Here is a 71,382-nt window from a genome sequence, read left to right on the forward strand (position 1 = left end):
GTATGGACCCGAATAAACAAATGCGACCTCCAATAGAAATCGTCCACAACAACCACCCACCTCCTCACATAATCAACACCAACCACCACCACCACACTTCAACACCGCCACCCACTTCACCACGCATCACCACCACAACTTAAAACCTCCACCACCACTGCATCACCACCACCACTACATTACTATGCCGCCAAACAATCTCACCAAGAAACAGACAACAACAAAAACATAAATCTAGAGGACGAAACCCAACAACAAAACACGGACAGCGACGCCGGTCTGAGGCGGATGCAACCTAGATCGAAAAAGGTTGTCGGTGACAAGGAGCAGGCGTTTGTCGCCGAAGTAAATCACAACCAAGCCAAAAGCAACATGAACAACAACACTGCCGTCGGAGATCCACCAAACAAACTTCTGACCTAGCAAACAGAACAAAACACACAAAGAGCACCGTAAAACCCACTCAAACCCAAAAAAACGGATTTGCAATATATTATAAGAAAATAAACATTGTTGACAATAAATTTCCTGACATAAAATGATATTACCTTTTTTTTCTTTCTAAATTGAGCTATCTACAATATATACAAATAAAATGTTAATTTTCTTGTGTTTAGTTTATGTTTTTAATATTTCAAATATTTTTGTTTTTTCTCTCAAAAAAAAAAGTTTTAATATAGGCTACCTCTTGTCAAAAAATAATAATAATATAGGTCACCTATCAATAGAATTCAACATGTCAATACTTTGAATCTGTAAAATGTAAAATTCAATTGTCGATATTTATTCATTTTCATAAAAAAAAAAAAAAAAAATATCCATATGGAGTTAAAAAAAAGGAAGAAAAATAAAAGTTAAATCGGAAATAAATAAAATGAAAAAGAAATGGGTACACTGTTCGTGGTGTGTATCAAATGCTCATGCGGCAAGAGATGCACAATTATGACGTTGTTTCGAATGCTCCGTGGCATAAGAGTGCTCCTCTAAAAGTCTCTATTTGCGTGTGGCGTCTTCTCCGCAATAGATGGCCAACAAAGGATAACTTGGTGCGACGAGGTGTTATTTCTTATGATTCTCAATTTTGTGTTACAGGTTGTGGACAAAATGAAACAATAGACCACTTAATTATTCATTGTCCTATTTTTGGTGCTCTCTGGCAACAAATTAAAACTTGGATCGGTGTATTTTTTGTGGATCCTCATCAGGTTTTGGCCCATTATCATCAGATTGTTTATTCTTCAGGTGATTATGCTCCAAGAAGGTCTTTTCTTCATTTGATTTGGCTTTGTGGTATTTGGGTTCTTTGGAATGAAAGAAATAATAGATTGTTTGTCAACACAGCTAAAACAACATAGCAACTTCTTGAGAAGGTTAAGATTACATCTCTCAAATGGTTGAAAGCAAAAAATGTGTGATTTTCTTTTGGTTATCATTTGTGGTGGCAGCGTCCCCTTGCTTGTTTAGGGATTGAGTGATGTATGATGTATTTTTCGTTCATGTCTTTTATGGTTTGATTGGAACTATTTGTAACCTTGTTTTGTCTCATTTGGCACTCCTTATGCTAGGGAACAAAACTCTTGTTAATATATCTCATTTTGGCTTGTTAAAAAAAAATATATATATATATTTTACTGTGTGAGACAAAAAATCCTTCCACTTGTTTCCCTCGTTTTCAGCTTGTCAGATTAAAAGTAACATGAAAATTATTTTTGGTGCAAAACTTGAAAAGTAAAATGAAAATGATCATGGAGAATCACGAATTATGTTATGTGATATTCAAGTCTTCATAAACTTTTCTGGAGTCCAACTGTCATATAGGCCACTATGTATAAAATAGATTCTAGGTTATACTATGGGTGTAATATCTTATCAACTCTCCACCTAAAATTAATTAAAAATAAATCTGAAGTTTTGACTTTCGAAACTCAACATGTTCATGTCCTCTGTTATATTCCTGTCTCACAGATTTAATAAGAAAAAATATAATAGCTAAGTTGATAATGCATAATATGTGCAAGGTCAGTTTCGAATTTCGGATAAAAAATATATATTCAAATTGACCGGAACACATCACACATGCATATTTGTGCTATTCATCCAAGGAAAAAAGAAAAAAAAAAACACACTGGTTGTAATTTGTTTTAGGATTTCTTCATTGAAATTTCTTTTACGTCCTAGCCAATAGTTTAAGGTTTTTTCTTTTTTATTACATGAATCATAGTTCAGTCGAACAATAGTTTAACCGATAAATACATTTGCTTATATACTTTATCATATTATTAAATCATAACGAAATAATTTAGTTCTGTTAAATTAATTTTTTTGAAGGATGTTCTGTTAACTTAATATTTTATATGATTTTTTTTAATAGATTTTTTATTAATAGAAAAATGACTTTATACAAATATTTTATCAGATGTTTTTTCTTAAATATTTTAAGCTGATTACAAAATAATAATAGTTGCCAAACAACTTTATCCTTATTTATAAAGCACTTTTTTTGTTTTGTTTTAAGCTTAAAGTTAGCTTTTAAAGTTGAAAAAAGTTAGGCCAAACCGTACCTAAGTATTATATCCTTCACCTCTTCTTCCACTTCCACCTCTTTGCATTATTTGAGCCTTTAAACTTTCCAAGCCTGAGAGAAAAATCCATAGAAGGATCCTGTCTTGTTCTGTGAATTGAGAAAGATAAACAGCACAATCGATTATTTTGTCTCATCACTTCACTGTTGTAACTGCATTTTAAAATGATCCATTTAGAATAAAAAAATCTTCGAAATGAATATTACAATTCTTTCAGACAATGCAACTTGCATTTTCATTCCTCAACCACAAGTAAAACAAACACAATCCATAGAAAAGTAACCTACCTCTAAAAGTCAATTCCAAACCAAAAACCAAATGACTTCTGATTACTAAGTAGCAGACTAAACTAAAAGTAGTATGATCAACAAGATTTACACCAAGTACCAGTAACCAAAAGTAGCATGATCAATGAAATTTCTTCTAGGTGGCAACAGCCAAAGCTCAATCTCTTCATTCAAATATATTATTGACTAAAATTATCCTGGTCTCAAGACAAAGAAGCCAAGAAAAACTTCTCACTCAACGAAAGAGCTTTGAGAATCGTTATTTTGTTCAAATTTTCAATCCTTAGTGCATATGTCTACAATGTCATCCCAATTTAGGATGACCTTAAATCGGAATCACATGGTTTCTTCATGAAGCTTCAAAACAAAAGAAAACAGCAATACTGAGCTGGTGTATAACACAATAGTCATTTACTGATAAAGCTAAACAAAGCACAAGTGATGCTAATGTTACCCACAAATACGTATACAAAGTCTGCGCTTACTCTATCTCCATTTACATAACTAGTCAAGTGCATTTCATAAACAAGTTAGCAGAAGACAGAACAAAGCATGAGTTTTACTTTGGCTGTACTTAGCAGTGGGATTAACAAATGAAAGTAGTTTAGGAAGCTGGTTGTTGAAGGCATTATAAATTTATAACAGGGGTAAAGTACAGTTCATCAAATTAATAGTAAAAATGGACAGAGATTTTCAAACTCTCTTCTGCATAGTACTCTTTCTATCCTCATATTTCTTTCTTATAACAGAGCAATAATGTATATTGTACCAAAAACAAAACCTAGTCCCTACCATATCAAAGTCAAGAGCTCTAATGTTCATCTAGTTCACATTACTTGACATACATGTACAGTAAAATCATGCATAGACAGAGTTTGATAGGAAAAATTTAAATATAGTACAAGCTTCTATAAAGAAAAGCCAAAGTTACTCATAAATATATGCACAATTAAAGAAAGTAACACCTTGGAGCTAACCCTTTAAGGGAGAGCCTGTGTGTAACAGTAATAATTGCTATCAGATCATCTTTTAAAAAACCTTTCTTTACAACTCATTTGCTATCACGTGTTCAAATGAGCTAACGGTGAATGAGTGAAGGATCATCTATTAGCTTGTTAACGGCTTTTTAAAATCCAGATTGACTACAAAATTCATTATACAAATCAAAACTATTTTGCCATTTAGACATCTTCAATTTCAATAATGTGAACGCCTCTAAACTCTGCTGTTCAAACTTGGTCACAGGAGCATCAAACCGCAACGTAATTGGGCAAAGATCATCAAACATCTCTTCTCCGACAGATTCAGTCTTCTCACCGGGCTCCTCACAGGACTTCTCCGAAACCTTAAAAATAAATGTATCATAAATGGTATCAGTATGAACAGAGTTTCCCTGTACATTGTCTATTTGACGATATGTCGAAAAAGATTTTGGTTTCAAAGAACCATCCCAATGTTCCGTTTTGTCATCACCAAGGGAGATTTCATGATCATCAGGGTGACACGAACCAGCAATCTCACAAGCGACCTGCATAACTTCTTTGTATTTGAGGTCAAGCTCTGCTTCTACTGAAAATTCATCACTTTCCGAACTTGAGTACCCATAGCGAACTTCATTAATCACAAGTAAAACAGGGAAAGGAATAACTGGACCCACAATGTCATTGTCGCTATGGGGTGATGGTTTCCTTAGAAAGAACGGAGGCAGCTGAGGAAGGTCTGGAACAGCTGAAAATTCTAAAGGTACCATATTTTGGTTGTGTGCAATGACTTCACGACATTCAGAATAACTCAAAAATGCTAACTGTAATAACTCTAAAGGCAAGTCAGTCCACAATTTTCTCAAGGCAACCTCGTGGAAGCTTGCTGGTAGCGTGACATCTTTAAAAATAGAAGAAATTGCAGGAGATGATCTTGAATGGCCCAACCCACAAGCATTTAATTTTTTACACAATAATTCATGAACTTCTGAACAAAAAGGTGCCTCCTCTTGATCATCAGAATAGGTCTTTTCTAGTTTTGTAGTTAGGATTTGACCAAGATTACCATTTGCATAGGCATAAAGGTAATTCAATTTTAAGTAACGAAATTCTGAAGATTTGTATTTGTATTCCTTAACACTCAAGGGACACAACAAGTGTGACTCCAAACATAAATCTGCTTCGTGGCAATCTTCCAAGCTTCTAGCCATAGCCTGGGAGGCGTGATACCTCTGCAATTCAAACTTTCCTGACGACATTACCCTTACTAGAGTAAAACCACCATGCTCATCTGGTTCGCAGAGTAAGGAAGCAAGGTCATTGCTTAAAATGCCAAATCCCAAAACCATCTCTTTCTTCAGCTGCAAATCAATCCACTCGGGAAGTGCATCCTTTGACAACTCTTCCCTGAACAAACAATTTCCACAATGACACCCACGACTTGATAAATTGATCTCAGATGGAAGCTCCCAAGCACAGAATGTTGTGTTAATCTTTGAAAGCGTTGAAGTAATAGAACCTTTTCGAAATGATGCAGGTCCATAGCAGAAGATATTGAACTCAGAATTCCAAAATGATCCCAAGATAATGCAAAATCCCATTTCAGAAGCCAACTGAAAAGTATCTTCTTTTGAGTGGGATCTCAACGTAGACAAACTTAATACAGTCATGTAGCACGGTTCATCAATGCCGTGCCTCCATTGCAATACTGGCTTCAAAGGGTTCCTTATATCGCATAGAACTAAAAGACTTCTAGAAGTCACAGTGAAGTAAAAGTTATCAGGAGATTCAGTACCAACCCTTGACAAGGCAAGAAACCGCTCGTTTTCATCAGGAGCATACATCCGCAATGTCTCAATCTTCAAAAGGCAAGTCACATTGCATTCATTTGATCTAAAATCAACTAAAAATACAGCATCGTAACGGGCAACAATCAAAATCCTTGGATGCCAACTAAATTCACAACTAAGCCAAGCCTTGTTTTCAGAACAAGCTGAATCATTCCATGGTACTCTCAACCTAGTCCCTTTGAAAGTCTTCATTGAACCTTGAGCATCCACATCAAACAAAAACAATTGACCACTTTCTAACAAAACCATACTCTCTTCCAATATATGAGGACTCCAACAAGCACGCACAACAGCTTCCTTAAACACTTTACTTCTTCCCAAATAAGACATACTAGGACTATCCGAACTCAAATTATGTTTGACATCAAACCAACAAACAGAATAACGTGAAGAAGCCAACACATATCCAATAACAGGAGAAGAATCGGGTTCACTGTCATCCTCAGTAACTGGATTCACTGACATCCTCAAGATACGGCTAGAAGAACCAGTAGAAGCTCGAAAGACATCGCCTTTGACATCAAGCCGAGTCTCCAACAGCGAGTCCTTAACACCCAACATAAAAAAGCCAATAGTTTCGTCATTGGCACCGGTTGGGAAGATAACAACAGCTTTTGGGGTATTCGGGCATTTAAGAAGTTGAATGCGGTTGTGAAGGAAATGAGAAACATTGTCATCATCGAGTTCAGGAGTAGAATCAAATAGATGGGCAATAGTGGAAGCAGTGGAGGGGAGAATGGAAGGGTCGGAGGTTAAAAGGTAGCGTTCGGTTAAGAGGTTGTGTGGAAGGTGAAGAGAGGGAATTGTGGAAGAGAAAATAGGGGTTGGTGAGTTAGAATTAGGGTTAAAGAAGAGTGGACCAAGGGAATCAGGATCAGAGTGAAGAAGAAGATTTGATACAGTGGATGCACCTATTGGGAATAGTGATTTCCATTCTTCTGAAAATTCCATTGCAAGTAATAATAATGATAGTTGAAAACAACACTGATTCAAATAAATCTGCACAAAACAAAATCAATAGGAAAAACTAGTTATTAGAAAACAACAACATTTTGATAATTAAAATAGCAGTAACGTTCTTATCAGAAGAAAAATTAGGAAAATGTAATGAATCACAAGAACAACAATAACAACAGGTACAGGGAAAGAAGAAAAAACAAGTAAGAAATGGAATTAAGTACAGGTATTATTGAATGGTTATGAAGTAGAAAACGAAAAAACCATCCATGAATGAATGAATCTATATGAGCAAGCACAATGTTATCAGAATTTATTGAATGTGATAAGAAAGGAAAAAGGAATGAAGGAAGGGGTTGAAAAACTTACAGTTGATTTTCAAAAATCTGATACTGTTGGAAGAAGGTGATGGTGAGAGGGAGACAGTGGCGTAGATGAATTGTCAGTTTGCCGGCGCGGTGGCGAGATGGGGCGGGACTGGTTCGATGGTGACGAGACGGCGGGAAGAGGGTTTAGTTTAGTTTAGGGCTTTGGGAAAGAAACTGAGAATAAGAAAGAAGTGAGAGGAAAACAAAAGTAAAAATCATTTAGTCAAAATCTAATATAAATTTTAAATATTTTCTTATAAATATTTATCTCTTAAAATACTAAACGCCATTTTAGTAAAAAAATAATAATAATGTAATTTTCACCTTTTAACTCTTCTGCATTGCTATTAACGGGAGGAGTATTGCTGTTCCCACATGTTGTTTGGCTGTGCCACACGAGTAAAATACCAAAATATCCTTCGACAGTTTGCTATTGAGGTTTTTAGGAAACTGGCGGCAGTTAACTGCCGAGGAAAACCTCGGTAGTTAACTGCCGAGGAAATTTGATTATGCAGACAGCAGGTTCTGCATAATTCTAAGTATTTCCAAGCCATTTTTTCGGCCAGTTTTTACCTGTAATTAAACCAGAGCATTTCCAAAAGTAATATAATTCATATGTATGATTGAAACTCGGACATAATGAAGATAAATACAATATCTTTTACAATTGTTCATAATTAAATTAAACCGACATTTGGTTAAAATTAAACAGACGTTTGAAATTCATCAAAACATTACAAAGTGTCCATAATTAAACTACTCATTACACATCATTAAATTAAATCCCTACTTACATTCAATGCAATTACATATGGAACGAACATACATATATAATATATTGTCTTCCACCATATTCCGAAACATAAATCCGACGTCGCCGTCGTCGCGAATAAGCAAAGGCATATAGCTTGCCGTTTTCCATGCGTATTCATCTCTATCTTCTCCTAGGTCTATGCATGGCATTTGACCAAACAAGTGACGTGTATATTGATTTTCACCAAGATGCTCAAAATAAGTGTTAAGTTGTGCTTTCAAATTGTCAAGAGAGTCCGTCGGCGTTATCATAACCTTAACCATCTTTTTAAACGCGGAGTACCTAACCCGCCCTTCAATTTGTGCAACCTCAGACATGTCTCACTTGAAAAATTTTGTAACAAAAGAATCATATATTAGAACAAAATTAAATGGAATGTAATAACGAATAAATGAAATGCGGAAAACATTAAAAAGCTATAAATTAGTATTGCATTATTTTCTCCACATAAAAATCATATTATCATATAATATATATATATCAATATAAATTACATAATGTTAGTTATATATTGGCCACCAAAAAATTGGCGTTACAATTTCGACCCAAAAAAATACATCGGTGTAATTTCTACCAAAAAAAAAGAACTAACACCGACAAAAAAATCACTCATTAAAGACCAAGTGATTGGAGAAGATCAAGTGACATAGAATCTTCCTCATCTTCCGCAATAACTTCAAATTGTTGCTTTGGTTTTTCGGGAGTGTCCAACAAAATAGGCGCCGCTTTGTTTGACTCCTTTTGTGGTTTGCACGGTTTGTTTCCACTTTCAATAGCCATGAGCTTTCGGAACAAGTCATGTCGATCCAAATACTCATCTTCCCAAGTCACCGCATCTTCTTTCTTGTGATTGTGCCACTCCGTAGATGATGGAGGTAGTGGACAACCATTCTTCAAGGAAATAAGCACAAAATGATTTGGAATTGCCCCAAGGCACAAGATGGGAGTTTTTTGATTACCCGGCGGTGGTGGCCCTCTTAGTGGGAAAAACGATTCCGATTTTCCAACTTCAAGATTTGTCAACACAACCACACACATTTTGTAATAATTAGCAACAATGTGTCCCATGTCCGGAAATGTCAACCACTTATCAACAAGATGTGCACAAGTTTTTGTATTTGCGGGAGGATGTAATCCGTTTAAAATGTAGTTATAACGATCCTCACCCGCAAATACTTCAACATAATCATCTCTATGATCCATAACTCTTGGATAAGATGTGTACGGATCATGAGATGATTTTTTTCGGTCAAGCCCATGAACTCCGCTATAGCCCGGAATCCGCAATGTCCATCGCCGATAACATCCACCACTTTTTCAATAAATGGAAGCATGAAGCGTGGCATATAATCAATAGGACGCATAACCGGGATAGCTTTAGGCTTTGGATACCGAGTAGGTGGTGGAAGTGGGGAAAGTGATGTTTTATCAAGACGAGCACCTTTTTTCCTTTTATATGATGATGTAGTTGGTGATGGTGACGGTTGGTTATCCGGATTTTGGGAATCAACAACCTCCCAAGAAGAAGGGATCCGACTAGTCGATGTAATTTTTCCTTTAGACCTCGCAATGTCGACTTTTTTCTTTGCTCCCTTGGTTGGTACTTTTCGTGGTGGTGGAGACATCAAGGTGGTTTCAGGAAATGCCAATTGCCGCAAACCCTCTTTGACCTCAAGCTTCATTTGGAAAGGGAGTTTCTTTAGACGCTCTACAATAGCCTTCAACTCAACCTCGACACAAAAAGCATCTTCATTACTTTGTTCACCCATAGATAACTGAAGCCAATGGTGGTATATCTCATCCAATAAAATTGGCTTCTCTTGAAGGAGTTTTGTAGCAATTTCACATGCACATGGTAGTCCATAAGATGTCCTTTGAACACAACCACAAATGTCATTGTCCATGCACAATGTTTCCCTACAACGTTTTTCTTCCAAAGCAATGTTGTCCAAAGCATTTCTAGACACATGACCACCTAACCCCGAGTACAAAGTGACATCTTTGAATCTATGTTCCAACACGCAAACATTTTGACCAAAGGATGTTTGTATAGCGGTCAACTGGAGCAACAACATGTGATGTATTTTCTCCCAACAAGTACCCAAATCACCCACACTATTGTCAAAGTATTTCTTCAACAAAGCATGGGCCGATTCGACCCTGTTTGTGGTCCTGCAACCAAGATGCAACACATGGTCTGTCCATGCCCTCACAATTTTGTCCTTCACTTCATCCAAGGTGGTCATGGCATAATCTACAAAAATTGGGAAATCACTACATGAATCTTTGAACTCCACTAATGCATTTGCATATAATTGTTGATTGGGAGATTCAACCATAGCTTTCCATGCGTTCATTATCTTCTTCACCACATCCCGATTGCTCACCTCTTTCCCATCCTTTTTAAAGCCCAAAGGATATTTACAATTCAAGACACACCTTTGTTTAACATTAGCTTGCACATGAAAAAAACAATTCAATGCATAACTTTCCGGAAAAACATGTGCAACCACTTTCATCAAAGACATATCCCTATCGGTAATAATCACCTTAGGCATATTCATCTTTGACGAAAGAAGTTTACGCAACATTGTTAAAACCCAAACAAAGTTTTCTTCTTTCGCATGTGTCATAAATCCAAACCCAACCGAATATGTCAAATCGGTTGAAGTCACCCCAACTACCTCAAACATTGGCATCCTATACATGTTGGTCTTGTACGTGGAGTCCATAACCAAAACCGTTGGAAAATTGTTAAACAATTTAATGGATGTTGGATGAGCCCAAAAAATATCTTCAATAGTATTACTTTCAAGTTGTGTTCTTGAGTAATAAGTATAGTTGTGCTCCTCCAACTTCGAGATTAGAAATTGCAACGGCTTCTTGTCACCCCTATTTGCCTTCCATATTTGTTGACTTTCATTGTACACTTGCTTCACATTTGTCATGCAATGTGGTCTCTGGTTCTTCAAGTGTATCAAAATATTTCTTGGAAGCATCTTGCTCTTGGTCAAGTCACGTACGATCTTCTTGTCATCCTCCTTTAATCTACCGGCAAGAATGTGTCCTTCTAAAGCCGGCTCCATGGGATGGTTGTGAACTCCATTAAGAATGTTCAATCCCCATTCCTTTGTTTGCTTACTTTGATATCCACTAATCATGAATAAGCAACCGCATTTTCTTGAGCCCGTGTTCGCATGCTTCGGTTTTTTTTTCCGGAACTATGTGACTTCCACTCCTTTCACACACTAGCCGGAACATTGGATTGATCAAGCTTGATCTTTGTGTGACAATGGTAAATCCCGCCTTATTTGCTTGTCGGCGCACCCACTCAAGCAATTCATCTCTATTTTTTGACTTAACGTCGTCTGAAAAAAACTTAGCCGTGTCGACCTCGTGGGGTTGAAGTGGGAGTACATCGGAGCCGCCAACATACTTTGAAGCTTCAACATGGACGGAAGCTTCATCTATGTTTGTTTTCGCTTCAAAATTAGGCGGTTTGACATCTCCGGAATTTTCGACAAAATTTTCTTTTGTCTCTCCCGGAACATCTTTCGCATTCTTTACCATTACTATAATTAAACAACACATAAATATGAATTAACAACTAAGTAATGCATAAACATCAATGCCATAATGAATCAAAACAAAAAAACAAAAAAAAAAAAAAGAATTTTTTTTTTGAAAATTTGGCAGTGGCTGCCATTTTTTCGTGGTGAAAATTTTCACCAAGAGTTCCTCGGTACCTAGCTACCGAGGTTTTCGTCGGCACTAAACAACCGAAGTTTTCCTCGGCAGTTAACTGCCGAGGATTCCCATGACAGGGTTCTACGTAACTGACGTAGATACCCCTAAAACACCCAAAAAATGACTCAAATAAAACGCACAATACCTGTTTTTTTACGTCAATAGTGTGTTGATACCTCCTATGCTTGATGCTTGAATGATTTTGGATCAAAAATTGATTATAGAAAAAATGGATTTTGGGATTGAAATGAGGTTGGAAATGAAGGTGATGAAAAATAGTGTGTAGGGGGAGCAGGTAGCTGTTTCATCGGATGAAACATTTCCCTCGGCAGTTAACTACCGAGGAATTCCTCGGTAGTTAACTGCCGCCGGTTTCCTAAAAACCTCGGCAGTTAACTGCCGAGAGGGTATTTGCGTAAATTACTGGTGTGGCACAACCATACTATATGTGGGAACAGCAAAACTCTAACGGGAGTGGTTATGGTGCATAAGGAAATCCTTATGCACCGTGCATAAATCCCAACATAATTGCTTCCTACACCCCAAAAGTGAGCCAAAACCATTTTTGTTCAAAATGAAAGAAATTTGATGATTGTGATGTGTTTATGCACGGTGCATAAGGAAATGACTTATGCACCATAACTTTTGCCGCTATTAACAAGTTGAGGCATAAATGATACAAAGTACTATTTATACTTGAAAATTACATCCACAATAAAAATCTCTTATTAAATCACCCTAATTTTTTAAAATCAAAAGCTACAAATTCTAGCTTCAAATATAATCAATTATTATGGAGATATAATCAATTCTACTCGAAACAAATTAAACATATTAAGCTCAATTCTAGACCCCAAAATCAACTCTGACCGCTCTACAAGCGAAACATCAAAAGAGTATAGGTGTTTTGCAAAGCCACACACCCAATTCGCATATTTATCTCGAAGCATCCCCACGGCAGCTAGCTGCACCATTCTCACCATGAGCTACACTATCAGAATGAACGCACCACCATTCTCATAAAATTAGGTATGCTAATACGTTAACCAAACACTAGTAGGTCGATCAAACCTCAATCTCAAACCTAATCAACGTTACAAAAACATCTGCCAAACCTACATCCTCAATGACCGAAAGATAAATGTACGGTTAAATGTCAATAGAAAGATTTTTTTTATTTTTTTGAAAGGATCAATATCAATAGAAATATAGTTAAATAAGTATAAGTTGATAGTTGTCGTCTAACATGCATAAACACTTATTTTATAATAATAGTAATCAATCTTATAACAAGAATTCACCTCTTATTCACCCATGAGCGTTGGAGTGCCTACAAATACAATATCATCTCTGTCAAGTGTCAACCATTCTTATCATTTTTTTGCAACCATTCTTAAAGAGTTTTCATATTTCTAAAATTTTGTCTCAAACAACAGTAAACACTTCAACTTTAGTGGCATATGATTAGAGAGAAGAGGGAACCGAAAGTAGACTAACTAAGGTATAGAGATGAATATACTAAGACAAAAAAAAACACTTCAACTTTAGTAACTTAACAAGTGTATATAATATAATTTCATGCTGTTTGAATTTTAAAATTAAACCATTTCAAATTAATTAAATCTTGTTATGTAAAATTATATTTATATAATCAGAAATATAAGTTCTTTACGTTTTCCAAAACAATCGATAAAATGCTTAACGATCAATAAACAATATTTGGGAACATACATATCTCATATATAAAAATAAACAAATCATTTTGTAACTATTTTAAATAAATAAAATTCCGACTAACTACTTTACTACTAAGTAATTGTAAGAAGATACTGATACACTAAAGGAAAAATATAACTTGTAAGCAAACAGCAAGACATCTCCTCACATAAATTCTTTGCATTATATTTTCCCACTCCACTGGGAATATGTGGGGGTCTCTATCACATTTTCAGTTTCAGAAAAACAGCAAAATACAAGGTCAGTTATTTACAAAATTGTGGAGAGCTCAAACATTGCATCAATCTTTGTACTTCTTCACCTTCCCAAATATCGGTCAATCACAAGGTTTTGGCCAAAGGTGGTCACCAAGCTGATTCCGGGAGCACAATCTATCACATTACTCTGTTAACTCTTCTTGCATCTATCTAACCCAAAAAAACACAAACACCAGACAGCTAGTGAGTGGCGTGAAGTAGAGGTGATGGTGGCTCGAGCTTTATTTTTCACTACTGCAATGTTTTGAATTAATTATTCAAAGAACTGAACTTTGATGAAGACGGCCAAAGCTATTTGCAAGAAAAATGCAGCAATTATGGCCACTGAAAGATCATTTCCTATAAAAGACCTTAGGTTCAAAGAAACGAAGCTAGCTGAGGCACCACCGGTAAGGATTATTATGATCCACCGAAGAATCTCAACTGGAATAAGCAATAGAAACTGAAAAATTCACGAGAAACAATTATTAGATAAAAACATGAAAGGCAATGCATAAATAAATCAAAACTAGCAAGCCAATACATGCTTGTGCAAAAGGTAATGTAATATATAGTAATTTGCAGCATATAGCGATAAAACAACAAGCCATACACAGAAAGCGGAAACTTACAGAAGACAAGATGAAAATGGTGAGGGAATACCCCCACAAGCACCAAAACCGTACAAGGTTAGCATTTGAACCCATATACTGAAGGAAAAAGTAGTATGCCAACGGGACCACTATCACATAGCCATATATAGACCATGCCGCCGTATTCACATAGCTAACATCAAAGCTCCATGATGTTCTGTTATTTGTATGTTTTTCCATTAGGTATGTTGCAAAATTTCCAAGTAAGGCAAGTACAAAAACCAATGTTGTTGAGATCCATATAAGCCCATACCTGTAATAATGGAAAAGTATCAAGTAGAAAGTAAGGAAGTAATACTTTCATACTTTATTACTACAGTCTTGGACTTTATGTAGGAAAAAAGAATACAATAGTAGCTATCTCATTAGTTAGGACTGGTAAAGACAATATCAAACAAAATTAAGAATAAAATAAAATCATGGAGGATCAAATCAAACTTTTGCCGATTCTCTTGCATATCGCATTACCAGATATATTTATATAACAGGGACCATTATAGAGTCATAGTATATAATAATTTGACCCACAAATGGAAAAAAATTAAGAAAAAACAAATATAACCTAGCTCCTCAGTAACTCTCTTTAGCTACTGACAATTTTAAGGTATGTACATGATTAATATTTTTGAAGATTTGAAATGCCATTAATTCCTTCATTCCAATATGGCTGGATCAATATATTTATGGAATTAGTAGAAATCATCATTTCAATATATCTTCCTCCATTATATGGCAAAGAATTAAAATGTAATAAAACAAATATCAGAAATTTATACATTTTGGGCAAGGATGCTAAAAGAATTTGTTAAAAAGTACATCATGTCTCCCATTAATTGGTATATTTATAGTCCCCAGGCACCCTAAGTTTGCATAAAACAACAGCTTATATTTGCGTTATTCAGCAACCGCTGACTTTCATTTTCTCAAATTCCAATTAGGGAAGTAATAATTTTGCATGGGTCCACAATGAACAATGGACCAAACAGAAGGCAAGAAGAAAAAGGGGGTGGAAGTGGAAGAAGCAAAAGGAAAGTTTCACTTTTCCCCATAAATGTTATTGTGACAGCGCAACTGCAGATTTCCTTCAAGCACCGCATACTCTACATGAAATCAAGATCAGTTTTGCCATTTTAGTTATCAAAAATGTAGCAGCAGAAATATAAAATGCAGAACTCACAGATCAGGGTTAGCATCTATCTTGGCAAAAAAGTCATCACCGACTGGATTCAAGGAGCTTATCAATCTGTTCACGACAACGTCTGTATCCACGTTGAAATACTGTGTGTACGATGAGACACTAAAGAATCCCTGCCAGTTATTAGCTGGCTGTTGCCCAAAAGCATCTGCATGGATGAATAAGCCACGTATCCGTGATTGATCAATATAGCATAGATTGGTAATAAAAATGTAAGATTACAACTATTCTCTAATCAGTCTACATAATCAACCGTCAGTATTAATCATCTATCGGCCAAAGTATGCAACTGAAAACAAGCTCATTCAAAATCCAAAAAACAAACTGCATAAAATGCTGCAACCATATGCAACTATTAACTGAATAAAGCCATAACTAAACATATTATGTGAAACACCTTATTCAATTGGTTTAGACTTTAGATCGCTCGTTGTCTAAGATAGGTAAAAGCCTAAAATTAAACAAACAAAAAAGACTCTGCGTGCACAGTAGTGATCACTTCTTAGCTTATTAAATCAAGGCTCTGCCCAAACATCGACTACCAAAATGTTTTGTTTTTTCTCCTCGCAAGTCATAACCCACTCCCAAAAAAGGACATACTATACACCAAAGTTTCTAAAATGGTAAGCCATAAATTATATAAATGAATTTCAACTTTCATCAAGTATTATCAGCTAATTAAGTTTGATAACATTACTTACCAGTTGGAGTTCCAAGAGTTTGATATCCCTGTTGTCCACCACCGCCTCCGCCTCCACTATTGGGAGGGAATGTTTGCATATTTGCATAAGGGACTACATGTTAAGTTCATAAATATTAGATTAGGTTAATAAATATATCAATTATCAAGTGTGGCAACTTATTAATCATCTACTAAACTTTATTAACCATGAGTTAAACGCAATAAACTTTGATTTTTAAGTATTCAAATATACATGCAATTGAAACACCTGAAAAGAAAAACAATGATGTAATTTGATACCTTGATTGTTTGAAGCATTCTTTTGATCAACAATGACAGCCTAAGTACCAAAAGAGGAATAATCAGATAATTATAGATAATCAATTAATAAACTAATAGAGAATATATATATTGAAAAACCCAAAAAAAAAAAAAAAAAAGCTATAATTGCAAATTGATTGATATGAATACTCACTGGAACTGATCCGAGCAAATGGCTGGTATTGCTGCTACTGGTACGAGAATCTTCCTCCATAGAAACCAAATAATCGCTACGAGTAATCAAAAAAATTAGAAATTGAAATTCGTTAATTGGAAAACAGTAGAATCGCTATAAACCCTTGACTTTTCAGGTTAGTTCAGCAGGTGAAACTGAATAAACGATGATTTCATTCATATTGGGCCCACGGGCCTCGTGATGTCAGTTATGAAGTACAAAAAAAGAAGAAAAAAAAATGTCTGAGCCCGGGTTCGAACCGGGGACCTCTAGTGTGTGAGACTAGCGTGATAACCGACTACACCACCCAGACAAGTTGATGTCTAGTAATTCAATTAAACGAATATATATCATTACAACAACGGAACATTAATCATGTCAAAAATGAATTATTTATATCCCTCAAAAAATAAAATAATGAATTATTTATATTATAATAAGCGTTCCAACTGGTTTTTATTTTTAACATTAATAAACTGAATCATTTATTTCAAAGAATTATTATTATTTTTTTTTTTGGAGAAATCAAAATGTTATATATATAATCAACAACGGGAAGCCCCATGCAGAAGGAGTGCAAAGAACACCACCAATCAAAGTTTACAGACACTATAAGCCAATAAAAACAACAGCAAAACAGACAAAAATCAGTGGACACCCATACAAGGTAGCGGATGTCTCCACCAATCATTAAAACAATAGTAAAAGGATGTCTGTTTAGCTTTCAACCACAAAAAAGAGAGTAATTGTACTTTCTCAAAAAGGACCAAAGGAGTAGTCATCATATTTTTGAAAATACGATTATTACGTTTCTTCCAAATTACTCAGACACAAGCAAACCATATGACCTTAAAGAACACGTGAGTACCACGCGACATCCCTGCCACGAAAGAAACCTGAATGCAATGATCACGAATCTGACAAGGAGCAACCATTGTGATCCCTAACCAATTACAGACAAGAATCCACAAAGAAGATGCCAAATCGCAAACAATAAAGAGATTAGTAGCTGATTCAGCGACTCCACGCCCATTGACACAAGGCAAACCATTTACATTAATAATATTCCGTCGCAATAAATTGTCTTTAGTAGGCAACCGGTTACGCAAGAGACGTCACACGAACAGAGACACTTTCACATGAATATTCCTATGCCAGACATCATTTACAAGACTCCTATCGACCTGTTCACTTGAAGTTGTGAGAAAGCGATAGGAATCCCGCACCGAATACCCATGCACATGATCTAGAAACCATCTCCAAGAATCAGTAACATCAACCTGCAAAACAATGTTATGTAACACTTCGGAGCACTCCCTCACACTTTCCTCCTCCCAAGCTAACAAACGGTGTCTCCACTTCCACGCCCTTCCCTCCACCTCCCAACCTAAACGCTCCATCTCCTCCACTGTACAATCCTTATCAATAACTAAATCAAAGAGCCTAGAAAATTTAAAATGCAAAGACATTTCCCCAACCCAACGATCGAACCAAAATAAGGTTGCCTTGCCATTACCTACTATCCGGCGGACATTGTTGTCAAACCAACTACCCACTCCCTCACCTACCCCCCCTCTAACTCGACATAAAGATCTCTACCACATAGAATCGTGCCTTCCCCCCTCCCTCAATCGGCCCCCTACCTCTCCATAACGGGCCTTCAAAACACGGTACCACAAGCCCTTCTTAACACGCCCCCCTAAAAAATATTTAATTTGTATACAATCAAATTGTATGCTTCAAATCGCACCGCGATGTAACTTTGTTAGGTTGATTTTTAATATAGTTTTGTAAATATTTACTTGGTGTAATTTGATTGGAATATATGGTAAAAAATAATTAATTGTTAGGACGTAGAAATTAATCTTTAAAGTGAAATAGAAAAGTGTTTGATCAAATAATATGAATATAATTTACTCTAGTAAAATCAAATAAATTAAAGAAATAAGATAATAATTATTTTTTGATATATGTAAGGAAATAAAGAGCTTGTTAATCGTCTATGAGGTGATGGTTCATTGATAGGATCTTATTATTATAATTTTAAAGGATGAAGTTTAAACACATTTAGAGGATTGATGTATATTTTCTTCTTCTTCTTAGGTGTGGAACAAGGTTGAGAAGCAAACTTCCAACAAAGTGATCTCTTCAAAAATTGGCTAGAGGAATATGTAATATGATCATTAATGTTATTTTAAATTAATAAAAAAAAAAATTCTCGTTCCCTTATTTTCGAAAAAAGAAGTTCGTTTACGGTGTTGTAATAATTTAAAATAATTGAACAATATCCAAAAATATTTTTAACTTAATTCTTTATAGAATTTCCATGTGGTGGCAAGATATGATGAGGTAGAATGTTTGTGAAAGTTGCTGCTCTTTTTATGTATAAAGTGAAGTGAAGTTTAAGCATCCTCTATCAACCACTATAAAATTATAGGTAATGAAGTGCAAAATGAAGATCTCTCAACCGGTTCTCTGCATCTCATTTTCACTAATTTTGATAGAACTAATCTATAAAATTTTTAACACTTTTTTCAATGTAATACTATACTTCTAAAAATAAGGTTGAATTAAACCAGGGTCGTTTAAGTTTGTGGTTTGTAATAAATTGATCCTTTAAGTGTGACCAAAAGGACTTATGTGTGACCAAAATAACTTAAAAGGACCAATCTCTTACAAATCTCAAACATAAAGGACTTATGTGTGACCAAAATAACTTAAACACTAATCTATTACAAACCTCAAACTTAACCTCATACTTAAAGGACTCATAGTGTAATTTAACCTTAAAATAAATATGTTTGGAGTTAAAAACATTTTTAATAATCCAATGATTATGAATTAAATCCAATTGTTTTTACATTTTAGTTAACTTTATAACAGCGTATTTACTGTCTTTTTTCGTAGAGTACAACCCAAGTTTGTCTACAAAAAAATAGCAGTCCAAGAGGACCATTCAATCAATTTAGAAAGCCAGATTCGTAGTATAAGATTACATGCAAGTGCAGCAACTTAATCTCCTCCCTTACAATCCACCCTTTTCGCTTTCAACTAGAGTGAAATTAAGATCGAACCAACGACAAACCTTATCCAACTAAGATTGAAAGACCCCACAAAGAAAATTACCAAGCTGATGCTGATGTAAACCAATGAATCCATCAAATGTCCATAACCAAAAATGTTCTTGCGTTGATAACATTCTATTAGCAGTTTCCAAACCACACTCAATGAGCTGCGAACACAGATACCAGGTTTGATATCATCGAGAATAATAATAGGACTTCATTGCTTAGAAATCCGAAAATAAAAAAATCTTTCAATTTGGTCCAGAGGATCACTTTTTTACCAATTTCAACACATCACCAATAAGATGTATGGAACCAGTTACAAGGACCTGATGCATCAACAGAACAAATTTTGCAGTCAGATCATATATACATACATATGAAAGAAAGCATGGAATATAAGGCAGCTAATCTTTATCGTCCATATAAAACTTGGACGGTCAAGATTATCTTCTCTCATTCGATATGTTCCTTCTTAAAAATATATAACTCAGCCCTTCAAATATAAGGTATCAATAATTAACATAACTCTGTCTTGTCAAATATTCACAACCTTCAGTCCAAATATGTAACTACTATTTAATTTTACCTGAAAGCGAGTTGACTGGTTTTGTTGCACTCTGTCCCTAAGCCAATTGATAACCAGTGGCAATGAGGAAAACACTGCACTGTGTTCACAATTGCTGACACTCATTTCCATACCAGCTAATTCTTCAGAAGCTGCACTATTATTCTTGCCTGCTAGCCACATGATGCTAAACAGGTTAAGGTCTTGGTATTTCTCATGAACTAGAAAGTAAAAAAAAAAATGAAGAAAGACGGGAAAAACATCTCAAATAATCAAGTTTGTGGATTAGAATTCTTTATAATTTGCATGTGATCAAACAATACCTTTGTTCCCTTGCATGAGATTTTCCCATACTCTTTGTAGAGTGAACTGCCATGACAGGTCAATGTTAGAATCACTTGGTGTTAAAGCATGGGATCCAATCTTGTGGTACATTGATAAACCAGGCACAAATAGCGCCTTCTTGAAGTACACACCTGCAGTTTCAGTACTCTTAAATCAGAAAAAAAAAATCTCAAATATAAAAAGCATCCAGCATTACATTTCACCCTGATAGACCCAAACTATCACTAAATTAAGACTTGTTTGGATGGACTTATTTGAGTTTATCACTTTATCTATTAACATAAAACATACGTACATGTGTGACTGTTTGGGAGACCTTCTGGAACAACTTATAACATGTCCACAAGTATTCCCATAAGTTCTCCAAGATAGCTTTTGAAAACAACTTATAGCCTATACAAAAACAATTTAACTTTATTTTATCTTTTGCTATAGAAATAGCTTATGTAAGCTTATGCATAAATGCTTATCATGATAAGCCCTTGTGCTATAAGCTGCAAATAAGCTGTTTATCCAAACATGACCTTAATCGAGGACAAAGTCACTTATTTGACAAGTATTTATTAGTCAATGAATATTCTGAACCATTATGTAAGCCATTACAAAGTAACTACGTAGTAGGAAATTCCAGAGATTACTCGCCATGATCAGCACAAGTTTTCATCAAGTGAGGAAGAAGTAACTGAGGATCGCGTACAGACATACAATTGAACAGCAAAATCTGCAAAAAAATAAAAATAAAAGAAATCAATGACTTCAATCAAATCATTGATGAAAAAGGACCACGATTCATACATTTAGCATTTCTATCCTATCCCACCATTTTTTTTCCCATTCTGTACATGAGTCATATGAATCACTTCAAGAGCTTATAGTTATGAACTTATGATCCAATTACATTCAACAAAGCATTTTTTTTTTCCTACAACCAACACAATTTCATTATTCTTATTTTATTTACTTCACTAGTAACATTCTTTTCTGTCCATGCAATACATTCAACAGAATTTATACATCAGAGGCAACCAAAATAAACAATTTTGTGGACATTCATCATGACCACTGATTTCTCGGAAAAACATTGATAACAGCTTATTTACCTACCTGTGCAGATTTTTGTGTTTCACTTTGGTGCGTCTTCACCACTTTATTTGAGAACCTGGAATTATCAGCTATCTGATGAAACAAGGTCTGGTTCTGGTCTTTGATTGCAAGAGAAAACCACTTTGCACATGCTTCCATGCTTTCAGGACTATGAGCCCCATCTAAAAAGAAGACAAGTTCATTTGAGATTTTGTTGTTGACATGTTCGTCACGAACAATCTGAGCTCTTCCTTGCAGACTTGCAGTTGTTAAACCGTTTATGAACTGCTCTGGCAAAGTGTGTTGCTTCAAGCAGGCAAATAAATCAACTCAGCAGGCATGACAATAACAATACATAAACACAAAAGGAACGGCGGTTAAGAAACTGCTTTTAACATCTGGAACTTACAATCTGTTTCAAATGAGACTCTTCAAGATGGCCATTTATATTCATCCATGTAGAGCATAATGCAACAGCAAGACCAGCATTAACATATTGGTGCTCACCTTCAAGCCCTAATTTTAAACCATTTAGTAATTTGGCATCTAACGGGGATGTCACTTGAAGAGGTACCTACAGTTAGATAGATATGCTCAGCTGATTGAATAAGAAAACCAGAGATTAAAGTTGATTTTGCCTCAAAAACCAATTCTAACTTAAAGCTGGGATTTAGAGCTTTTGTTTCTACAAGTGACTTTTAACCTTTAAATTATTGTTCAATTCACTTTTACATGAATATATCCAAACATAAATAAACTTTACATTCAACTCACATTTAGCCAAAATCAATTTTACAAAATCAATTCATTCAAAATCAATTCATTCAACTTCAACACACACTAAACCTATTCCAACTAGGGAAGACAAGAAAGATCTGAATTTGATGTTGTGAATCTATTAACTTTCAAAGGATCCTTGGAAAATGTAAAAGTACAGAGAATGAAGCCACAACTTAATTAAATGTAGCACGAGTATGTATGGCCCAGCATGTTGAATCTAGTAGAAGGAATTATTTTCTTTCAAAGTCAACACAAATCCAACTAATGTGGTTCTCACGATATATCATCATTTTGGCAGAATAAATAGATATACAAACAGGATCATAGGACAAATCATTGGTCAAGACAATTAAATAATGTACATATCTTCAGATAGTTAATAGTTCAACAGTGAAATTTTCTTCCAAATTTTGATCTGGTGTAATATGATTACATAAATGAATCTAAACCGATGATCATACTTTTACATTTTTATCAGCACATGCACTGAATTGTACTATCTTATCTGACTTTGAAGCAGAAGTAAGCACGTGAAACAATGTACTTACGTTCAACTGAGAAGCCTTCTCTTTAAGTACATCCATTGCTTCATCAGGTTGAGTAACTGTAAATGCTGGAATTCGATGCTACATAAAGTCAAAATATATAAAATAAATATAAGGAATGAAAAGAAATTTCTAGAAAAATGATAAAGGATAAAAAAAAAAAGCACAGGGTGATACAAGGAAAGACAGGAAAGTGTAAAAGATAGATATAATCACAGCTGGGTTGCACATGAAATGGCAATTCCCAATACACACTTTGGAGCTTTTCCGGTATCTTTTTAAAAAGGGAAAACCTCTTACTCTAAAGATGCCACAGTGGTGGGTTCTAGGGAAGGGTCTGACCTATTATAGCTCCAGTGTAAGCAACATTACTATACATTTGCAGGAGATTGATATCACAACTCTAACGAACTTGGATTGCCTGCAGTCACAACACACTCTTGCAGTCAGTACATTGGTTGCTGTTGGATTGAGATTGGACAGTCCAAATTTCAAGCTCGGTATTTTAGACTTTAAAAAAATTAAAATATGTTTGCTTTCACACTGCCTGATCTCGATCCAACAACCACCGATGTGTTGACTGTGAAATTGTGACTGCAGGCAATCCAAATCCAACTCAAACTCCTGAAATCCAAATCAGCAGAAACTTCAACCAATACACCATGACTCCTCTTATTTTCTTCTACTTATAAAGTTAAATAATAAAGAAAGAAAATAACGAGTGTGACTTCTATATCGGTTGGGTGTTGGATGTGAGACACAGAACTCTGGTTCAAAGTGGAGGCCATCCCCTCTTAACAACCTAGCTTTTACCTGACAACTTGGTGCTATAATGCATTAACGCACCCTCTATGACAGGGTCCAATGAAGGGTTCAAACGATTAGGATATTATTTTACTCAAAATATTACCTTTAAGATTCCCGCCTTCTCACCAGCAATTTCTCCAAGAGTATTCCCTGTTAATAAAGTCAAACAGACAGAGGTAAGCCCAAATGGTTGAACAAATCAGAGAGTGTGCAACATGAATAATAGGACAATGAAATTTAACATAGATTGTACATTTAATCAGGTTACAAAAAAAGTTTAATCATTCACCTACGTAACTATCCAAGATTTATAAGGTACATATATCTCCATGTACTGAAAAATGAGATCACATTCACAGTTTTTTTTTTTATTAATTCTTATACTTGTTGTATTGGCAACACACGTTGTGCCAAATATGAATTCCTTTTATTTTAAATTTCAAGTTATTTCACAATTTTCACGAGCAATAGGTGTGCTGTAAATTATCAACTACCGGAATTACAAAAAGAGAGTTGGCGGGAGTGGGAGAGCACTAACCAAGAATTTCCATGTGGTCATACCCAAGAGAAGTTATACCACACACAATAGGTTTCTGCACCTGAAATATAAAACATCTGCATGAGCATGCTCTAATTTAAGTTCGTAAAAAAATATGTATTCAAGTAAAGTAATCTTATGATGGTAGTTAAAGGCCAACACATTTATGGTGAAATGGCAATTATGTATACCACATTTGTTGCATCGTATTTGCCACCTAACCCAACCTCCATTATGCAAACATCCACCTGTATAGAATTTAAAGTAAAATAAAAAGAAATATGATCAGTATGAAAACAAGTTTGCATAGGAATTTAAAGCACAGGGATCAAACCTGCTCTTCTGAAAATATCTTGAAGGCGAGTAAAGCAAGGAAGTGGAAAAAGGTAGGCATTGGAACTTTGTCATCGGTTTTTTCCTGTGCATCACCAAGCTAATATAAGATACCACTTATAGAAAAGCACATCAAACCACAAGTCCTTTTTTATAATTCTGTAACTACCACTTCAAAGAGATCGCTATGATTATGATGATTAGCCATGCATGGATTTAAGATGGTATTACTTTTTTTTTTAATGGAAAGATGGTATTACTGCTATGCAACACAGAAATTGTTACTGTTACATAAGTTCATTGTGCTAGAACAACCATGGTGAAAATTAACACCATTTTGTTTACTGTTCCAGATGACACTCAGTTTTACAAATATTAACACTAACTGCTAAACCTTAGTATTTTCTATATCAATTATCTTCTGAAATCGATTTAAGTAATAACTCAAAAAGGAAGAAAAATGAAATAGCCGCTAGTCACTCTTTAATGTTACTGCTAAACTAGTTTATGGACCTGTAAAGATTCGGTGGAAGAAAGTTACCACCAGTTCAAATAAGGAATGAAATTTGGTTCAAATTCAAATAAACAAAAAGGGGGGAAAACAATAACCAAGTTTTAAAACAAGGCAAAACTTCTGCCAGTAAAAAATTGAATGATGCATTTATTCACGAAATATACCTTTAGTCTATCATAACACCACCAGAAATATGCTAAAAATTTCTCTTCACAGATTTCCACACTGCAGAATTAACAAGAGTAGTTCTAATGAATCATAGCATAATAGCCATGCTGCAAAAGATGAACTAAAAGGCAGCATATGATGTATTTTAGTAGGTTGATGAGACTTGGTAAAACATAGAAGGACAAGAATGACGATATAAGAGTGAAAATGATTCAATGATTGAGGTTTTATTTATATGGTGAGAGAGCTTCAAAGCCTCTATTACATTCTGTTACAACAGCATAAGTGAATGTGCTTACTCAATAACTATAATATCAGTTGCCATTTTAACTGCACAGCTAAGAATACACATAACCTACTACTGCTATTGACACACTGCAAGGTATTTCTTTTTAAGTCAAAGTATCATATTGCAAGCCCACAATTGTTAATCTGTACAAATTTGGGTCTAGTGCAAAATCAGCTCCATGTTTTCTCAATTTGTAATTCCTGATAATGGGAGTGAAAAGCTCGTGGATACAGTCATGTGATCTCAATTGAGAAGGTCTTAAATATATTCAGATAAGAAGAGAAAGATAGCACCACTGGGTAGGTGTTCAAAGTCAACTGCAAGAAAATAAGCCAGAGCTCCGAACCTTTTAAGTGCAAACTTAGAATCCAGCGTACTGATGAGTGAAATAACGAGGGAAGAGGACCTCGTGATGATAATGTCATCAATGTACGTTAGATCATATATGCAGGTACTTCCCTTTGAATAAATAAAGAGAAAGGGGTCACGTCTACTCGAGGAGAGGTCAAATCAACATCGATCATGATGAAACAGAGGACTTGTGTGAAGCCTAAGAAAGTGAAGAAGAAACTTTCAAACATATACAGGACGCCTCTAAACCAGTAAATTGGCAATGCTTCCCTAACCCAGCTTCTTGAGCCAGAAGTGCTTCTATCTCAGTGACAGAATAGGATCCACTATATCATGAATCATGGTGACCAAAAGGGTGATAGTCTTCATGGAGACCTTCAAGAGTGTCATTGAGATTATGGAATCAACAATAGCTTTGATGCGAAATAAGAGTTCTGAAATTGTGCAACCTCCTTACTTCGTGCTGCACAACTCGGATGGAAGGTGTTGCTTTCAACTCAATTCTACGCTTGTTCCTTCTCCATATGAGATTACTTCAGTGGCTATATGACATTCTGTTGCAACGGCATATCTGGATGTGCAGACTCAGCAACTGTAATAACAGTTGTTATAACTACTAATTGTACAGCTATGCACACAATCAAGCTACTATACAAGTTATTGCTCTAAATAGCTGCTAATATGAAAGATTAATTTTGTTACAAACCATTATTAATGGATTAATCAGAATTCATAATCAATTATATGACCGAAAGCAAAGTAAATGACAGATGGAGATTATAAAAAAATATAATAGTGGTGCGTCAAAGAAGATGAATGAATTCAATATGCAAAATAACACAAGTTGAATACTTAATAAAGTCAATAAATACATTTGAGACACTCACCCATCTAAACGAAATCTTTCTCGTATATCAATTAGATGAGGAGAAGTGAAAAGGCCAGTGCGAAAACCACAGTTGCGTAATATAGATTCTGTGAAGGTGCATGTAGATCCCTACATAAGCAAGGTGTAAAAACAAAATATACATTATTAGTCATTACAGATGCAAGAGTAAAAATACAAACTGAAAACAAAGGCACTGTATAAGAGACCAGAAACTACCAACAAACCAACCACATCAATTATTACAAAAAGTTTGTTTTCCTCTCATTGAATAGTATGAAACACAAATTCATAAGATACATTATATTAATTTTCAAAAGTATTAATTTTAACTACTACATTCATGGACTTTCAAAATGGTTTCACTTTTTCGGAAGCAATGATCTGAAGAAGTTTAATGAAATTACATAAAGTTAACTTCAAAAGCAATAATTTTAAAGTCCTAGCAAATCAAACCACAATATTCAAACATGGTTTAACTTTCAAAGCAATCATAGGTCAAAGTTTAATTAATAAAAGTACCTTCCCTTTGGTACCAGCAACATGGATAATCTTCAAATTCGAAATCGCCTCTTCCAATTCAAGCATCTATCAAATCAACACTACAACATTGTTAACATCACCAAACAAGTAGACAATTTTCCCAACAAAGTGATCAAATAATCGAAAGCATGTTCATTTAAGTGTCCCATTTGCATTCAACAACTAATTCATTTTCATAGAAGCCAATCCACAAACACTTTACGTACCTTTAAGTACTCGAATAACACGAGGAATCGTTCCTCCATATTGACATCACCAACACGAGTGCGTTTAGTAATCAAAGATGACAAGGCTTCCAATGCTTCTTCATATGGCGATGATTTTGGAGACCCATTATCTCCTTCTGTAAATCAAAGTCAAAAAGAAAATGACCCAATAAGCCAATCAGCATAAAAATTTAAACTTGAGCTGAAGCAGAACGCATAAAGGTTAAAAGATTAGAAGAAGCGAGATTTGAAATTGAATACCTTGAGCCATGTATAATTTGGATTGAAGTGTGAAAGAGAGAGATTGGGTATTGGTAGAAAGGATAAGAGAATTGTTATAGCGAGGAAAGGGGATTGAGAATGAAGGATTGGAAGATAGAAAGAGTGGTGTTTGAGGAATGAGGGAATGGTTGCGGAGCATTACAATGACATTCTCATTTGTCTTTAAGCGCGCAGTTTCTATGAGTCACCTAACGTTTGATCTTGATCAACGGTTGTTGGATTGTCACTTCCTTGAGAAGAAATAGTTTATTTTCATTTTCAGATCAAAATCAAATTAAAACAATTAGTTTATTGGTTTGGATTCATTTACTCTTAAAAATTGAACTAAACCGATCTATTATTATACTCCTAATTTAAGAATTTAATGAAAATGCATTATCTTATATCATCCATGTAAATTAGTTTACACTTTACACTTATATTCATCATATCACCTCATAAATTCCCTTTGTTAGAGACTTTTTAAAATAACTTCCACATAATTGCACCCAAACTCTATACGTACCTGCAAAAAATACCCGCTATGGATAGAATAAAATACCACTTTCATGGATCCAGATTTGGATATGTGTAATTACCCGCAAAATTATATGGGTATGAGCGCGGGTATAAGTGCTGTACTACCCAGCACTGCAACCCGCATATATGTATTTATATAATATTATAAATAATTTATTAATTTTTTGTGTACAATTAATTAATAAATTTAACTATTTAAGCCTAACCTTAAACCTAAATCAGATTAATAAAAACTTTAGTAACAATTTATTATGATTTTAACATGCAACTACAACTTTTTAACGTATAACTGATGTAAGGTATTTATTTTTTTTCTTTTCAGGAATAATTTGGATGTTTTTTTATTTGGTTAAATATTACGATTCATATTATTTCGTAAGTTGATTTAAAAAAATTTGGATCATAGTTTTATTTCAAGTGTGGTGATTTTTATTATCTTTTCATAAATTGCGGATAATGGGTGCAGGTATGAACACTTAAGTGTCCATAGAATATGGGAAAGGACATTAAAGTTATTGTCCACGAAAATACGGATACGGGTATGAACATTTTTTACAAACGTGAGTATGGAGATGAATAACTCATTGGGTAGCCATTGCCACTGCACATACTTGATTTTCATTGGAAACCAATTAAAGCTAATTTGCATGTGCCTTTTCTCTTTCTTAAATTTGCATAGTTTGAAGTATTTAGTCCTCGTCGTCGATAATTAAAGGTGAAAGTAATAAGGAAAATATTTTTTTTTACATCTAAAACCAATTGACAAATAAAATGTGTGATGTGATAAATGTGACATGTTAGTAGTTGTGTAATTTATTTCAAATAACACAACTACTTCAAATAAATGTATTAAATTAACAACTTAAAACCTATTTAAAATTTAAAAAAATGTTAAAGAACTTATTTAAAACTTAAAATAGGACTAATCTAGTAAAAGAAAGTATTCAGCCTATATTAAATAAAGTGAGGGGGTGTTTGACCCGTTTCTTGACGCATAGGACAAAGCATTATGTTTATCATGTACTACCAAAATAATCTTAAAAAAAATAAAATAAAATCATGACCATCCATGATGCATACATGTCAAGTTCAGAGTACAAAAAAGAACACAGGTACGTATTGGCTTACGTCAAGATGACAAAGAACTAGTACTAGTCAGTTAATAGTAGCCATTGCCACTGCCAACCAAGTGCGGGTATAAAAGCCACACGCGTGTGTAAAGTACTAAAAGCACGTACAATTTTCTTCCTACATCCAATTTTCTTTAAAGAAGAAAGAGATTTTTGATTCAGCAACATGGGTTGGAGAGGATTATTGGGTTTTGAATATGGCATAATTGTTCAAAGAAACGAAGCTAGCTGAGGCACCACCGGTAAGGATTATTATGATCCACCGAAGAATCTCAACTGGAATAAGCAATAGAAACTGAAAAATTCACGAGAAACAATTATTAGATAAAAACATGAAAGGCAATGCATAAATAAATCAAAACTAGCAAGCCAATACATGCTTGTGCAAAAGGTAATGTAATATATAGTAATTTGCAGCATATAGCGATAAAACAACAAGCCATACACAGAAAGCGGAAACTTACAGAAGACAAGATGAAAATGGTGAGGGAATACCCCCACAAGCACCAAAACCGTACAAGGTTAGCATTTGAACCCATATACTGAAGGAAAAAGTAGTATGCCAACGGGACCACTATCACATAGCCATATATAGACCATGCCGCCGTATTCACATAGCTAACATCAAAGCTCCATGATGTTCTGTTATTTGTATGTTTTTCCATTAGGTATGTTGCAAAATTTCCAAGTAAGGCAAGTACAAAAACCAATGTTGTTGAGATCCATATAAGCCCATACCTGTAATAATGGAAAAGTATCAAGTAGAAAGTAAGGAAGTAATACTTTCATACTTTATTACTACAGTCTTGGACTTTATGTAGGAAAAAAGAATACAATAGTAGCTATCTCATTAGTTAGGACTGGTAAAGACAATATCAAACAAAATTAAGAATAAAATAAAATCATGGAGGATCAAATCAAACTTTTGCCGATTCTCTTGCATATCGCATTACCAGATATATTTATATAACAGGGACCATTATAGAGTCATAGTATATAATAATTTGACCCACAAATGGAAAAAAATTAAGAAAAAACAAATATAACCTAGCTCCTCAGTAACTCTCTTTAGCTACTGACAATTTTAAGGTATGTACATGATTAATATTTTTGAAGATTTGAAATGCCATTAATTCCTTCATTCCAATATGGCTGGATCAATATATTTATGGAATTAGTAGAAATCATCATTTCAATATATCTTCCTCCATTATATGGCAAAGAATTAAAATGTAATAAAACAAATATCAGAAATTTATACATTTTGGGCAAGGATGCTAAAAGAATTTGTTAAAAAGTACATCATGTCTCCCATTAATTGGTATATTTATAGTCCCCAGGCACCCTAAGTTTGCATAAAACAACAGCTTATATTTGCGTTATTCAGCAACCGCTGACTTTCATTTTCTCAAATTCCAATTAGGGAAGTAATAATTTTGCATGGGTCCACAATGAACAATGGACCAAACAGAAGGCAAGAAGAAAAAGGGGGTGGAAGTGGAAGAAGCAAAAGGAAAGTTTCACTTTTCCCCATAAATGTTATTGTGACAGCGCAACTGCAGATTTCCTTCAAGCACCGCATACTCTACATGAAATCAAGATCAGTTTTGCCATTTTAGTTATCAAAAATGTAGCAGCAGAAATATAAAATGCAGAACTCACAGATCAGGGTTAGCATCTATCTTGGCAAAAAAGTCATCACCGACTGGATTCAAGGAGCTTATCAATCTGTTCACGACAACGTCTGTATCCACGTTGAAATACTGTGTGTACGATGAGACACTAAAGAATCCCTGCCAGTTATTAGCTGGCTGTTGCCCAAAAGCATCTGCATGGATGAATAAGCCACGTATCCGTGATTGATCAATATAGCATAGATTGGTAATAAAAATGTAAGATTACAACTATTCTCTAATCAGTCTACATAATCAACCGTCAGTATTAATCATCTATCGGCCAAAGTATGCAACTGAAAACAAGCTCATTCAAAATCCAAAAAACAAACTGCATAAAATGCTGCAACCATATGCAACTATTAACTGAATAAAGCCATAACTAAACATATTATGTGAAACACCTTATTCAATTGGTTTAGACTTTAGATCGCTCGTTGTCTAAGATAGGTAAAAGCCTAAAATTAAACAAACAAAAAAGACTCTGCGTGCACAGTAGTGATCACTTCTTAGCTTATTAAATCAAGGCTCTGCCCAAACATCGACTACCAAAATGTTTTGTTTTTTCTCCTCGCAAGTCATAACCCACTCCCAAAAAAGGACATACTATACACCAAAGTTTCTAAAATGGTAAGCCATAAATTATATAAATGAATTTCAACTTTCATCAAGTATTATCAGCTAATTAAGTTTGATAACATTACTTACCAGTTGGAGTTCCAAGAGTTTGATATCCCTGTTGTCCACCACCGCCTCCGCCTCCACTATTGGGAGGGAATGTTTGCATATTTGCATAAGGGACTACATGTTAAGTTCATAAATATTAGATTAGGTTAATAAATATATCAATTATCAAGTGTGGCAACTTATTAATCATCTACTAAACTTTATTAACCATGAGTTAAACGCAATAAACTTTGATTTTTAAGTATTCAAATATACATGCAATTGAAACACCTGAAAAGAAAAACAATGATGTAATTTGATACCTTGATTGTTTGAAGCATTCTTTTGATCAACAATGACAGCCTAAGTACCAAAAGAGGAATAATCAGATAATTATAGATAATCAATTAATAAACTAATAGAGAATATATATATTGAAAAACCCAAAAAAAAAAAAAAAAAAGCTATAATTGCAAATTGATTGATATGAATACTCACTGGAACTGATCCGAGCAAATGGCTGGTATTGCTGCTACTGGTACGAGAATCTTCCTCCATAGAAACCAAATAATCGCTACGAGTAATCAAAAAAATTAGAAATTGAAATTCGTTAATTGGAAAACAGTAGAATCGCTATAAACCCTTGACTTTTCAGGTTAGTTCAGCAGGTGAAACTGAATAAACGATGATTTCATTCATATTGGGCCCACGGGCCTCGTGATGTCAGTTATGAAGTACAAAAAAGAAGAAAAAAAAATGTCTGAGCCCGGGTTCGAACCGGGGACCTCTAGTGTGTGAGACTAGCGTGATAACCGACTACACCACCCAGACAAGTTGATGTCTAGTAATTCAATTAAACGAATATATATCATTACAACAACGGAACATTAATCATGTCAAAAATGAATTATTTATATCCCTCAAAAAATAAAATAATGAATTATTTATATTATAATAAGCGTTCCAACTGGTTTTTATTTTTAACATTAATAAACTGAATCATTTATTTCAAAGAATTATTATTATTTTTTTTTTGGAGAAATCAAAATGTTATATATATAATCAACAACGGGAAGCCCCATGCAGAAGGAGTGCAAAGAACACCACCAATCAAAGTTTACAGACACTATAAGCCAATAAAAACAACAGCAAAACAGACAAAAATCAGTGGACACCCATACAAGGTAGCGGATGTCTCCACCAATCATTAAAACAATAGTAAAAGGATGTCTGTTTAGCTTTCAACCACAAAAAAGAGAGTAATTGTACTTTCTCAAAAAGGACCAAAGGAGTAGTCATCATATTTTTGAAAATACGATTATTACGTTTCTTCCAAATTACTCAGACACAAGCAAACCATATGACCTTAAAGAACACGTGAGTACCACGCGACATCCCTGCCACGAAAGAAACCTGAATGCAATGATCACGAATCTGACAAGGAGCAACCATTGTGATCCCTAACCAATTACAGACAAGAATCCACAAAGAAGATGCCAAATCGCAAACAATAAAGAGATTAGTAGCTGATTCAGCGACTCCACGCCCATTGACACAAGGCAAACCATTTACATTAATAATATTCCGTCGCAATAAATTGTCTTTAGTAGGCAACCGGTTACGCAAGAGACGTCACACGAACAGAGACACTTTCACATGAATATTCCTATGCCAGACATCATTTACAAGACTCCTATCGACCTGTTCACTTGAAGTTGTGAGAAAGCGATAGGAATCCCGCACCGAATACCCATGCACATGATCTAGAAACCATCTCCAAGAATCAGTAACATCAACCTGCAAAACAATGTTATGTAACACTTCGGAGCACTCCCTCACACTTTCCTCCTCCCAAGCTAACAAACGGTGTCTCCACTTCCACGCCCTTCCCTCCACCTCCCAACCTAAACGCTCCATCTCCTCCACTGTACAATCCTTATCAATAACTAAATCAAAGAGCCTAGAAAATTTAAAATGCAAAGACATTTCCCCAACCCAACGATCGAACCAAAATAAGGTTGCCTTGCCATTACCTACTATCCGGCGGACATTGTTGTCAAACCAACTACCCACTCCCTCACCTACCCCCCCTCTAACTCGACATAAAGATCTCTACCACATAGAATCGTGCCTTCCCCCCTCCCTCAATCGGCCCCCTACCTCTCCATAACGGGCCTTCAAAACACGGTACCACAAGCCCTTCTTAACACGCCCCCCTAAAAAATATTTAATTTGTATACAATCAAATTGTATGCTTCAAATCGCACCGCGATGTAACTTTGTTAGGTTGATTTTTAATATAGTTTTGTAAATATTTACTTGGTGTAATTTGATTGGAATATATGGTAAAAAATAATTAATTGTTAGGACGTAGAAATTAATCTTTAAAGTGAAATAGAAAAGTGTTTGATCAAATAATATGAATATAATTTACTCTAGTAAAATCAAATAAATTAAAGAAATAAGATAATAATTATTTTTTTGATATATGTAAGGAAATAAAGAGCTTGTTAATCGTCTATGAGGTGATGGTTCATTGATAGGATCTTATTATTATAATTTTAAAGGATGAAGTTTAAACACATTTAGAGGATTGATGTATATTTTCTTCTTCTTCTTAGGTGTGGAACAAGGTTGAGAAGCAAACTTCCAACAAAGTGATCTCTTCAAAAATTGGCTAGAGGAATATGTAATATGATCATTAATGTTATTTTAAATTAATAAAAAAAAAAATTCTCGTTCCCTTATTTTCGAAAAAAGAAGTTCGTTTACGGTGTTGTAATAATTTAAAATAATTGAACAATATCCAAAAATATTTTTAACTTAATTCTTTATAGAATTTCCATGTGGTGGCAAGATATGATGAGGTAGAATGTTTGTGAAAGTTGCTGCTCTTTTTATGTATAAAGTGAAGTGAAGTTTAAGCATCCTCTATCAACCACTATAAAATTATAGGTAATGAAGTGCAAAATGAAGATCTCTCAACCGGTTCTCTGCATCTCATTTTCACTAATTTTGATAGAACTAATCTATAAAATTTTTAACACTTTTTTCAATGTAATACTATACTTCTAAAAATAAGGTTGAATTAAACCAGGGTCGTTTAAGTTTGTGGTTTGTAATAAATTGATCCTTTAAGTGTGACCAAAAGGACTTATGTGTGACCAAAATAACTTAAAAGGACCAATCTCTTACAAATCTCAAACATAAAGGACTTATGTGTGACCAAAATAACTTAAACACTAATCTATTACAAACCTCAAACTTAACCTCATACTTAAAGGACTCATAGTGTAATTTAACCTTAAAATAAATATGTTTGGAGTTAAAAACATTTTTAATAATCCAATGATTATGAATTAAATCCAATTGTTTTTACATTTTAGTTAACTTTATAACAGCGTATTTACTGTCTTTTTTCGTAGAGTACAACCCAAGTTTGTCTACAAAAAAATAGCAGTCCAAGAGGACCATTCAATCAATTTAGAAAGCCAGATTCGTAGTATAAGATTACATGCAAGTGCAGCAACTTAATCTCCTCCCTTACAATCCACCCTTTTCGCTTTCAACTAGAGTGAAATTAAGATCGAACCAACGACAAACCTTATCCAACTAAGATTGAAAGACCCCACAAAGAAAATTACCAAGCTGATGCTGATGTAAACCAATGAATCCATCAAATGTCCATAACCAAAAATGTTCTTGCGTTGATAACATTCTATTAGCAGTTTCCAAACCACACTCAATGAGCTGCGAACACAGATACCAGGTTTGATATCATCGAGAATAATAATAGGACTTCATTGCTTAGAAATCCGAAAATAAAAAAATCTTTCAATTTGGTCCAGAGGATCACTTTTTTACCAATTTCAACACATCACCAATAAGATGTATGGAACCAGTTACAAGGACCTGATGCATCAACAGAACAAATTTTGCAGTCAGATCATATATACATACATATGAAAGAAAGCATGGAATATAAGGCAGCTAATCTTTATCGTCCATATAAAACTTGGACGGTCAAGATTATCTTCTCTCATTCGATATGTTCCTTCTTAAAAATATATAACTCAGCCCTTCAAATATAAGGTATCAATAATTAACATAACTCTGTCTTGTCAAATATTCACAACCTTCAGTCCAAATATGTAACTACTATTTAATTTTACCTGAAAGCGAGTTGACTGGTTTTGTTGCACTCTGTCCCTAAGCCAATTGATAACCAGTGGCAATGAGGAAAACACTGCACTGTGTTCACAATTGCTGACACTCATTTCCATACCAGCTAATTCTTCAGAAGCTGCACTATTATTCTTGCCTGCTAGCCACATGATGCTAAACAGGTTAAGGTCTTGGTATTTCTCATGAACTAGAAAGTAAAAAAAAAAATGAAGAAAGACGGGAAAAACATCTCAAATAATCAAGTTTGTGGATTAGAATTCTTTATAATTTGCATGTGATCAAACAATACCTTTGTTCCCTTGCATGAGATTTTCCCATACTCTTTGTAGAGTGAACTGCCATGACAGGTCAATGTTAGAATCACTTGGTGTTAAAGCATGGGATCCAATCTTGTGGTACATTGATAAACCAGGCACAAATAGCGCCTTCTTGAAGTACACACCTGCAGTTTCAGTACTCTTAAATCAGAAAAAAAAAATCTCAAATATAAAAAGCATCCAGCATTACATTTCACCCTGATAGACCCAAACTATCACTAAATTAAGACTTGTTTGGATGGACTTATTTGAGTTTATCACTTTATCTATTAACATAAAACATACGTACATGTGTGACTGTTTGGGAGACCTTCTGGAACAACTTATAACATGTCCACAAGTATTCCCATAAGTTCTCCAAGATAGCTTTTGAAAACAACTTATAGCCTATACAAAAACAATTTAACTTTATTTTATCTTTTGCTATAGAAATAGCTTATGTAAGCTTATGCATAAATGCTTATCATGATAAGCCCTTGTGCTATAAGCTGCAAATAAGCTGTTTATCCAAACATGACCTTAATCGAGGACAAAGTCACTTATTTGACAAGTATTTATTAGTCAATGAATATTCTGAACCATTATGTAAGCCATTACAAAGTAACTACGTAGTAGGAAATTCCAGAGATTACTCGCCATGATCAGCACAAGTTTTCATCAAGTGAGGAAGAAGTAACTGAGGATCGCGTACAGACATACAATTGAACAGCAAAATCTGCAAAAAAATAAAAATAAAAGAAATCAATGACTTCAATCAAATCATTGATGAAAAAGGACCACGATTCATACATTTAGCATTTCTATCCTATCCCACCATTTTTTTTCCCATTCTGTACATGAGTCATATGAATCACTTCAAGAGCTTATAGTTATGAACTTATGATCCAATTACATTCAACAAAGCATTTTTTTTTTCCTACAACCAACACAATTTCATTATTCTTATTTTATTTACTTCACTAGTAACATTCTTTTCTGTCCATGCAATACATTCAACAGAATTTATACATCAGAGGCAACCAAAATAAACAATTTTGTGGACATTCATCATGACCACTGATTTCTCGGAAAAACATTGATAACAGCTTATTTACCTACCTGTGCAGATTTTTGTGTTTCACTTTGGTGCGTCTTCACCACTTTATTTGAGAACCTGGAATTATCAGCTATCTGATGAAACAAGGTCTGGTTCTGGTCTTTGATTGCAAGAGAAAACCACTTTGCACATGCTTCCATGCTTTCAGGACTATGAGCCCCATCTAAAAAGAAGACAAGTTCATTTGAGATTTTGTTGTTGACATGTTCGTCACGAACAATCTGAGCTCTTCCTTGCAGACTTGCAGTTGTTAAACCGTTTATGAACTGCTCTGGCAAAGTGTGTTGCTTCAAGCAGGCAAATAAATCAACTCAGCAGGCATGACAATAACAATACATAAACACAAAAGGAACGGCGGTTAAGAAACTGCTTTTAACATCTGGAACTTACAATCTGTTTCAAATGAGACTCTTCAAGATGGCCATTTATATTCATCCATGTAGAGCATAATGCAACAGCAAGACCAGCATTAACATATTGGTGCTCACCTTCAAGCCCTAATTTTAAACCATTTAGTAATTTGGCATCTAACGGGGATGTCACTTGAAGAGGTACCTACAGTTAGATAGATATGCTCAGCTGATTGAATAAGAAAACCAGAGATTAAAGTTGATTTTGCCTCAAAAACCAATTCTAACTTAAAGCTGGGATTTAGAGCTTTTGTTTCTACAAGTGACTTTTAACCTTTAAATTATTGTTCAATTCACTTTTACATGAATATATCCAAACATAAATAAACTTTACATTCAACTCACATTTAGCCAAAATCAATTTTACAAAATCAATTCATTCAAAATCAATTCATTCAACTTCAACACACACTAAACCTATTCCAACTAGGGAAGACAAGAAAGATCTGAATTTGATGTTGTGAATCTATTAACTTTCAAAGGATCCTTGGAAAATGTAAAAGTACAGAGAATGAAGCCACAACTTAATTAAATGTAGCACGAGTATGTATGGCCCAGCATGTTGAATCTAGTAGAAGGAATTATTTTCTTTCAAAGTCAACACAAATCCAACTAATGTGGTTCTCACGATATATCATCATTTTGGCAGAATAAATAGATATACAAACAGGATCATAGGACAAATCATTGGTCAAGACAATTAAATAATGTACATATCTTCAGATAGTTAATAGTTCAACAGTGAAATTTTCTTCCAAATTTTGATCTGGTGTAATATGATTACATAAATGAATCTAAACCGATGATCATACTTTTACATTTTTATCAGCACATGCACTGAATTGTACTATCTTATCTGACTTTGAAGCAGAAGTAAGCACGTGAAACAATGTACTTACGTTCAACTGAGAAGCCTTCTCTTTAAGTACATCCATTGCTTCATCAGGTTGAGTAACTGTAAATGCTGGAATTCGATGCTACATAAAGTCAAAATATATAAAATAAATATAAGGAATGAAAAGAAATTTCTAGAAAAATGATAAAGGATAAAAAAAAAAAGCACAGGGTGATACAAGGAAAGACAGGAAAGTGTAAAAGATAGATATAATCACAGCTGGGTTGCACATGAAATGGCAATTCCCAATACACACTTTGGAGCTTTTCCGGTATCTTTTTAAAAAGGGAAAACCTCTTACTCTAAAGATGCCACAGTGGTGGGTTCTAGGGAAGGGTCTGACCTATTATAGCTCCAGTGTAAGCAACATTACTATACATTTGCAGGAGATTGATATCACAACTCTAACGAACTTGGATTGCCTGCAGTCACAACACACTCTTGCAGTCAGTACATTGGTTGCTGTTGGATTGAGATTGGACAGTCCAAATTTCAAGCTCGGTATTTTAGACTTTAAAAAAATTAAAATATGTTTGCTTTCACACTGCCTGATCTCGATCCAACAACCACCGATGTGTTGACTGTGAAATTGTGACTGCAGGCAATCCAAATCCAACTCAAACTCCTGAAATCCAAATCAGCAGAAACTTCAACCAATACACCATGACTCCTCTTATTTTCTTCTACTTATAAAGTTAAATAATAAAGAAAGAAAATAACGAGTGTGACTTCTATATCGGTTGGGTGTTGGATGTGAGACACAGAACTCTGGTTCAAAGTGGAGGCCATCCCCTCTTAACAACCTAGCTTTTACCTGACAACTTGGTGCTATAATGCATTAACGCACCCTCTATGACAGGGTCCAATGAAGGGTTCAAACGATTAGGATATTATTTTACTCAAAATATTACCTTTAAGATTCCCGCCTTCTCACCAGCAATTTCTCCAAGAGTATTCCCTGTTAATAAAGTCAAACAGACAGAGGTAAGCCCAAATGGTTGAACAAATCAGAGAGTGTGCAACATGAATAATAGGACAATGAAATTTAACATAGATTGTACATTTAATCAGGTTACAAAAAAAGTTTAATCATTCACCTACGTAACTATCCAAGATTTATAAGGTACATATATCTCCATGTACTGAAAAATGAGATCACATTCACAGTTTTTTTTTTTATTAATTCTTATACTTGTTGTATTGGCAACACACGTTGTGCCAAATATGAATTCCTTTTATTTTAAATTTCAAGTTATTTCACAATTTTCACGAGCAATAGGTGTGCTGTAAATTATCAACTACCGGAATTACAAAAAGAGAGTTGGCGGGAGTGGGAGAGCACTAACCAAGAATTTCCATGTGGTCATACCCAAGAGAAGTTATACCACACACAATAGGTTTCTGCACCTGAAATATAAAACATCTGCATGAGCATGCTCTAATTTAAGTTCGTAAAAAAATATGTATTCAAGTAAAGTAATCTTATGATGGTAGTTAAAGGCCAACACATTTATGGTGAAATGGCAATTATGTATACCACATTTGTTGCATCGTATTTGCCACCTAACCCAACCTCCATTATGCAAACATCCACCTGTATAGAATTTAAAGTAAAATAAAAAGAAATATGATCAGTATGAAAACAAGTTTGCATAGGAATTTAAAGCACAGGGATCAAACCTGCTCTTCTGAAAATATCTTGAAGGCGAGTAAAGCAAGGAAGTGGAAAAAGGTAGGCATTGGAACTTTGTCATCGGTTTTTTCCTGTGCATCACCAAGCTAATATAAGATACCACTTATAGAAAAGCACATCAAACCACAAGTCCTTTTTTATAATTCTGTAACTACCACTTCAAAGAGATCGCTATGATTATGATGATTAGCCATGCATGGATTTAAGATGGTATTACTTTTTTTTTTTAATGGAAAGATGGTATTACTGCTATGCAACACAGAAATTGTTACTGTTACATAAGTTCATTGTGCTAGAACAACCATGGTGAAAATTAACACCATTTTGTTTACTGTTCCAGATGACACTCAGTTTTACAAATATTAACACTAACTGCTAAACCTTAGTATTTTCTATATCAATTATCTTCTGAAATCGATTTAAGTAATAACTCAAAAAGGAAGAAAAATGAAATAGCCGCTAGTCACTCTTTAATGTTACTGCTAAACTAGTTTATGGACCTGTAAAGATTCGGTGGAAGAAAGTTACCACCAGTTCAAATAAGGAATGAAATTTGGTTCAAATTCAAATAAACAAAAAGGGGGGAAAACAATAACCAAGTTTTAAAACAAGGCAAAACTTCTGCCAGTAAAAAATTGAATGATGCATTTATTCACGAAATATACCTTTAGTCTATCATAACACCACCAGAAATATGCTAAAAATTTCTCTTCACAGATTTCCACACTGCAGAATTAACAAGAGTAGTTCTAATGAATCATAGCATAATAGCCATGCTGCAAAAGATGAACTAAAAGGCAGCATATGATGTATTTTAGTAGGTTGATGAGACTTGGTAAAACATAGAAGGACAAGAATGACGATATAAGAGTGAAAATGATTCAATGATTGAGGTTTTATTTATATGGTGAGAGAGCTTCAAAGCCTCTATTACATTCTGTTACAACAGCATAAGTGAATGTGCTTACTCAATAACTATAATATCAGTTGCCATTTTAACTGCACAGCTAAGAATACACATAACCTACTACTGCTATTGACACACTGCAAGGTATTTCTTTTTAAGTCAAAGTATCATATTGCAAGCCCACAATTGTTAATCTGTACAAATTTGGGTCTAGTGCAAAATCAGCTCCATGTTTTCTCAATTTGTAATTCCTGATAATGGGAGTGAAAAGCTCGTGGATACAGTCATGTGATCTCAATTGAGAAGGTCTTAAATATATTCAGATAAGAAGAGAAAGATAGCACCACTGGGTAGGTGTTCAAAGTCAACTGCAAGAAAATAAGCCAGAGCTCCGAACCTTTTAAGTGCAAACTTAGAATCCAGCGTACTGATGAGTGAAATAACGAGGGAAGAGGACCTCGTGATGATAATGTCATCAATGTACGTTAGATCATATATGCAGGTACTTCCCTTTGAATAAATAAAGAGAAAGGGGTCACGTCTACTCGAGGAGAGGTCAAATCAACATCGATCATGATGAAACAGAGGACTTGTGTGAAGCCTAAGAAAGTGAAGAAGAAACTTTCAAACATATACAGGACGCCTCTAAACCAGTAAATTGGCAATGCTTCCCTAACCCAGCTTCTTGAGCCAGAAGTGCTTCTATCTCAGTGACAGAATAGGATCCACTATATCATGAATCATGGTGACCAAAAGGGTGATAGTCTTCATGGAGACCTTCAAGAGTGTCATTGAGATTATGGAATCAACAATAGCTTTGATGCGAAATAAGAGTTCTGAAATTGTGCAACCTCCTTACTTCGTGCTGCACAACTCGGATGGAAGGTGTTGCTTTCAACTCAATTCTACGCTTGTTCCTTCTCCATATGAGATTACTTCAGTGGCTATATGACATTCTGTTGCAACGGCATATCTGGATGTGCAGACTCAGCAACTGTAATAACAGTTGTTATAACTACTAATTGTACAGCTATGCACACAATCAAGCTACTATACAAGTTATTGCTCTAAATAGCTGCTAATATGAAAGATTAATTTTGTTACAAACCATTATTAATGGATTAATCAGAATTCATAATCAATTATATGACCGAAAGCAAAGTAAATGACAGATGGAGATTATAAAAAAATATAATAGTGGTGCGTCAAAGAAGATGAATGAATTCAATATGCAAAATAACACAAGTTGAATACTTAATAAAGTCAATAAATACATTTGAGACACTCACCCATCTAAACGAAATCTTTCTCGTATATCAATTAGATGAGGAGAAGTGAAAAGGCCAGTGCGAAAACCACAGTTGCGTAATATAGATTCTGTGAAGGTGCATGTAGATCCCTACATAAGCAAGGTGTAAAAACAAAATATACATTATTAGTCATTACAGATGCAAGAGTAAAAATACAAACTGAAAACAAAGGCACTGTATAAGAGACCAGAAACTACCAACAAACCAACCACATCAATTATTACAAAAAGTTTGTTTTCCTCTCATTGAATAGTATGAAACACAAATTCATAAGATACATTATATTAATTTTCAAAAGTATTAATTTTAACTACTACATTCATGGACTTTCAAAATGGTTTCACTTTTTCGGAAGCAATGATCTGAAGAAGTTTAATGAAATTACATAAAGTTAACTTCAAAAGCAATAATTTTAAAGTCCTAGCAAATCAAACCACAATATTCAAACATGGTTTAACTTTCAAAGCAATCATAGGTCAAAGTTTAATTAATAAAAGTACCTTCCCTTTGGTACCAGCAACATGGATAATCTTCAAATTCGAAATCGCCTCTTCCAATTCAAGCATCTATCAAATCAACACTACAACATTGTTAACATCACCAAACAAGTAGACAATTTTCCCAACAAAGTGATCAAATAATCGAAAGCATGTTCATTTAAGTGTCCCATTTGCATTCAACAACTAATTCATTTTCATAGAAGCCAATCCACAAACACTTTACGTACCTTTAAGTACTCGAATAACACGAGGAATCGTTCCTCCATATTGACATCACCAACACGAGTGCGTTTAGTAATCAAAGATGACAAGGCTTCCAATGCTTCTTCATATGGCGATGATTTTGGAGACCCATTATCTCCTTCTGTAAATCAAAGTCAAAAAGAAAATGACCCAATAAGCCAATCAGCATAAAAATTTAAACTTGAGCTGAAGCAGAACGCATAAAGGTTAAAAGATTAGAAGAAGCGAGATTTGAAATTGAATACCTTGAGCCATGTATAATTTGGATTGAAGTGTGAAAGAGAGAGATTGGGTATTGGTAGAAAGGATAAGAGAATTGTTATAGCGAGGAAAGGGGATTGAGAATGAAGGATTGGAAGATAGAAAGAGTGGTGTTTGAGGAATGAGGGAATGGTTGCGGAGCATTACAATGACATTCTCATTTGTCTTTAAGCGCGCAGTTTCTATGAGTCACCTAACGTTTGATCTTGATCAACGGTTGTTGGATTGTCACTTCCTTGAGAAGAAATAGTTTATTTTCATTTTCAGATCAAAATCAAATTAAAACAATTAGTTTATTGGTTTGGATTCATTTACTCTTAAAAATTGAACTAAACCGATCTATTATTATACTCCTAATTTAAGAATTTAATGAAAATGCATTATCTTATATCATCCATGTAAATTAGTTTACACTTTACACTTATATTCATCATATCACCTCATAAATTCCCTTTGTTAGAGACTTTTTAAAATAACTTCCACATAATTGCACCCAAACTCTATACGTACCTGCAAAAAATACCCGCTATGGATAGAATAAAATACCACTTTCATGGATCCAGATTTGGATATGTGTAATTACCCGCAAAATTATATGGGTATGAGCGCGGGTATAAGTGCTGTACTACCCAGCACTGCAACCCGCATATATGTATTTATATAATATTATAAATAATTTATTAATTTTTTGTGTACAATTAATTAATAAATTTAACTATTTAAGCCTAACCTTAAACCTAAATCAGATTAATAAAAACTTTAGTAACAATTTATTATGATTTTAACATGCAACTACAACTTTTTAACGTATAACTGATGTAAGGTATTTATTTTTTTTCTTTTCAGGAATAATTTGGATGTTTTTTTATTTGGTTAAATATTACGATTCATATTATTTCGTAAGTTGATTTAAAAAAATTTGGATCATAGTTTTATTTCAAGTGTGGTGATTTTTATTATCTTTTCATAAATTGCGGATAATGGGTGCAGGTATGAACACTTAAGTGTCCATAGAATATGGGAAAGGACATTAAAGTTATTGTCCACGAAAATACGGATACGGGTATGAACATTTTTTACAAACGTGAGTATGGAGATGAATAACTCATTGGGTAGCCATTGCCACTGCACATACTTGATTTTCATTGGAAACCAATTAAAGCTAATTTGCATGTGCCTTTTCTCTTTCTTAAATTTGCATAGTTTGAAGTATTTAGTCCTCGTCGTCGATAATTAAAGGTGAAAGTAATAAGGAAAATATTTTTTTTTACATCTAAAACCAATTGACAAATAAAATGTGTGATGTGATAAATGTGACATGTTAGTAGTTGTGTAATTTATTTCAAATAACACAACTACTTCAAATAAATGTATTAAATTAACAACTTAAAACCTATTTAAAATTTAAAAAAATGTTAAAGAACTTATTTAAAACTTAAAATAGGACTAATCTAGTAAAAGAAAGTATTCAGCCTATATTAAATAAAGTGAGGGGGTGTTTGACCCGTTTCTTGACGCATAGGACAAAGCATTATGTTTATCATGTACTACCAAAATAATCTTAAAAAAAATAAAATAAAATCATGACCATCCATGATGCATACATGTCAAGTTCAGAGTACAAAAAAGAACACAGGTACGTATTGGCTTACGTCAAGATGACAAAGAACTAGTACTAGTCAGTTAATAGTAGCCATTGCCACTGCCAACCAAGTGCGGGTATAAAAGCCACACGCGTGTGTAAAGTACTAAAAGCACGTACAATTTTCTTCCTACATCCAATTTTCTTTAAAGAAGAAAGAGATTTTTGATTCAGCAACATGGGTTGGAGAGGATTATTGGGTTTTGAATATGGCATAATTCAGGCACCACTAGGTCCTGATATCTCTGGTCCTCAACTTGTTGCTGCTGTTGCCAATGCTGGCGCTCTTGGCCTTCTCAGGGCCCCTGATTGGGTTGGTTTGCTTCTTCACTCACCCTTATAATTAAGTTATTATTATTATTATTGATCAACACTTCACTCATACATGTGATTGTTATAATATTATTACTATTACTATTACTATTACTATATTTTGCGTTTGTGTACTCTCAAGTTTTAACTTTTAACTTTCAAGTCTTCAATTTTGTTTCTTTCCACTTTCCCTTTTTTGTATTATCATATGCATACAGTGTAATTGTGTGTATGTATGAATATGTAGGAATCACCGGATTACTTGAGGGAGCTTATTAAGCAGACCAGGACCTTAACTGATAAACCCTTTGGGATTGGTTTAGTTCTAGCTTTTCCTCATGAGGAGAACTTGAAGGTCATTCTTGACGAAAAAGTTGCAGTATTGCAAACTTATTGGGGTGATTGTACAACGGAATTGGTTGCTAAGGCTCATTCAGCTGGGGTCAAAATTGTTCCACAAGTTAGTCTTATGCCACCCTATTTCTAATTTTAGCTTTCCTTTTGATTCATATACAATTTATATTATTTTGCTTATATTTATCTGATGCATAACTAAAATTAGGCCATGTTTGGATAAACAACTTAATTAAATTAAGTGCTAAGTGCTTATCATATAACTGATTGTGTATACCTTATTTCTATAACAAAGATAAAAAAGTTAAATTGTTTTAATATACGCTATAAATTATTATGGATAACTTATGAAAGCTGAAAACCGATTATGAGCATCTCATAAATTGTTTGCATAAGCTCTCTTACACAATCCCACAAGTGTTTGTGTCAGTAGGTAAACTCAAACAAGTGAATCCAGACAGTTCCTTAGTCTAGACTGTTTAACTTATAAATTCAAAATACTTAACATGATTGTCAATTTACAGAAAGTGAACATCTCAGCCTGTTTTAATTTTTATTACATACCTGTTTTGGAATAACTTATAAATGCTAGCATTGCTGAGTTTATAGGTGATCCTTATTCCTAGTAGACCAGTTGCTTGACTTAAGAAACTTGGCTGCTAAGTGTATGTTATTGTTGCATATTGAGAAGTTATTTTCATTCTGTTTGGGATCTGACCTGTTACTTATATTTGTGTTTCTATTATAGGTCGGAAGTTTCGAAAGTGCAAAACAGGCAATTGATGCAGGTGCCGATGGAATCATTCTGCAAGGACGTGAAGCAGGTGGTCATGTTATTGGTCAGGTGTGCATGCTTGTCATGGTTTTGATGTATGCATATGTTTTTCAGTATAGAACTATAGATAAGCTATCTTTATCTTAGTGGTGATAAGTAAGAATAGTTAGTAATTTATTGTGTCAGTTCAATCACAGAATGTTAGAAAAATTGCTGATATTATGTTATCATTACTTTTTAGTGGTTTTTACTATTCTTGGGAAAAGTGGTTAATGACTTACACAATACCTACTGTCACAATTGACTGCAACGTATGTTTCATATTATAACACTTGTGTTTGATAGGAAAATATATTTGAAAGATGAGTTGTGCTTAGTTCTTGATAAGCCTGTAAAATATCCCTGAAAACCTCATGATCTGTTCAGCATCTTTATTCCCAGGTTCAATTTATACCTAAAAACTTTTCGATCATTTTTCTCCTGATCCAATAAAATTAGCAAGAAGCCTTAATTTGAGGAGGTAGGGAGTTAAAAAGAAAATTTTCATATTTGATGTTTTTCTGTCATAAATAATGAGTTTAGTGCTCGGCGCCTATTTTTTCCTCCCATCCATAGTTAAAAAACAATTATTGTTAAAATGTGGCTTGTTCAATCTTGTCAGTGAATGGCAGTAACTTACATATGCAATGTTCATACCCTTTGAAGGAGGCAATCTTTTATTGTTGGTCATTGCTTTAATGATCTTTAGTAGCAGATGTAAATGATAGCTAATCATTATTTCCATCCTATTCCTTTCCATTACAGTTGATCATAGATTTTAGTATTCCCCCCGTGTTTTATTGCAGGATAATTTAATTTCATTGGTGCCGAGGGTGGTCGATCTTGTTGGGGACCGTGATATACCTGTTATTGCAGCTGGAGGAATTGTAGATGGTCGTGGTTATGTTGCTGCTCTAGCACTTGGTGCTCAAGGCGTCTGTCTAGGCACTAGGTACGTATTGAAATATTTAAACTTATACATATGATAAGGATATTGCTCAATATTCTTTGAGGAGTATCTTAGAACACATTTTTATGTTTTTAAACTGAAGTACAGTTGCTGCATCCATAGCAGCCTACATTTAGGCTAATAACTTAAACAAATGTATTCCTTATCAGATCCAATATTGAATTCATATTTTGCATATTTCATCTGGGATTAATATGATGTCTAAGGAAAATGGTGGTGGAAGGGAAGTGATTTTTAATTGATTCTTGTATCATCCTGTAATTTTTGTGTAGCTCACTTCAATGATACCGTCTATTTTCTGAAGAATTTGAAAGTCATTTTGATGTTTACCCATTCAAATGAAAAGTATCTCCTGCTATGCATCCTGAAGATTAGTGATTGTGTTTTCATTTGTCCGTCTTCGTTTATTGATCATAAATGACCAGAGTTTTCACAAATTCATATTCATGACTCATGAATTAAGACCGGATTCACTTTATCGGGACACGTCTAGACAAACTTAATTTGAATGGGACTTGTTTCTAACACTAATATTCATGCAAATGGTCTTGTTTGCAGGTTTCTTGCAACTGAAGAAAGCAATGCTCATCCTATATACAAAAGAAAGTTAGTTGAACTCAATGAAACTGAGTACACAGATGTATTTGGCAGGGCAAGGTGGCCCGATGCACCACATCGTGTCCTACAGACACCCTTCTTCAAAGACTGGAGATCCCTTCCAGCTCATGAAAGTGAAGCCAACCAACCTGTCATTGGCCATTCAACAATTCATGGAGTGGTAAAGTTTCAGTTTTCATTTATTTCATTAGTAGAAGCATCTTGTAGACTATTGTGCTACAACCTTTTTATTTGATTACATACTTTTGTCATCCTCCAGGAGAAAGAGATACGTCGTTTTGCCGGTACAGTCCCAAACATGACAACTACAGGTGATCTTGAGAGCATGTGTATGTATGCTGGCCAAAGTGTTGGTCTCATCAAGGAAATTTTGACTGCTGGTGAAGTGATTAAGAGACTAGTTGAAGGGGCTCAACATATAATACAGCAAAACTTCAAGTAGAATCTCAAATTTTAAGTGAATCAAGAACAAATGGAATGGATTCTTTGTTTCATTCCGTTCTATTCATTTTAAAATATCCAAACATTTATGTATGTGTATTTGAGATGCAACCGGAGGTTATGTGCTTGGTAGAACAACATGGTTTGCACCACTGTGTTCAGTAGATATTGACAAGGCTTTAGGACTTCGTGACGCGCTGCAGTGGGTAGCTGACCTCGGTATGGACAACATCGACTTCTCTCTGGATTCAAAGCTCGTCGTTGACGTTGTCAGTAGTAATAATAGTAGCAACACTGATTTTGGAAGTATCATTAACTATTGTATCAGCTACTTAGTACTCATTTTACCAATTCTAAGGTAGAGTTTAACAGGAGGCAAGCAAATGGAATGACTCATGGATTAGCACAGACAACCACGTTAGAAGCTAGTTCCCAATTATTTATTGATCTACCGCCTTGTATCAATAACTTGTTATCCAATGAAATAAGATGAATTGTCTCCTCTAATTTTTTTTTGATTATATAACATTTATAATAATTTAATTATACAACTGTATCAACCTGTACATTTCTGTTAGCCACATGGAAATTATAGAGTTAGTCGATCAAGTGACATAAATGACTTATTTATTGCAATGTCATTCACATTTGAGACTAATTTAAACCTTTTTAAACGCAAGAGACCAACTTAAAACCTAAAACAAACGTAAATGGTCAAACATCAATTTTTTTCCTTAAGGAATTCGATAGCAATTGTTTGAAGCAAACCATCCTCATTTTTTTTTTTTGGTACAAGCCGTCCTCGCTTTCTAAGTACCATTTATATGACAAAAGATTGCAAAATTAGGCTCTTTAAAATAAAAAATGCTATAATTTATTTATTATTTCAAAAGATTGATCTTATTGAGTATATGAATTAAATTTAATTTTGTATACTTATGAACCGGTCTTTTCGTGCCACAAAGGATAAGACCAAACCAAATCCTCTTCTTCTGTTGTTAAACTCGACTAACTCTCACTGCCACTCCCAAGTTATTAGTATAAGACTGTTTCAAACCTCAACACCTTCAATAGCAGCCACTTCTATTGAACCTTTTCAAATCTCAATTTGTTGATGTCTTCCTTGATGATGATTTTTCTTTCTTCTTCATCTAAGATGTTTGGTCCTTCTTCAATCATATTTTTCTATTTCAAGTGTGATTTTTTTGATTAATGAAGTAAGTTCACAAAACTTCTATCTTGATACTATCATAACTTTGTTTTATTTTTATTTTATGTAGCCAAATTTAGGCACATCATACACATTACACCGTGACATACATTGTTGTTATTGTGATTTTGTCATTATAAGTTTCTTTTTGTCGAACACCAGACACAACACTAGCATGTCAACAAGGTAATAATTTAATTACATGTCTGAAATGTGTCACTTGAACATCAAATTTTGGTCTTCTGGTACTTAGAAATAAAATCGAGTCTAACTACAAGCTCCTTACAACCAAGTATATCCCTCTGGTTTATATACTCAAAAGTAGAAAAGAACCTGTGAAGAAAAAAGTAAATACATGTAGAAGTTATCACGGATTTAATGTAACAAACATGCACTTACCATCTTTCCTATTATTAGGATTTTTGCAATTATTATTAAGATCAGAAATTTATTTTATTTCCTTATTTATTATATTGCTGTTCCTACCATTCCTTAATCTAAGGAATAGAGACACTCTTAAACTTGGGCAACATGATTTTGTTAGGGATAATGATGGCAGTGGGATTGTCATAGGTTTAGGGAGGGATGAATTTGGAATTTTCATTCTGAACGGTGCTTTGATTGCTGAAAAGTTTCACTTGAATGCTCCTACACTAGCAAAATTCGAATATCTTGGACCATTGAATATGTTCATGGTAAGCTTCTTGGCTGATGATAATGCACAAGTTGCTAACAATGCGGAAGTGGTGCAAGAAGCTGTTAACAATCCAGAAGTCGTGCAAGAAATTGTTAACATGGAAGAGGTGGTTCAAGAAGTTATCGATATTAGTTCTGATGAAGAGGTCCACATGAGCTCTGATGAAGAAGAGGAAGGTGAAGACCATGCATTCGTCTAGATGGCCAAGGGTACACAGCTGATTCATATTAATTCTCATTGCAATATGTGTATATTTGTATTGTATTTTTATAATATATGTTACAATGGAGGCAGTAATGAAGCCAGTGACATTTTCTGCTGTTATGAATCCACATTTGATAGATATCCACAAAGTTAACTATTCATCATCCAAATCTAGCTACACAAAAACTATTGGCTATCTTTTCAAATCACTGAAGATTGAAAATGCTCTAGTTATTTCTTCTTGATCTTTTTCAACTGTCAATATTTGAATATGCTAGAAAAGCAGATTCCAAATCACATAAAACTTCATTTATAGAAAGAAAAATCAACAGAAAAAAAAAGTCTCGAAATTCTTGAAAGGGCAGCTCTTATAACATGTCACATATATGATATATTACAATTACAAACAACAGAAGCATCAAAATAAAAAGCAACAGATTAGAGAATTTATATACCATGATTAATGTTTTTTATTAAGGAACATAAGTTCCTAAGTGTTGCATTAAAAGTCCCTTTGGAGAATCTGAACTGCCACTGCAGTAGAAGCTGAAGTCCAACATCTACCAAATAACATCACAACAAATTATTACATGCACTGTGAAAATTGGACTCTTTGGAATGAAAATATTACAACAAAATATCACTAGAGGATTCATAACAGTGCCTCATAATTGGTGATGCTGAGTTCAAATAATAAAGCATAAAACAGAAGACAAATAAAGCTTGTATTTTGAGGACTGAACATTAAAAATTCTCATGCTATGGAAAACATTAAATATTAGTACCGAAAATAAGTTTTTAGGAAGAAAAAACACACCTTTTTCCTGAGTATGATAAGGCACAATTTCTAATTCCTTGAGTTCCGAATAATCTTTCCATCGACTCTAGAGATTTCTACAAGGGGCACATGCTCCATGATCCAATTCCAATCCTTGGGAGAGTTGTGCTGCAAAACTTCAACTTGCATACTCCGAATTAGGAGAACTTCAAGCTTCTCTAAATGTTGGATGCCGGTGATATTCTTCAAATTAGAGAGTCCGTATAACTGAAGCATTTTTATAGAAGACAGTGCTCCTTTGTCGATAATAATATCTGTCAATTCATCCGAAGATCCAATGTACAGTTCTTTTAGTTTCGGAAACCATCCATCTTGAAAATACATATGTGAACCTCCATAAGCACCAACGCCTATAGAGAGGATCAATAAGTGTTGCAAACTTTTTAGAGATTGCATTGAATCTTTAGTCAAACATGAGAGCTTCAACCTCAACACAACAAGATTTTGAAGCTCTAAAATCCACTCTGGCAACTTCAGTAGCTTCCCACGTAGTGTAAGTTTTCGAAGCTTAGTTGGCGGTGAAATCAAATTCAAATCAATGAATTCATCGTTATCTGTTGACCTTGATTTAACATGTAATTTCTCCAAGTGTTGCATTTCATTGATTGAGGAAGATAGAATGTCGTAATCTTCTCTACAAACATTAAGCAACCCCAAATCCTTTATTTGCTTCAGCTTTCCTAACTTTTTAATTACATCTACAGCTCCTTCCATACCTAAATTAACATAACGTAGCGTTTGTAGGGATGTCATCTCTCCAATACCATCCTTTAACTGAATCAAAGACAGTCCAGTGCCGATAAGATGTCTTAGCTTTCTAAGCTTGCTAATCTCCTTTGGCAACTCACTAACGTGCGTAGCCTTTAGATCCAAGGTCTCTAGGTTCTGGAGCATGCCAATGGATTTTGGGATTTTACCTGTTGTTACATAACCCAAACTTAAATACTTCAAGTGGATCAAACTTCCCAACTCTTTTGGAACATTCAACAATCGAGGAAATTGATAATCAAGAACCCTCAACCACCTGTATTTTGTTGGAATTCTCCTTGGAAAGGATAAATATGAATCTTCATTTGTAATAACAAGTATTGACCGAACATGTGAACTTTCAATACGGTCAATGAAGTCATCAGAAGTGGTTGTTATTGATAGGCGGCGAAATGTTCCACTTAAGTATGATTGTCCACCTTCACTGATAAGCTTGCAAAAATTTAAATCCTCAAATTTTTCAAGGATCATATCGCGTATTAGATCATGAACACGACAACCTTTAGCTTTACCATCAACTCTAACCGAAGATACTTGCACCAAGCTTCTATGGATCAACTCTGTTAAATATCCTTCTGCAACGTCTTCCAAAGTCTTCCCTCTTTCCTCCTTCACGAACCCTTCAGCTACCCATTGTCGAATCAATCTCTTTGATTTAACTTCATAATCTTCTGGATATATTCCAAAATACAACAAGCATGACTTGAGAGAGTAAGGCAAATCATCGTAACTTAAGCCTAAAACTTCTTTTATCCCAACTAGATGTGTATCTTTCATTAGCTCTAAACTTAGATTCTCACTAAATCTTTGCCACTCAAACACATTTTTCTCTTTTGCAGACAAAAGTCCTCCAATGGCAACAATTGCTAGCGGTAAACCGTTACATTTTTTAACAATTTCATAAGCTATACCAATGAGCTCCTTTGGACAACAACCACCATGGTCAAATCTGAATGCCTTCTTATTGAACAACTCCAAAGATTGTTGTTCATTTAAAGGTTGCAACTCAAGCACTTCAATATAAGAAGATTTTTTACAAGACAACACAACATCTAGGTTTCTTGTTGTGATAAATATCTTACTTCCATTTTTATTATCAATTACAGCAAATTCAATATCATCCCAAAAATGTACACTCCAAACATCATCAAACACAACGACATACCTTTTTAACCGCAAGTAGTTTCTCACTTCATCAGTCAATGACCCTCGATCCATTTGAAAAATATCCTTAGGAGGATCTTCTTCGTTTTGTTTGTAAAACTTTAGCAACATGTCCCTCAACAACCCTTCAACAGTATATGATTGAGACACTATGATCCATACACGACAATCAAAGTGTCCAATGACATTCCTGTTGTCAAAAACTTTCTTCGTAAGAGTGGTTTTACCTTGCCCTCCCATGCCTACTACAGAAATTACCGTGCGCTCATCTCTTCCCTTTACCAACCAATCAATCAACATGTCTCTCTGTGTTTCATAGCCCACAACTTCAGCTTCCTCAACGTAAAGAGCAGCCGCTCGAGGATCGTGCCACTTAGCATTCTGGCTTCCTCTAGAATTGCTTGATCCTTGTTCAAAAGAACGTTGGAAGCCATATCTTTCACTTCTTTCCTTGATCTCACGAACAGACGACTTAATGTCTTGAATCTCAGATGCTATTCGACGACGAGGGATCACAGTTTTAATCTTGTGGAGTAAAGATACACATCCAGGATCATGAGGATGTTGTCTCACATGGATCAAATAATCATCGATGATATCTTCTATGCGAAAAGCTGCTTCCCTAACCTGCTTCACCCATGTTTTGACTCCTTCAGCTGCTGCAGCTCTTTTATCAGCATCTTTAAGAAAGGCTTGAATGCTTTCAAGTTCATCTTTAATATCTGAAAATTCCTTGTGAACACCTCTTAGCAGATTGGCTTCTTCCCTTAACAGTGGAAGTAGTTGATCAATAACTAAAGACACTGCAATTTCTGCCATTTGAGTCTATGTTGTGATTATTGTTTTAAGAGATATTTTGTTTCTGCCATTTGAGTCTTAGTTGATGAAGACAAATATCAACTAAATGGAAAGCATCTATCATGAAGAATAATGCAAGTAGGAAGTTGGCTGATATCCACTAAATGGGAATCTGTAAAGCGTGTCTTGACTTTTGGATAAGCTAACAAATATCAACCACAGTACACAATGGCTATTGCCAAAGAAAGTAAACATTAAAGTTTGAAAAGGAAAAATATTTAAAACAAACAGTTTAATCGTTTGAAAAATTATTTTGATTGTATTAAAATTACTAGATATGTATCCAATTTTTAGAAATAAACTTTCAAAAGCATCACATATAATAAGTCTCATTAGTCTTGAGTTTTTTTTTCCTTAAAAAATATAATAATCTTTGAGGCAAGCTAAGCAATTTGTTATTCTTGTTATTTAAGAATTTGGATTATCTACATAAGTATTTAAACAATATTCATTCGTTCATTTTTACTTGTTGTAGAAAAAAATTTTGTTTTATTTCCTTTGAAAATGACAAGGAAATAAAACAATTTTTTTATGTCAGACTATGGGGTCTGTGATATATATATGGACACTTAAACAATAAATACTAGTGTAAAATATCATTTATCCTATCATCTCTATATGATAAACATAATAGATAATGTGAACTAAACTTCCTCCAAAGTTATATTTGATCAACTAATGTGACAAATTTTCTTCTCTTTACGTAACAAATTAACAAGTAATCAAATAGTAAGGATAAAGCCATAGAATCTACTTAGTAAGAATTCAACTCACATCTCACAAAGCTATGAGTTGGAATCATGTTGTTGATGTGAGGACCGCGTTTATAGGTAGGGGTATTCATATCCAATCCAATCCAATGTAAAACGAACCGAAAAAAAACCAAACCAAATTAAAAACCAAAAATTGAAAAAACTGCAATTTTAAATGGATTGGATTGGTTTTCGGTTCTCTTTGTATAAATCGATCCAATCCAATCCAAACCGTAATATATATATATATATATAGGGGCGGAGCCATGTTGGCTCTTGTGCAAGCAAGTGCCCCCACTAATTTTGAAATTTTCATATCCATCCTATATAATACTACATCATAGATTTCCAGCACCAGCACCAGCACATACATATACATACATATACACATAGTATTATAAATATGATGATAGTGTATGATAACTGGATTGCATATTATAAATAATACATGCACCTCTTCTCTATGTGTTGTTTGTTTCTTTTTTTTAGCTTCATTTTTCGGTAACATTACTTCTAGGTGCTGCTAATTTACATCCACCTAAAAATACTAAGGTGTAAGTTAGCAACATACATCCACTTGATTATATACACTCATTTTTATAAATTTTATCAAATTGTTTACAACCATCTTACTAATTTACACTGATCACTTTCATCCCATTCTAAATATTATTTCCTTAAAAGTTTGTCTCTATTACATGTTTTATACCTTAAGCATGTCATTGTTTTTTGTTTCTTTTTTTAAGGATCTTACTTAAGATAGTTAAGAAATTGCCCTTATATTTAAATTTAATTAGAATAGAAACAAAAAGGTGTTTTAGTAAAATATAAGTGTGTGTAATTTACATGTTAGTGTATTTAGGTGGGTGTAAATTATCAGTCCCCAATATTATATACCTATAACAATTATAATACTTCTTTCTTTCTAAAAGAAAATATTCTTGTCAATATATTTTTGTAACACTTATTTTATTCCATTTTTATTTTAGAAATTTATATGTAAATATTGCCCCCACTACTTTAAATCTCTGGCTCCGCCACTATATATATATATATATATAATGAAATTTTTATAACTGTTTCCTTAATTTATAATCTTGTAACTATTTTCTAGACTTTTTATTGGGAAAAAGAGGCTAACAAAAAGAAAAGAAAAAAAAAAGAAGTTAAAAACTAATCTCGTGATACATCTCTTGACCGGCATTAGCCTGTAGTTGAGGAAGCAAGCCCTTTGGTGGCTTCAGAAATTCACGCCAAATCTCAGTACTTGTAGTTCCTAGTTTAGCCATGAAATCAGCTTTTAAATATACAATTCATTGACACTGAACATCAATGGGCTCATATATTTACTAAGTCTTTAACTGTGGAAAGATTTGATTTTATAAAGAAAAATTTGAACATGCACTTTGTGTCTGATTAAATTTGCTTACTCCTGAACAGAAATTTAGGTTCTGAAGTCGTTCAGAAGCTATAGTCCATCAGAAGCTCTTTATTGAGGTTCTGAGGAAAATGTGCTTCTGAAGATGACATCAGCATCTGAACTCCAGAAGCTGGGTTTTGTGCTCCTGAATAGCAGAGTTAGTGGAAACGTTGGAAGTTACTTTTTAGTGACACCTGTAACATCCCAATTTTTAATATTAGTTTATTAGATAATATTGTATTATTATGTTTAGTAGTAGTGTTGATTGTGTGACATTATTTTTATTTTTATTTGAATTAAATTAGTTTTTGGCATGTTTGGGTGAGGTTGTTTAGATAATTGGGAAGGGGACATTGAATTGTTAAGGGTAGTATATATAAACTAGAGCTTTAATTAATGGTAGTAGTTTAATTAAAAAGAGAATGGGAGAAAATAAGTTTTAAGATGAAAATAGCATTTATAGAGAGAATAAGAAAATAGAGTGCGAACGGAGGTAGCTTAGTAAAACTGAGTAGAAAAGAGGTGTAGTTAATGAGCTGATTAGTGTTTTAATGATTTAAGCAAAGAGGTGTGAATAGCAAGGTGGTGTAGTTACAGAAAGAATAGTAATAGTAATCTGAAAAGATTAGTAACAAAGAGTCTGAAAAGATTTGTAACAAACTCAATTAGAGCTTATAGAGAAACAAGACGGCAAAAGGAAAACTAGGGTTGTGGAGAGAAAAAACAAGATGACATAGAAAGAAGAACCTGGAGAGAGACTTCACTGTATGAATTCATCAAATTCTCCAAACTAGAGGTAAGGGGGGAGTCTCTATTCACCATAAGGGTTGTATGAACATATGGGTAGGGAAGAACTTTTGTTTTCCATTGAATTGCATGATCTTTTAGTGAATTTAGGTTAAATTTGCACTTAAATTGGCGCTGTAATTTTGGGTATATTCTTGTCTCTAAATTCATTATATTCATGTGCTAAATTTGTGATTCAATTATGGTTGTGTTGTGTTTTTTTTTAGTTTTCGATATATTGCAATCGTGATTTCGAAAGAAAGTCTGAAATATGTTTTTGATTTAATCTGTGATTTCAAAATATTGCACTGTATTACGATTTTCTAAGCACAATTATTATTTCGACATGATACTGTACGATATATGTATTACTATAACTATAACTACTTTTTTTGTGCTCAAATATGCATGCATAATCGTTCTTTTCTATACTTTCAGGGGACCCTTCTCAAATAGATGAAGATTTAAGTTCTTCTTTGGTTGTCACAGGGGAGCTTGAGAATCTAGTCTCCAAGAAGTATTTAGCTATTGATAACTTGTACTTGTTGACGGATTTCCTTGTTAATCATCCTTCAATTCTTCTAAGGAACAGTTCACCGAGTAACAGATATAAGGGTTATGCCTACAACTGTCTAGCTGATCTATTGAAATTCCTCCAAACGCATTGTGTGTTGGATGTGTTAGGTTCAAGCCACTCTGAATTTGTTGAGTTATTAGAAGAAGTGTGGAAATGTGGTTTCAATATTGGTTGGACAGTGTCGAAAAGCGTGCTTTATTTCCTGATTTACAATTCTCTCAAAATGCATTGCAAAAGCTGTTGAATTCCCAACAGCGTGTAACCAAGGAAGTTGAAGAGATGCGTTTAAAGATTAACATTTTTAATCAACATGAGGAAGATCTTAAGCATCAATTGCAAGTCTCCGAGGCTGTTTTGGAGAGTCTCATTCAACAGAAAGCAAGTTTTAGAAACTAAGGCTGCTTTAAGTGCCCCTCTTGGCTATTAGACTTTCTTTTGTCATCAATTGGTAGTTACTAGTTTCTGCTTTTCTCATTTGAAATGAACTATTATGTTTGTGTACTTTAAATTTGTTATTGATTACTGTATTAAACAAAGGAAACGCCATATTAAGAATATTGTAATTGGAATGACATGCTGAATGTGCCCCTCTTGGCTATTAGAGTATCTTTTGTTGTTGGAGCTTCTATCTTTGAATGTTATTGTTTATTTCTTGGGTAGTTTATTCTTTTCCCATTTGATATGAACTACTATCATATTCTATTTGTGTATTTTAAAATTGTTATTAATTGTTGTATCAAACAAGGGAAAAGCCATAGTAAGAATATTGAAAAATTGGAATGGCATAATGTTAAACATGAAACTATGATTCTTAAGAGTAGTGCTAGCAACACTCTCTCTAACATTTAATATTAAGGTTCCTTCCACACAGTTTCACCTTCAAACCTCATCACAATTTGATAAAGTCTTTTGGTTCAATGACATGCACTGCCATGATCTTTGTTCAACATCAGGTATGTATATTTTATATCTCTACATTTTTCACTTTTTTACTATATATCTACATTTATTACGGACACAACACTGATACGTATAATTACACTGAATTGTGTGATTTTCTTAAATTATTAGCAGTGTGAACGTGTCAATGTTTGTGTCGTGTCTGATCTTCATCCATACCGTGCTTCATAGATATTACACCTATCAATTTTATTTGTCTTTACTCTTTTTTACGTCCGCTTCAATCTCCACGGTCAGGGAATAAGGAATGGCTTGATGTAGCTTCAATGTGCAGTTGTTGAACAAGCGTGCTTTGTTTGGTCATACATCATAATTAATATTCCCTTTTTATATTTCAACAAGTGTGATTTCCTTGAATAATCAAGTGAGTTGACATCACAATTTCCATATTTATGAAAGTTCATTTTATATAATGTATCCACACAAAAGCACAAGTTTAATTAATACACAGGCACCACTTTCATACAAGGGTATTGGGATTTTGAATTTTTCTATCAATTATGGAATTTATGCGTATATTTGCTTTTTGGAACTTATAAAGATTTGATCTTAAGTTATACAAATTGAAAATAGTTGTGTTTGATTAAGTATCCTATTTTTTTTTTCAAGTATTTGTTTTTTGAATATATATATATATATATACACACACTACTCTTATTATATTATTATTATTATCTTATAATTATAATCTTTCTGTTTTAGCGAAAGGGAAGGCTACCTGGCTATTTTGCAAGATAGTTTGGATTACAAGTTGCTCTTTATGTTATTCTCTGTAATCCACAAACCAAAATGAGTTCGAGGTTCTTGTGGAAAAGGAAAATGGGAAATTTTATTTTTCGGATGGTTGAGGAAAAGGAAAATGTTATTCTCTGTGATCCATTTTCGTCTGAAGAAACTGAAATTGTCATTGATGATTATGAAGTGAATTCCTAAGGTTTTGGGAGTTTAGAGAGGAAGGGTATAGGAAAAAAGGAAGGAACAAATGGAAGAAATAGAAGATATTGGGAGAGAAGGGTTTGGGAGGTTAATTTTTCTTCATAATACAAAACTCTACTCATTTGGGGAACTAAAAATTTTGTATTTGAGAAGGGTTTTTGGAGGTTTTATATTTTTTTTTAGGTGTAAACCAGATATCCTCCGCGCGCAACTGCGGAGACTAATCCCTCGAGCATTGTGGGACCCAGATGGGCGGCAGACTCTCCCTAAGAGTTTTAACGCTGTTGCATGCCCAAGGTCGGATTCGAACCCAGGACCTTGGTTAAGATAGAAGAGACCCGTTCCATCTCATCTAAGCGCTCTTGGGTTTTTGGAGGGTTTATATATGAATTCTTCAAATTTAATCTTTGTTTATTATAATATTTTTAAAATTAAAAATATAGTAATCATAAACATTAATTTATCACTCCTTAAAAAATTTCTTTTTTGGAAAATGTGAAACATTTCTGTATTTTCCTCTATATTTTCTACCCCTATAGCCCTTCCTTCCCCTCCTCTCCAAACCCAAACTCTGGTACAAAGCCTAAAAGTGTAATCTGAAAATTGCCAAGACCTTGATTGACTCCTTATTAAAGCAAACCAATCCCAATATTACAACCAAATCCATACTTGTGATTGCTTTGGTAATTCCATACATAGATTATAAGCGACATTGACCGATATGTTATTCAACAGATTGAAAATGAAACCAACTTGACTCCTATGAAGATTTACCACTAAATTCAGCTCTATGATAATGTGTATTTTCCATATAAGAATCACATCAAAGGCTGTGAAAATTGTTATCCTCACTCATCATCACCTCAGCTTTTTTTCTTTCTTTCAGTTTTCATGTCATTTCACATGGATTTACAAATTTAACATCACTGCAAGAAGTTTTAACATCTGTGACACCAAACCTGCAATAGTTCCTTCAAAACCGTTCACATTATATCTTTACAATAGTTCCAAGAACAAGTTCTGTCAATCACTGCTGTCTATATAGAAGCCCCTAAGACGCACATTCCCATTTTTGCAAGTCCTGCGTTCTCATTTTCGCAAAACCTGCGCTGTAAAACCCTTCTTGCAAATCTCTACCCATTTTTCTCCCAAATCGTTTCCTTTTCTAAAAATAATCTCAAATCCACCAAATCTCATTCTCTCAAATCCTCCAAATATCTTGGTCTCTCAATCTTTTCCTTTTCTTATTGTTTCAATTTGAAAGTTCTACATAAACATAGGTAAAATTGAGCACAATAAAAGAAAAGAAAAAAATCGCTCCATATTTGGAATGATAAAGTTTCAAATTTTCAATTTTACTTAGTTTTACTAACTTTAAGATGGGTTCATTCTGTAACTCAATGGTGCCTTCTTTGTTTTCTGTTCTCCAACTCAATTTCAACCATTTCGTTGTTTCCATCTTAGCCACCTAAATGGGAATACAGTGACCTTAATCCGAGTCAAATTGCTAAGAGAAATAAGCACATCCTATATAACATGACACCATTATTCACAGCATAGCCTACTACGTACCTATGGAGCAGACATGAAACGACATCAAAAGCATAGAATAAACATATTTCACTTCATGATGACCCTATGTAGCCTTTTTCAGATTATCAAAGTACAGAAATATTGCATCATTCCTTCACAATAAATAATCTCAAAATGACTACTTTCACTACAACTTATCAAAAATGTGGTTTCTTTTTCATCGATGAAGCATGAATGTGGAATCAAAGCAACCTTATCTAATGACGCATGTTGATAAACATATCGATCTACTGAAGCGTTAGGAAAATCTTTCCAACTTAATTTGATTTTGCATAAGTCAACCATTGAAATTGTACTTGAAACTTTTCCAACAATATCAACCAATAACTAGGCTTGTGCGTGTCTCGTTGATTTCTTTCTTGGCTCTTAATAAAGCCATGAAAATAAACCTTATTTTTTTCTTTTCAAAGTATGGTGTATTAAATTAGATATTGGTAATTTCTTTGAAAATAAACCATTGAAATTGAACTTTATTTTCTTTAAGAGCAGAACATCTACGTAATTTACATACCTCAAATATAATCACTCTCTGTGACTCAGCCGAATCACCTATCCATATGACAATTCTCCTTATGACGCAGTTAAATTGTCAACACCATACATCAGCTCATTTGGTGTAACACCATAAATGAATGAGAAAAATTAAAGGTATTTTGATGGACTGAACAATATTCAACACCATAAAGGTATTTTGATGCAACTCTTAATGAGACAGTGAAGATAGATAGTAGTTCTTTATAGAGCAGTTAAGTTATGCAAAAATTAAAGTCAGAAATAAAATAAAAAAAAAAACGTCTAAAGAAATGCATATGAATTAAAGTTGATAAGCTGAGGAAGAATTCACACAAACCAAAGAAAATAAACTCAAATTTTACTCAATCAAAATGTGTCCTTCATTCAAGACCAACAAATTTCAACCCCAAATTTTTATTGGGCAAGGGAAAATAAACTTTAATTTTACTCAATCAAAATTCAAACTATTATTCAATTTGTAATACAATAAGTATTATAAATTTATAATCTTTGGAGAACCATGTGATTAAAATTAAACTACATAGATAGAAAAGAAAAGGCCTCGCAATCTTTAAATTCTATTTGAAAGAAAGCATGTCTCATTCCACAATTAAAATTTAAACTATATGCATTTGGACATTAAGGAATTTTTACATTGTCATACCCTAACATTTTTTAAAAGGCACAAATTTTACCTCTGCAAGTTGACTACAGGGATTGACCTGCCATTAACTGTTCTCGGTAATGGATAGATCCCGACATTCTAGACTTGAAATTTATCTATTACACATGGTCATAGTTTTCCTTTTTATTGTATGAGTGAGAGAGACAAAAGAGAAGAACTTTACCTCTAATTGTGCATTTCTACTACCAAATGAAGCCATGACATACTATTAAAGCTTGGTTCAACTTAACACTTAGCCCGTATTTATAGCAAACCTTTTATAGAACCTTGTAGTGCAACTTCAATCATTTGAATCTTTATCTTCACAAACATCAACGAATCCTTACAACGTCAGAATTGTTTCTTCAAAAAATTCAAAATTTTGACAAAATCAAATAAAAACTTAAACTAAAAATAGCCGTTGGTTTACATATTGTTAAGGTTCAGAAACCTTTTTCTCTGATTCTACCTACACCTTCACACGTAAACTTCAACGGCACAACACAGCACAATAACCAGGAAGAACAAAATACTAAAAACCCTAAAATTAGAAATGGGGAAGAAGAAATCAAACTAATAACAGTTACAATTTATCTGATCAATCTGTTACTGTTACAGATCTTGTGAAAGAATTTCCTGTTGGAAAACTTGTAATTGGCAGGTGACCATACCTATGGTTTCTCTTAATTTTTTAACGAGGTACTTCAAAATGTGTACTAAGGTAGTAAATAACAGGGTTATATCGGTGGCGCCTCTCTCAAATTGTGTTGAAGTTACATTGAAGACATCAACATTTTCTAGTTCATCAAAATCTGTGATATCTGATTTGGGTAAATTTCATGTTGGAGATGTGATATCTGGCAGCATTAAGAGTGTCGAGCCATCTGGTTTATTCATTGCAATTGACAACACAAAAGTGGTAATTTTACATCCTTTGATGCCATTGGCAATCCATATACTTGTAACGGATGTGTTATAAACTAAATGAAATGACGTTTTTATTTTTTTTTGCTTTTTCCTTTTAACTTTCCAACTGTATATCATGATTTCCTTTAATTTGATGGTTTTATCATAAAGCCATTTAGATATTTTTACTTAAACTTGTAACTTTTTTTGTAGCTGTATTTAATTATAATTTTCCGTAAATGTTGCTCTCAAGAAAGTAATGGTGATATTTGATTCTTTGAGCTCATTTGATTATGATCTTTCAAATACAGGTTGGACTGTGCCATGTATCAGAGATTTCTGATAAGCATATTGATAACATTGAAGCAAAGTTCGGAGCTGGAGAGAAAGTAAATGCAATAGTATTGAAGGTAATTTTTGTGCAAGGTGTTGGATACTTTACTGCTTTATACCAGAAGAAAATTATACGCTGCTTCTAGCTATATCTAAGTGTGAAGGATTGTGTCACCTTTCTTGTATAGCTTAAGTGCATCTGCACGAGGCCCTTGCTAAAACTTGATTCTAATGGAAATGGGTGCAAGTGTATTGAATATCTATGGAAAACAATGAAAGTAGTTATATTTTGGTATATTTTCAAGGTCCCTTTTTAACATTTTAGTAATGTGTTAAAATTTATTATCCCAATTCCCAAGATTGTGTAAAATAACTTATCTCTTTAATATATCATTATCTTGAATTCTTAATTGTCTTGCAAAATTACTTACATTTTCCTAATATATTAACAGGTAGATGAAGAAAGACACGGGATTTCTTTGGGAATGAAGGATTCATATATGAGGGGCAAAACTGTGCTCCAAATACCTTCAGATGAAGGCTCCGATGAACCTATTGCAGATGGAATGAAATCTATATCTTCTACAAGTAGACCCTCAAATATGGATATTGATTCCGAAACTGATCAATTCCCAATTCTTTCACAAGCTCAAATAAGGCGACTCAAATTTATGTTCCAGTTATAACATTAATATGTTTTCTTTTGTTTCCTTGAAGTCATTACGTATAAACTTGATAACTGATAACATCCCTTTAGTGATTATATCATTTAAACTCTATTTGATAAGCTCTTATGCAGGTTTGAATTACTGGAGTCCCTTTTGCTGGAGCCCATGACAATGAAATTAAGCATAAATGAGATTTAATCATATAATTAAGCATACTTAAGCATATTTGTTATTTGGCATATTCATTTATGACATGACAATACTCATTAAACATGTTGGGCATGACATGAATACTCAGTGTTGCATAATAAGCATTGTCATATCATAAATGAATATATCATAAAAGAAATCAGTTTAGTAAATGGTTATTTGACTTATTTCAATGAGTTCGGGTAATTGAAGTGAAGCCCCCATGATCAAAGATTTTAGAGAGGTGTTAGGGTTATTGAATTAGATTAATTGCCTAATGATTCCTACTAAACTAATGGTAAATTACTCTTTCTTAGAATTTGAGAATTCCCAGCCTTAAGTTACTCTTCCTTAGACTTTGATCAGTTGTAACTAACGTGAGCAAAAAATAATGGTAAATATTGGACTTTAAATCCTCTAAAAAAAAGATTGAGCAAAAAATATTGATAAAGATTGGACTTTAAATCCTTTTAAAAAAAAGATTAATAACAAACATGAGCAAAAAATATTTAAAGATTACTAAAATGTCCACAAAGACAATTCTTGATTTTGAACAACCACATGATTTTTCACTCACATGCTTTGAATAAAAGACTTCGCCTTACAAGATAATGCACGTTTTATTTTTCAATTTATCAAAGAGATCAAAGCCCAATTTTATTCCTTCTCCGTCGTTAGAATTAGCCATCAAAAGCATAGAATAAACATATTTAGCTTCATGATGACCCTCTAATAAAGCCTTTTTCAGATTCTCAAAATCCAAATTCACCATCAAAATACAAAATTATTGCACCATTCCTTCATGATAAAGAATCTCCAAATTACCATTTTCCCTACGTATCAAAAACGTGGTTTCCTTTTCATCGGTGAACCATGAATGTGGAATCAAAGGAAACTTATATAGTGACGCATGTTGATAAACGTAAAGATCTGCTAAAATGTTAAGAAAATCTTTGCAACTCAATTTGATTTTGCATAAATCAACCATTGAATTTGTTGAAACTTTTCCCAGAATATCAACCAATAACTTCATTTGGAAGAGCCTATACAAGGTTTGTGGGTGTCTCGTTGATTTCTTTCTTGGCTCCTAATAAAGCCATGAGAATAAAACTTATTTTTTTGTTTTTCTTTAAATAAGTTTATTAAATTAGATATTGGTAATGAACAAATGTTGTGACAACTTATTCTTCTTTAAGTTTGAATAGAAAAATGAAATTTAGAGAAACAAGGATTACGATATAACCTTGAATAACTAGTTCAATCGGACTTTGGCATTGCAAGTACAAGGATCGTCTGATTTATCTTCTTGATATAACAAGTGGGAGTATTCAACTAATACTTGCAATTTAAGTTCAACTATTTTTTGAAGCAGTCATTGGTTAAAATGTAATAACCGGCAGTGTCACCAACGACATTACATCTGCGCGCCAATATAATTCTACATAATCTTCCAGTAACCATCTCTTTCATGTATATATAAGACCTAAAGAGAGAAAAAGGGATAATAATTTTCAGATTACAAGCATATAGGGACATCAGTGATTGAAAAAAACAGAAAAGTAAAGTAGAATAACAGTAGCAACCCAAAACACTGATAGAATCTCAAAACAGTCACAAACACATTAAAGACTAATAGGAACACATGAACCCTTCACTAAAATGTACAAAAAGCGATGTTAGGATTAAGGAGGTGCTTGTGTATGTTGTATGCAAACTAATAAAATAGTATTATACATAAGTTTCACTTTTTCTTTTTTGAATTTAAAGTATTAATCCGCTTTGTAATGCTTTGATATTCATATATATGTTTAAAAGGCTTATTTATTTTATTTTGAAAAGTATGCCTTAGTGACTGAATCAGGAACTAATTTATTTAAATCGGTCGTTAAAACAAGTCTCTGCATTAGTCGCTAACGCTTGTCTCTAGTTCAGTATCTGAATTCAGTTGTTAATTTGATCACTAACGGTTGTAAATTGTTGTTTTTCAGGTTCAGAAGCGTACCTTTTTAATAAAGTCGAAATCACCACCTAAGATATCACCATGTTGAGTCTTCTTGAAGTCCTACCGGGTTGAGTCACGACAGGTCGCTTTCTTTAAGACAAATCACGGCACTACCCGAAATTGTGCAAGGTAGACTAACAACCGTGTACCTCCAGGATAAAACAGCCTAGTTCACCTGTTTGATTAAATACTGCACCATATATGATCGTTCGAGAAATAACACCCTCTAATATGTTACTAAGACCACTCTTTAACACCGAAACCAATATGATATTGTTACCATTCTATTATGGTATTGAGACCACTCAAATATGGTGTTACCACCATTCTAATTTTAACTTCTACAACTATGGTACTATGACCACTCATATATGATATTGCTACCATTCCAACATCCAACTTCTCCAAGAACTGAAGAAGAATATATATTTAATTAGGCTGCATAGCTCAAAGGCTATTAGGCTGCATGGCTGTTACACATAGCTCAAAGGCTTCGGCAATCTATTAGGCTGCATGGCTGGAATGAAGCTAAAACTCTGCAGCATCACCAGGCTTAATCTGAAGCAGTGAAGCTCACTTTTTAAACACCTTAGGGTGCATGGCTTGAACGAAGCTAAAACTAGCATCACCGAAGCTAAAGAACAAAAATCAGTGCACCATAATACTATAGAACCCCAAAATTTTGCAGCATCACAGAAGCGCACTAAGAGGAATCGATGTACCAACCACAACATAGCATAATCGGAACAGAAATACTTGCTATCAAAACATGAAAATACTAATATGAACAAATGTTGTGACAACTTATTCTTCTTTAAGTTTGAATAGAAAAATGAAATTTAGAGAAACAGGGATTACAATATAATCTTGAATAACTAGTTCAATCAGACTTTGGCATTGCAAGTACAAGGATTGTCTGATTCATCTTCTTGATATAACAAGTGGGAGTATTCAACTAATACTTGCAATTTAAGTTCAACTATTTTTTGAAGCAGTCATTGGTTAAAATGTAATAACCGGCAGTGTCACCAACGACATTATATCTGCGCCAATATATTTCTACATTGTCATCCAGTAACTATCTATTTCATGTATATACAAGACCCAAAGAGAAAAAAAGGCATAATAATTTTCAGATTACAAGCATATAGGACATCAGTGACTGAAAAAACCAGATAAGTAGAACAACAGTAGCAACCCAAAAATAGAACACTAGACCCCAACACTGATAGAATCTCAAAACAGTCACAAACACATAAAAGACATGAAAAGGAACACATGAAACCTTCACTAAAATGTACTCCCAATACCAGAAACAACAGCAGCCACTAAAACGCAATCATATTTGTACAAAAAGCGATGTTAATTGGGATTAAGGAGGTGCTTGTGTATGTTTTATACAAACTAATAAAATAGTATTGTACATAAGTTTTACTTTTGTTTTTCATGCAATGTGAATACTTGAATTTTAATTATTAATTCACTTTGTAATGCTTGATGTTTATATATATGTTTAAACGGCAACTTTTGTTTTTTTTAAAATGTATGCCCTTAGTGACCGAATCAGGAACTAAATATTTAAATCGGTCGTTAAAACAAGTCTCTATATTAGTCGCTAATGTTTGTCTCTAGTTCGGTATCTAAATTCAGTTGTTAATTTGGTCACTAACATTCGTCACTATTTCTGTCACTAATGGTTGGTCGCTGAGTCCGTCACTAACAGCCAGCGAATAACCGATTCCCAAATAATAAAGATCTCCAATCCGGTTGCTAAATAGAATATCAACTGATTTTAATGCTATAGAGACCGAAAGTTTCGGTCGGTAAAGGCGAGATTTCTAGTAGTGAAGGTTCAACTATATATTCTCTTTGCAATTAATTTTAGGAAGACTTCCGATCATTGGTAATGTATAATTAGAAAGGGTTTGTTATTGGATGGAGCGAGCTCGAATTTTGTATGGTGCCCGAGGGAACCCTAATTTCAGGATAACTTATTTTGTAAATATAGTTTTCCCAAAAATGTGTGGTATTTGACTTTTAAGTTGATCGAAATGGGGTGTGATTTTTCACAAGAGTGTACTCTATCTCCTATAGTATTAATTTCTCATCCTCATTGTTGAAAAATGCCTTCAAATTTGTTTTCTGAGCATTCTGCCATTTTGCGCCCAGACGCATGAAACTTGATAGAGGCATGCTTGGGGCTGTTGTTTTGCGCCCATGCATAGTTTGTTTGTGCCCATGCACAAATCTGCGGCCATGTCTATAAAAATTCAGTTTTTGCACAGTTTTAAGTGTGAAAGATGTGAATCTTCGGGAACCAAAAGAGGAGGCTTTTGCGAAAGGGTTTGTAACTTTTGAGGAGGGATTCATGGGGTGGAAACACACGGGAAACACATGAGAGGTGAGATTAAGACACGCTAGGGTTTACTAAAAAAGGAGATCCGTAGGAAATAATAGGCTAAGGATCGATTCCTTTTGAGGATAGAAACTAGGGTTGGTAAACAATTGTAAACCCCTTAAATATACAAATCATTGAGTCCAATGATGACGGGAAGAAGATTCGGGAAAATGGTAGAATTAGGTTTGAAGAATGATTTTTGTAATTCCTTTTGAAAATATTTATGTAAACAATATAGTGTTTTGTTCCTCTTCTCTAATACATTTTATATTGTTGTTTTTTAATTCTATTGTGGTCTTGCTTTACATTGTTGTTAGATTTGTTGTTTTCACTTGCAATTATTTTGGTTATTGGTTGTCACTGATCTTTGCTCCACACATCAAAGTTTATTGGTTTCAGTTTTCACCAAATTCACAACACTCTTGGTGGAAAAAACACCAAAAAGGGTTTATCCTTGGCACACTACAATTTAGAAGATTTGAGAGGCTCGAATTGAGATTATTTTTTCCTTGAAAAATATGGAAGTGGAAAAGACCTTGGAAGCCATCAAATATTCTTTTGGGAGGAGGTGGTTTCTTGCAAGGAAAAAAGGGAGACCTTATTTATATTTTGAATGGTTTTCAAACCTCCTCACTTATCTTAATTGTTGATTGGGGTTTGTTTTTTCGCGGATCGAATATCCTAGTGCTTTTCCCAAATTGTGTGTTAAATATTCGTTGCCCTTCTCTACTATTTCTAATAAAATTTTGATATTCACAAAATTTAATAATAATAATAATAATAATAATCCCTTCAAAATAATACTAATACATTGGATTTGCCTTTTGTTATTTTTTCACATAAACCCACGTCACACACTAGTGATTCCCAACTCCTATATATATACACCTATCTTTCCCACACTGGATTACGAACTACAAAAAAACCTCATCCAATCCTTCTACAATCATGTAGCTTAAAGCTGCTATGAAAGTTTGGTTTAACTACTCTTATTTTCCTTCATTTCATTACACCAGATCTAAGTATTCCCACAAATCACTTATCTGCTTGAATCGATGAGCCATGCAACATCAATGCATCTGTTAGAAATCTGATGTTGCATATATCATTGAGATCTACAATGGGCCTTACTGGATCCATCAGAAATTTTGTTATTATTTCAACAAGCAAGTGTGATTTTTTTGGATTAATTATGTTACAAGGTGTCAAGGTCTATGTCTTAACGGTGAACGATTCTTTGATTATCAAAGAAATAAAATTCTATGATTTAAGTCTTAACTTTTATGGATTTGAATTCAACGGTAATTTTGTAAAAAAATTATAGATAAAATGAGAGAGAAAACAATACAGCGAGATAGATGCAAGATTACACTTTTATATGAGTTTTGTTTTATGTTAGGTCGGTAGATAACTAACCTGACATTTATTTTTTAAAATAGCGATTTATAGTCTAAATTATGTAAGTTTCATGCTTAATCTCTTATCTAATTTTATATTTTAATCTAGTCTCTCTCTCTTTTTTTTTTTTTTTTTTTTCAGTCCAAAGAGCATGTTTATGAAGTGGGTGAGTTAATGCCATGTGTTAGATTGAAGTGATTGATAATATTGTTTGAGAAAATTAATTTTGATTGTGAATTGATTTGTGCCTTCAAAAATAAATTGGTATTGAATCGGTTCAAAGAATTGTTAAATCTATTTAACTTTTCTGAAATTATATGGGCTGATATGGTTTTTCATTAATTGTGTTGGAATTTAAACTATGGATAAGGTTTGGTTACTGAATTGGTTTAGGTTAACCACATATTTTGAACACCTCTAATTCTTAGCAACACCACCCTTTAACCCCATATGCGGTAGTTTCGAAAGTCACACTTGGTATGTATGTCTCCTTCTAGGGCTTTTTAGATTGTGAACAAGGTGATTAGAAGAACAATATTGACTTTTGGTGGTGAGATCTGATAGAAGGATCACAAAATAGGAACCCAAATGGATTTGATGGTCGCCGCTACCTACGGTGGTTTCTGCCTATGCTATCGGTGGTTGTTCTTCATGTTCGGTGGTAATGTTCCATTATTGGTGTCGTCAAAATTTGTTCTCTACGGT

The 71,382-nt window shown here is 33.9% G+C and overlaps 7 protein-coding genes, 1 long non-coding RNA gene and 2 other non-coding genes across 12 annotated transcripts; 2 read left to right on the plus strand and 8 right to left on the minus strand.

Annotated features, from left to right (window-relative positions):
* Positions 1-3,717: 3,717 nt before the first annotated feature.
* LOC11410330 (uncharacterized) lies at positions 3,718-7,215 on the minus strand. Its single transcript, XM_003600716.4, has 2 exons — positions 7,026-7,215; positions 3,718-6,698 (listed from the first exon to the last, which is right to left on the minus strand). Exon 2 carries the CDS (start codon positions 6,648-6,650, stop codon positions 3,996-3,998), a length of 2,655 nt encoding a protein of 884 aa, XP_003600764.1. The 5' UTR covers positions 6,651-6,698; positions 7,026-7,215; the 3' UTR covers positions 3,718-3,995.
* A 6,113-nt stretch (positions 7,216-13,328) lies between these two features.
* On the minus strand, positions 13,329-16,785 carry LOC11413778 (protein YIPF1 homolog). Its single transcript, XM_003600717.4, has 6 exons — positions 16,564-16,785; positions 16,389-16,428; positions 16,108-16,200; positions 15,389-15,554; positions 14,191-14,464; positions 13,329-14,021 (listed from the first exon to the last, which is right to left on the minus strand). Exons 1-6 carry the CDS (start codon positions 16,621-16,623, stop codon positions 13,833-13,835), a joined length of 822 nt encoding a protein of 273 aa, XP_003600765.2. The 5' UTR covers positions 16,624-16,785; the 3' UTR covers positions 13,329-13,832.
* A 38-nt stretch (positions 16,786-16,823) lies between these two features.
* Positions 16,824-16,897, minus strand: TRNAV-CAC (transfer RNA valine (anticodon CAC)). The gene has a single exon. It is a non-coding gene; the product is annotated as a tRNA-Val (tRNA).
* Positions 16,898-19,400: 2,503 nt separating this feature from the next.
* Positions 19,401-28,140, minus strand: LOC11429316 (folylpolyglutamate synthase). Of its 2 annotated transcripts, none has more exons than XM_003600718.3 (16): positions 27,867-28,140; positions 27,606-27,742; positions 27,379-27,444; positions 26,858-26,967; positions 25,327-25,387; positions 24,650-24,733; positions 24,507-24,563; positions 24,316-24,376; positions 23,881-23,927; positions 22,974-23,051; positions 22,055-22,219; positions 21,667-21,951; positions 21,205-21,283; positions 20,541-20,693; positions 20,239-20,387; positions 19,401-19,978 (listed from the first exon to the last, which is right to left on the minus strand). In XM_003600718.3, exons 1-16 carry the CDS (start codon positions 28,024-28,026, stop codon positions 19,919-19,921), a joined length of 1,752 nt encoding a protein of 583 aa, XP_003600766.3. In that variant the 5' UTR covers positions 28,027-28,140; the 3' UTR covers positions 19,401-19,918. The 2 variants fall into 2 exon arrangements, with proteins under 2 accessions (XP_003600766.3, XP_024635424.1); XM_024779656.1 differs by having other exon boundaries at positions 20,239-20,390.
* Positions 28,141-29,418: 1,278 nt separating this feature from the next.
* Positions 29,419-32,585, minus strand: LOC11422593 (protein YIPF1 homolog). The gene is made up of 6 exons (XM_003600719.4): positions 32,374-32,585; positions 32,199-32,238; positions 31,918-32,010; positions 31,199-31,364; positions 30,001-30,274; positions 29,419-29,831 (listed from the first exon to the last, which is right to left on the minus strand). Exons 1-6 carry the CDS (start codon positions 32,431-32,433, stop codon positions 29,718-29,720), a joined length of 747 nt encoding a protein of 248 aa, XP_003600767.2. The 5' UTR covers positions 32,434-32,585; the 3' UTR covers positions 29,419-29,717.
* A 47-nt stretch (positions 32,586-32,632) lies between these two features.
* TRNAV-CAC (transfer RNA valine (anticodon CAC)) lies at positions 32,633-32,706 on the minus strand. The gene has a single exon. It is a non-coding gene; the product is annotated as a tRNA-Val (tRNA).
* Positions 32,707-35,209: 2,503 nt separating this feature from the next.
* Positions 35,210-43,950, minus strand: LOC11430199 (folylpolyglutamate synthase). 2 transcript variants are annotated; one of them, XM_024779561.1, is made up of 16 exons: positions 43,677-43,950; positions 43,416-43,552; positions 43,189-43,254; positions 42,668-42,777; positions 41,137-41,197; positions 40,459-40,542; positions 40,316-40,372; positions 40,125-40,185; positions 39,690-39,736; positions 38,783-38,860; positions 37,864-38,028; positions 37,476-37,760; positions 37,014-37,092; positions 36,350-36,502; positions 36,048-36,196; positions 35,210-35,787 (listed from the first exon to the last, which is right to left on the minus strand). In XM_024779561.1, exons 1-16 carry the CDS (start codon positions 43,834-43,836, stop codon positions 35,728-35,730), a joined length of 1,752 nt encoding a protein of 583 aa, XP_024635329.1. In that variant the 5' UTR covers positions 43,837-43,950; the 3' UTR covers positions 35,210-35,727. The 2 variants fall into 2 exon arrangements, with proteins under 2 accessions (XP_024635329.1, XP_024635328.1); XM_024779560.1 differs by having other exon boundaries at positions 36,048-36,199.
* Positions 43,951-45,353: 1,403 nt separating this feature from the next.
* Positions 45,354-49,350, plus strand: LOC11411250 (NADH:quinone reductase). The gene is made up of 6 exons (XM_003600723.4): positions 45,354-45,647; positions 45,894-46,106; positions 46,749-46,844; positions 47,621-47,766; positions 48,343-48,562; positions 48,662-49,350. The coding sequence occupies exons 1-6, from the start codon at positions 45,513-45,515 to the stop codon at positions 48,842-48,844; spliced, it is 993 nt and encodes a 330-aa protein (XP_003600771.1). The 5' UTR covers positions 45,354-45,512; the 3' UTR covers positions 48,845-49,350.
* A 1,697-nt stretch (positions 49,351-51,047) lies between these two features.
* On the minus strand, positions 51,048-55,382 carry LOC11406661 (disease resistance protein RPM1). The gene is made up of 2 exons (XM_003600725.4): positions 51,772-55,382; positions 51,048-51,514 (listed from the first exon to the last, which is right to left on the minus strand). Exon 1 carries the CDS (start codon positions 54,541-54,543, stop codon positions 51,802-51,804), a length of 2,742 nt encoding a protein of 913 aa, XP_003600773.1. The 5' UTR covers positions 54,544-55,382; the 3' UTR covers positions 51,048-51,514; positions 51,772-51,801.
* Positions 55,383-57,223: 1,841 nt separating this feature from the next.
* Positions 57,224-58,738, plus strand: LOC11406662 (uncharacterized). Its single transcript, XR_003010293.2, has 2 exons — positions 57,224-57,550; positions 57,979-58,738. It is a non-coding gene; the product is annotated as an uncharacterized lncRNA (long non-coding RNA).
* Positions 58,739-71,382: the final 12,644 nt, after the last annotated feature.

The sequence above is a fragment of the Medicago truncatula genome, chromosome 3 (assembly GCF_003473485.1).
Source record: "Medicago truncatula cultivar Jemalong A17 chromosome 3, MtrunA17r5.0-ANR, whole genome shotgun sequence".
In the NCBI taxonomy this organism is placed as follows: Eukaryota; Viridiplantae; Streptophyta; class Magnoliopsida; order Fabales; family Fabaceae; genus Medicago; species Medicago truncatula.

Excerpts from the sequence above, each read along its gene's own strand:
- LOC11410330 (XM_003600716.4), bottom strand. The coding sequence starts at position 6,650 with ATGGAATTTTCAGAAGAATGGAAATCACTATTCCCAATAGGTGCATCC.
- LOC11413778 (XM_003600717.4), bottom strand. The coding sequence starts at position 16,623 with ATGGAGGAAGATTCTCGTACCAGTAGCAGCAATACCAGCCATTTGCTC. Across the intron at positions 16,201-16,388 it reads GAATGCTTCAAACAATCAAG|TCCCTTATGCAAATATGCAA; the intron begins GTATCAAATTAC and ends CTTAACATGTAG. Across the intron at positions 14,465-15,388 it reads ATAGATGCTAACCCTGATCT|GTATGGGCTTATATGGATCT; the intron begins GTGAGTTCTGCA and ends CCATTATTACAG.
- LOC11429316 (XM_024779656.1), bottom strand. The coding sequence starts at position 28,026 with ATGCTCCGCAACCATTCCCTCATTCCTCAAACACCACTCTTTCTATCT. Across the intron at positions 27,445-27,605 it reads TGTTATTCGAGTACTTAAAG|ATGCTTGAATTGGAAGAGGC; the intron begins GTACGTAAAGTG and ends TTGATTTGATAG. Across the intron at positions 23,052-23,880 it reads AGAAGGCGGGAATCTTAAAG|CATCGAATTCCAGCATTTAC; the intron begins GTAATATTTTGA and ends GACTTTATGTAG.
- LOC11422593 (XM_003600719.4), bottom strand. The coding sequence starts at position 32,433 with ATGGAGGAAGATTCTCGTACCAGTAGCAGCAATACCAGCCATTTGCTC. Across the intron at positions 32,011-32,198 it reads GAATGCTTCAAACAATCAAG|TCCCTTATGCAAATATGCAA; the intron begins GTATCAAATTAC and ends CTTAACATGTAG. Across the intron at positions 29,832-30,000 it reads CCATTTTCATCTTGTCTTCT|TTTCTATTGCTTATTCCAGT; the intron begins GTAAGTTTCCGC and ends TGAATTTTTCAG.
- LOC11430199 (XM_024779560.1), bottom strand. The coding sequence starts at position 43,836 with ATGCTCCGCAACCATTCCCTCATTCCTCAAACACCACTCTTTCTATCT. Across the intron at positions 39,737-40,124 it reads TGACCACATGGAAATTCTTG|GGAATACTCTTGGAGAAATT; the intron begins GTTAGTGCTCTC and ends CTTTATTAACAG. Across the intron at positions 38,029-38,782 it reads AGAAGGCTTCTCAGTTGAAC|GTACCTCTTCAAGTGACATC; the intron begins GTAAGTACATTG and ends ATCTAACTGTAG.
- LOC11411250 (XM_003600723.4), top strand. The coding sequence starts at position 45,513 with ATGGGTTGGAGAGGATTATTGGGTTTTGAATATGGCATAATTCAGGCA. Across the intron at positions 45,648-45,893 it reads TTCTCAGGGCCCCTGATTGG|GAATCACCGGATTACTTGAG; the intron begins GTTGGTTTGCTT and ends ATGAATATGTAG. Across the intron at positions 48,563-48,661 it reads ATTCAACAATTCATGGAGTG|GAGAAAGAGATACGTCGTTT; the intron begins GTAAAGTTTCAG and ends GTCATCCTCCAG.
- LOC11406661 (XM_003600725.4), bottom strand. The coding sequence starts at position 54,543 with ATGGCAGAAATTGCAGTGTCTTTAGTTATTGATCAACTACTTCCACTG.